Genomic DNA, 72,089 nt, shown 5'->3' on the forward strand with positions numbered 1-72,089 from the left:
CATATTTCATATTTAAATTTTCGAACCAAGTTCTCTAAAAATGAAAAGAATAATTGTGACCACGAAACTCATACAACTCGTTCTAAATTCCAAAATAAATACTGGATGACGACTTCAAATCTTGCCTAAATGACATAAATCCCAAGTATAATTAAAGTAAGGACTCATGAGAATTAGGATGATATCCAAACCGCTTACAAACTATTCGTACAATTTTTTTTTTTTTCAGATTCTATTGCATTTCTCTTTTGATAAAGGAAGCAATGGCCAAATAATAACCCGTCTATATATCTTAATTACTCTTAATAACATACAATCTTTCACCTAAATTTGGTAATTAAAATGTGGGGCTTGGGTAAAAACATTAATTACTAATTAATCAAATGACTTATGTTGCAAGATCTACTCTCTCTGTGTTAAGTAAATAATAGGACTTTTACTTAGGTTATATTTTATTTCAGATACTGTTTTCCATGTTTTTCATAATATCCACCTTAATATTTCATCTATTAAAAAAACTTGTTTATCTACTAACCTCAAACTCTAACATTAGGCTAAAAAATTCCAGTTAAAAGAAAAGTTAAGAAATTACTTAAATGGCCAAGAACCTCTTATATATCATCATTACTATGTAACAATTGGTAGCCACAATTGTCAATATATATCCTACATGAAGATATTTTATTTTCTACCCTTGAAAATGGCCTCTACAGAAAGCAAATTTTTAATTATTTCATGTTATTTTATGAAGCTTAAAGCTTTATTGTTTGATCGTTACTTTAATTTTTAACAAAAATTTTTTTTTATGTGAAGAAAGGAGATTTGAGTTTAACTCTTTGAGTAAAGGGATATATACATGCACTTATAATAAAATAAAATGCTTGTGCGTTGATAATTATTTAGTTGAAACTTATTGCATCCAATGATATTTCAATATAAAAACTCTAAAATTTTGTCAATAATAGATTAAATCCTTGAATTGTAAAAATCTCTAAATCTGATATCATGTGTTAGGTCAGTCTCCAAAATTAATGGTTCGTTGATAGTTATTGACATACACCAGAGACCAGGCATTCTCTTCTTTAATGCAAATTAATAGATAATGAGTTAAAGTCACTATGTCGGCCATCTTCATTAATCTGGTGTTACATTTCAGATCCTTAGCACTAATGTTACATTCAAAGAAATGTCTAATATATCTCAAGAAACAAGATATGAGCATTACTTCATCTAATTAAGCTATACTGATATATTTCTTTTACATCAAGTAGCTGATTCAACCCTGAAAACATCAGCTTCAGCCTTGACCCTCTTAATCTTTCTCATAGCTCCAGCACCACAACTGTCCAGAAGAAGAAACAGATATAATATCAGTGAACTGGAGAGATGAATAGGGAGATAACAATGGGGCAGATGGAGGGAGAGAGAGAGGGAGGTCTTACATTCAGAGTCCGTAGTTATCCAATTTCCTCTCCTGCCAGAGCAACGATTTAGGCCAACTGCATGTATAGGAGTTGAATTCAATGATACCATGTTGCAGGTTTGATCCTTTTTCAAAGAAGACGTCGCTGAAATTCCTGAAAAGGCAGAGGAAGTAGTGGAGCAGCTCTCTACATCCCATCTGAAACTTATCTTAGGAGAGTCATTGCTAAGTTGATCATCATCTGGCACTGATTTTAGAGCTCCACGGTTCCTGAAGTGCAAAACCTGGAGACAATTTCAAGTGCGTGCTTTAAGTACACTGCTAAGCTACCAATTAAGTAATAATTTAAGAGCAAAGATTAATTGTGAACACAACTTTCATACCTTTCTGCCAATGGACTTTCCTCTCTCTGATTTTGCTGCAGCAGCCCACCTCAACAACTCCTTCATTCTTGACATGGCTTTTGTTTTATCCCCTTTATGCTTTTCTTTCTTTCCACTGGTGCTACATTGATCATTTTTGTCAGTGGAGGATGATAATGCCGCGTCAATTAGCGGTAGAACTTTGTTCCCTGCATGAGTAGCCAAATCCGACTTGTGACCAACAACTAATCCTCTAGCAATATCTTCTTTCTTCATCTTCATGGGTTGGGCACAATGCTGTCTTCTGTGGGAGCTCCCGGTTCTTCTCAAATATATGGTACTATAGAAGCAAGCCCTTGCAGCATCTCTATTGCATAGAAATATAAATGGTTTAAACTTCTTACTTTTTGATCTTCTATGCTTAGACAAAATTATCTCCCTGGGTTTACCTTCTTGATCTGAAAACAATTGAAATAATAGAAAAAGAAGAAGAAAGACTTTAGTGAGTGAGACTAATTTGGACAATTGGTCGTGCTTGAGAAGAGTTTTTCTTACCTTCAGCAGTTTTCTTGTTGGAAGGACTAGTAGTATTTTGTCCTCCCTGTTCATGTGCCACCTTAAAGAGCCACTGAAGGATCTGCTGTAATTCACAATATTGAGGGACATATAAAAGCTTTGAGGACAATGTTACTCATCTTGTTATATCTGATTCTAAGAGACGAAGCTCACCTGCATGTGCTGCTTGATATTTTGGGAATACTGCTAATAATATAGTATTTTAAATTAGTGAATGACTGAGAGAGAGGTGAGTGAGCAAATCCTGGTCAAATGGACAGCTCTGAGAGATCTATCTGTGCTGTCCGTATGCTGAAGATTCCTGTCTAAACAATGAGGCACTAGTGGAGATGAAGACAAAGAAAGTTGGAGTGAGTCTGAGGAAGATGGTGAGACAACCGAGCAGTGAGTGGGGAAGGGTTGGCTTGAGATTCACAGTAACATGGGAATTGTTTTATAAGACTAAGAAATGTTCATGTGGTGGTTTTAGAGGGCGATTAGCATTAGCATTAATTAAGAACCAGAATGTGCTCTGTACTGCTGGCCCTTCTCTTTGCCATACACCTGTACGTCTGCAGTTGATGCATCCTGGGTGGTCCCAACTGCTTGGGCCTTTTCAGCTTTAACTGGATTAACTACGTTATTTGCCTTGTAGACTCTACGTTAAGCAATAACGCTTTCCAATTAATTGGAACAACAACCTTCATCTGAATTGCTTTGGTCTTTTCTCGTAAAGTTGCTCTCAACTTGCAATTGAGGTGCTAGCTCATGGAGCTCACAGCAAGCTATACTTGATGAAGTTTTAACATTATACCAACTTAGAGAAACGTGTAATGTCAGAATACGATGTATATGATTCCAAAACATTGCTAGCAAGTGAGCAAAGAGATATTTTGGGACATTGAACGTGGAATGGTATCCGAAACGTTAATTGCTGCGGGGCAAGGACAATGACCAGTTGATCTGACATGACAGAGTAAAGAGATATAGCGCAGTAGTTAGTTGTCTATGTAGCAATGATTCCAAAGGAATTTGAGGCCAATCTTTGCACAGTTGAAGCATGTGTCTCAAGCTTTCTAACCTTTCCTTCTCACACACAAATTCTGATGGAAGCTCTCAGGTGAATTGACGTTTCACTGTGCTGTCCATTGCCTTGGCTTTTCCATGTCAACGTGGCGGGACTCGAGTGGCAAGAATGAGAGGGAATCAAGGAAGCTGCTCCCTTCCCTTCCCTACCCTTTCCTGTCTTACATAGAAACCACAAGAACAAACAAACGAATCCACTGGAGCAACGTAGAATGGTTTCTTTTTCAACCCTCCATTGCATGGGATTTTCCGGTGGAATGCCAGTCCACGTTCGTTTTGAAGCAATAACAAACTGCTATTCAAGTATTAAGTAGCCAGCAACATCATCCGTAACTTATTGTACGTACAGTGACCACCTAGCCTTAACTTGCCTGCTCAAGAAAGAAAAAGTGGAGGGTTCTGTTTATTAATTTTAAAGATATTTTTTTTGTATGTAAAATATCTAGATATCCCTACGTTTCGACCAAAATTAGACATCTATTAGTTTAGAAAATAGAGACTCAAACCCAAAATTCTGTAACACCGTTAACAGAAAAAGTAAAAAAATTAAAATACTTTTTCCTCTTTCTCTCAAATTTTCTCTTTTTTCAAGCAATTGACTGGCCAAAGGCTCTCCCTTATGCCAGCCAATCACCTCGTGGCTAGATTTGGCACTCCTTGAGTCCAAGGAACTCTAGATCTAGTGCGATCTAGAGTTCCAAATCGCTTCTAGAGTGGAGCTTTGGCACTCCCCTGAGGGAGCACAACAACTCACTCAGATGAGAGCTCCAATGCTCCCCTAAGGGAGCGCAACATTGACACTCCTTAAGGGAGAGCGAATCTGGCCGCATTCTCCTGAGGAAGCACAATGCATTAAATCCAGCCAGAAAAGGCCAAATCAGGCTAGAGAAGGTAGGTAGGTAGCATTTTTTTTTCAAAAAAAAAAAAATTTAAAAATGAAAAATGAAGGTTTATATAGTATTGTAATTTTTGACATATTCGAGGGTCAAATTGTGTTGGCATATGCCCTTCAGCCAATTAGATCGGTCAAGGAATATAGATTGTCATTTAATGCATACTTAATTGCATAACTATATATGATAGAAGTTTTCCTTCATGTTAGTGCAATAATAAGGAGATATTAAGTGTTAATTGAATGAAGCTTATGGAACATAAAGGCCGTACAATAGAATTGTAAAGTTGTTACAATTATAAGATCACTATGCATCAAAGCTATGTTCCTAAAATTATTCTTGGTCATTGTATTGTCAAAACAAAGCATTAACAATGCTCAAAGACCGGTACATGTTAAGCCTCCTTACTTGGGAAGTAAGTAATCGATCTCATAGATTGAAGTATACGGGATACATGAGGATAGCATGTAGGTGCTTGTTAAAAAATAAGTTCATCGAACATGACCCGTTATGAGAACTTCATTTGTTATTTCACTCAACTGTCTATAGAATATGTTCTCATGTGATAGTTGTGCAACTAATCCTTGGACTTAAGACATCAAGTCATCTTGTATATGGAATGACACATTTTGATTTCACCCCTACAGATCTGGAGGCTACCAGATGCCTAAATAGGGTATTTTTGGGTATGCCATGAAGCATGAGAAAGTCAATGAGTGGTCAAGAAAGGACTCATCACCCCAAGTGATATGAGGGGATGTATCTCACTTGTTCTCAATTTTTGATTTACTTGTACAAAGTCTTTAGGCAAAGCATGATGAATTTGAGGAAAGTTAGTTTTCTTAATTCATAAAGTTAGTTATGAATTATGAGAACTAATATGGAATGTTATAAGTAGACACTAAGCCATGCTTTATGACATATCTGAGATATTTGATGAAAGGACTGTTTTGCATCGAAAGGCTTGCATTGATAGGCTTTGTCAAATTCTTGAATTGACTCTCAAACATTTAGGTGGTCATGATGTATTGCTAGATACCTCTCATGATCTATAAATATTAATCAATTATCAAATTGATATTTGATTAAGATTTATATTTATTGTCAACATATTGAAGCCTAATGGGTCACATACATTAAGTGACATAATTGAGATTAAATAAGGATAATCAATTAAGTTGGACTTAATTTGTCACAACCCGGAACTCCCCATCGGGCCCGTGACAACCGCCGCGAGGCCTCGACAAACATTCTTCACCCCGAATGTCGATCGAAACCTCGCAAGGCTCTCGTATTAGCTTTCGCACTTCCCCGGTGAGCAATAGTTATCAAATATCAAAATTCGAAGGATTACAAATAATTTCCAAATCAAAACATAACATATTGTTTTCTAGCTCACAAGGGCATTTTCGTCATTTTTATCGAAAATCTCGAAACTTGTTAAAAATGTAGTAGGTAAGCAGAAAATATATATTTAATGATTTAAAAACAAATTAAGTATCTAAAATGTTCATTTGAAGTGAAAATTTGACCATTTGAATATAATAAAAATATTCAATGAAATAAACTATTTTCTTGTAAAATAATTTTTATAAAACTATCAGTACATAATTCTTATAGCGTAAAAGTTAATTATATTCATATATACTATAAAGCAAATAACCAAAGCATAAAATTTCTTTTACATTGACACGTGGGCCCACATCTAACCAAAATGCATCGGAAGCTGGAAACCTACAGCTTTTACCGATTCGAGTCCAAATGAAGGTCCTTGTCAAGTCAGCTAACTATGGAATTCCCCAAGCCTGAAATGCGAGGAAATGAGGGTGGTGAGATTATAAAATCCTAGTGCGTAAATAGATACCATCTAAACTATCTAAAGTCGAGTAAATGGAGACAATTAAAATAAGTCATCATACTGTAATTTCATTACCTTTCAACTAATTTCAACCAAATAAAATCAATCCATATAGATCGAGTAATCAACTTGGCTTATGAATTTCTTAAAACTTTGACTCGTGCCAAAACTCATACTCAGTGATACCTTACGTAGGGCATCCAACCGAGTCCACCAAGCCTGTTAAAATTTTTGTATACACTTAAAATATATTTTTAGTTTGAGAAAAATACAGCCGTTCCTTGGTGTTGGTGCCAGTGGTGGTTTGGCGTGAAGTGAACCATAAGCTTTACCCCAGGAGATACCCTACGTGCCTCTCCATTCGAGGTAAGAATCTAATAGAGTTTACCTTGCCCCTCTAATAGGCTGGTCCACGGAACCCCCTCTGTAGTGAATAATTAATATATACTCCACCAATCAATAAAATTTATTCTAGCATGACATGGTAATTTATCGCAACCTAGCCTCTCAAGGCTGAATACTCAATACAAATAATTCTAACACCAAAATCAATTTAGCCATTCAATTTAAAACCATAAATTTACAACACAAGCAGGCAGTCTCCAATTACTCTATTTTCAAAACCAGTATTCGATTTTTTCAGAAAATTTATAAAATCGTTTTATAAAATCGTAATTTCTCCTAAAACATAGCAATTTACCATTTAAATCCATTTTTCATAAAATCACACAATTGTACAAAACTACTCTAGATAATTAAGACGATAATAAGTTCACTCACAATTCTAGGAGTCGATGTACTCCTAATCCCAGTCTCCAAGCACAATCTTTGTACTTTTACCAATGTACTTTGCTCACCACCTATCCACAATGTACAATACATAATTCACCACATCAATGCTTGACCATTATAAAATCAATTCAGGCTCGGTATATATGCATGATATGATATACAACTTATCCGACTACCGCTTAAATGCGATGCTGACCTAATTCGGCCTATTATCTCTAATTTAACTCCAAATCAATTCTTCTCACTTTCTATACTCCAATTATACTTAAATTACCTTAGTGACTGTGAATGAGATTCAATTTATCAGTCTCGATAGCAAATTACGAAAATACCCCTAGTGGGTAAAAATTCGTATTTTTGCTCTGAAAATTTCCATTATTTTTCTAGGCTCATAATTCATCATTATTCATCATAATTCCTCAAATAAGCATCAAGATCATCAGCCAATATTCCCCTAGAAAATTCAGCCAATAATGGTAATGGAGGAAAATAAAATCTTTTCTTGTTGTTTTGTTACTAAATATGCTAAACTAACTAAAAACACTAACATAACTTAAAATCAAATTAATGTAACAACTTTCCCTCTCCTAACCCATTTAATCAGCCATCAATTCATCATGAAAACATGTAATTTAATCATGGAAAATAAGGAGAAATGCTTGGGAATAAGAAAACTCAAGCTTAATAGAAAAAAATCACATTTTTCACTTAATTTCCTTGAAAATTCACACTTTTTCTTTGATTTTCTCTCTCTAGGGTTTTGTTTTTATTTTCTCTCTCTTCTTGCTGGTTTGGCCGGCCATGGGGTGGAAGATGGGCTGATTTTTGTGCCTTTTAAAAAGGAAAATAATAAATTAATAAAGGCATGACACGTGGCATCATGTCATTGGCCCGTTTTTTAAACTTTAAAAATTTTAATCCTTTTTATCTCCACCACACAATTAGTCAATGGTCAAAATGAGGATAAGGGATGACCTGTGCTGAAAAAATGTCCTGGTGATGAAAAATTACTGTTTTGCCCATAGGGTGGTAAAATTACCATTTTACCCTTATACTCCAAATTATACCAGAATTAAAATTTTTTTCCACTTCTAAACCTCAAATCATACTCCAATAAGTCAAATGGGGCCAAAAAGCTTTTCTAAAATTTCTCATTTTGTCCCCAGATGGCAAATGACCATTTTGCCCATCGATAGCGAAAATTTCGGTTTGATTCCAAATTGATCATCGAACTCCGAATCACCATATTAAACCATTCTGAGACTTTAAAATTCTTAATTTCATCATAAATTTTCTATTTGATCTAGTTCAAGGCTTAAATCAACTTTGTTGTACCTCTAGGTACAATACCGACTTTTGTAAATTTTTCGGAACTCTCCTAGCATGCAAACATGCTATCCATCACATGTATGTCATGACAAATATTTTTATAGAGTCGGGTTTGTCATCTTCTCCCCCACTTGGATCAACCATATGATCCTTCTTCATGACTAATTTCGACATCCGGCTAAATATTAATATTTTAATATTATTTTATTAATAAAATATTATTTTATTCTAAAAATTTTATCTTGTCTCCTTGGTACCCAAAATACCTTATTATGCCTCACTTGACTTTCGAATCGCCTTTTATCTCACAAATTCTCCTTCGATAAAATTATTATTATTTTATTATTATTTTCTCACTTGCGGAATATTTTATCCTAAACTACTCATTTCGTCTTTTACCATTTTTAAACATTTTAATTGACCTCAATTTGCGTCCGATCAATTTTATTTATCACCATATCAAAGTATGGGGTATTTCATAATTGGAATAGACTAAAATAAAGTGGGAAATTAATTAAATTCACAAAGACTTAATTGAATTAAAATACAACTGTTGTATAAATTAATTAAGTTCACAACACTACAAAAAAATAGCCTATTTCCAATGAAATTTTTTGTTGGAAAAAGGCTGATTTCTGTTGAAAATGCCTTTTTCCGACGATTTTTCAATGGAAAAATCCGTTGAAAATTTCATCGGTAATACTTTTCGTTGAAAATCCGTTGGAAATTTTCAACGAAAAATTCCGTTGGAAAAAATAGGATTTCCAACGGCTATCCCATTGGAATTCCGTTGGAAAAAAATTCCAATAGAAAATTCCGTTGGAATTGTTTTTTCATTGGAAATAATTTCGTTGGAAATGATTTTCCAACGAAATTCCGTTGAAAATTTCCAAAGGAATTTTCCGGTAGAAATGCTTTTCCAATGAAAAAACGTTGAATATTTCTAACAAAATTTTTAGTTGGAAATGCTTTTCCAATGGAAAAACGTTGAAAATTTCCAATGGAATTCTTTTATATTAAGAAACGCATTTCCAACGGAAAACTTTTTTGGAAATGCTTTTGGAACATAAATTATTTTACTAAATTTTAATTGCATATCCTTCTACTAATGCTTTTACAAAAAAAAAAAAAACTACCAATTTCCATTTCAATAATAAATTATCAATTCACATCCACATTTGACTTTCAAAATATATAAAAGAAACACGCATTAAAAATCGAGATTCAAAGTCAAATTCATACAATTAAAAATTACCCTAACACACAATATCTAAAAAAGTTAAACACATATGAATATAAAGCTAAATGTGTTATTAAATAGCTATACTAAAAAGTATCTAAGTGTAGCAATGAAAAATAGACATCATATCATAAAATGTGATCTTACTTGTCAAGATGTTAGCTTGAACGTCCCGCATTTCCTTGTTTTGAAAGCGCATTAGTCATGATCATGGTTTCTATACGTGCCATAAATTCACTCATGCTTTCTACCATTGCATTCTTAATTTCTTCACGTATTTTCTCATGTATTTTATCACGTATCTTACCCAAGTTTTTTGAAAGATTTTCTACTTTTTCTTCCAATGCGATTGCGGGATTGACAGCGTTTGAATTGATAAGGTCACATGCAGACTCAGATGTTGCTACATTGCTGTGTGCTCCAATAAGTAAAGCTGTAGTAGGCACCCGAGTACCAAACCCATACACGTAAGTGCGTGTACTCTTCTTCCCTCCAATTGCTTCAGTCCAAGCATTCGGATTGAATTTTGGCTGAGAAGATGAATCCTCACCATACTTTTGCTATAGTACAGAATTATACATTTCCTACATAAAAAATTAAATAAGATTAGTATTCAACTAGGGTCGTCAACTTTAAAGTCAAAATTAATCAATTTTGTATGTACACTCGTAAACTTAGACTTTTTATCTATAAAATCACCATGACCCTCTAAACGCTTATGAGTGCGGTTGAACAGTTTCAAAAAGCTAACACCTCGTTTCATCTCAATTGCTTGCATTTATTTACAATTATATATACTCAATCATAATCGATATATATAAATAACATATAAAAAAAAACCAAAGTCAAACTACTAAACATACAATTTAAATTTAGTTTGAACGAAAACCATACATATAAATGTGAAGTAAGATTAATTCATACCTTCCTTTTTGCATGAACCACAAATGGAATTGAACTGCCAGTGTGCTTTGGAATGCTTCTTTCTTTTGGCGTTAAATGATTTTGCCTTGCTTATCTCAATTTGTTTTGCCATTCTTCTATACCCCATACCGTATCGATAAGGGTATCCCAGATTTCATTTGTGATCCATTCCCTTGACATGCCTTTGCAATCCGTAATGTTGTTTGTTTTGGCTTCTGTCATTGCTTTATTCCTTTCTTCTGAAAGCATGTCTCTTAACCGATCGGAACAAATTTTATCCCATATTTGTCAAACCAAAACATCTTGATTTGCAGACCAAACACATTTTTCCTATAGCAAAATAATAGAGTAACTAAAAAAATTGATACAGATTAATTGAAAAGAAAAAGTTATAATTTAATTGAATAACAAACATAGTACTTGAAATTTTTGAAACATTAACTCCTTTATATCATTAGGAACTTTCCTCCACGTCGACCATGGACCATGAAAGTGATTTTTGATGATCTTTGTTATTGTAGATGTGACCCCTTGCTCGAAAAAAGTACTTGTAGAATATAAAAGAAAATTTTTATATATTAAAATTTATAACAAATATAACAATTTCATTATAATACAAGATAACATACCTCTCACCAATAGGAGTTATACGCAATCTGTCAGATGGATCTACAAGAGTCTGTAATCCTACACTAGGCCCCCTACCCCTTGGCCTTGAGGATGAATCATCTACACTTACACCTAAATCAATAGATGGGGATCTATGAGAATCGTGAGTAGATGTCTTGTTTTCTACTTGCTCTGTAGATTCACCCAACAAAGAAGGTGTGTAAAACCCAACCCTATAAATACATGTCATGACATACATGCACTGAGTAGCATGTTATTATGCTAGGAAAGCACATAAGAAAAGACGAAACCCGATATCGTACCTAACGGTACACTTGAGTTGATTTAACCTCGAACTAGTTCAAATAGGAATTGTAGGATGAAATTTAATATTTTATAGTTCAGGAATGACTAAAAATGATTGTTCGAAGTTCGAGGGTTCATTTGGGGTAAAATTAGAAATTTTGATATTCAAGGGCAAAATCGTCATTTTGCCACCTAAGATAATAATTTGATCATGGAGTGAAATTTTTGACCAAGATTAACTATTTGGAGTATAATTTAATGATAGGAAGTGAAAAAGTTTAATTCTGGTGATTTTTGGAGTGTAGGGGCAAAATCGTAATTTTGCCACCCATGGACAAAATTTGAGATTTTGAGAGAATTTTGATCAAATTTGACAAATTGGAGAATGGTATGAGTATAAGGGATGAAAAATATGTCTATGGGCAATTTTTCAATTTTTGGGGCAAAAATGTAATTTTTGACTTTTACGGGGGCAAAAGTGTAAATTGCAAAAATTACTCCACCGAGACTTTGGATGAGTCTGAGAATTTTATCTAAGCTATGAATATATGAGACAAGTGTATGGTGAAAATTTGGAAACAAATGGATGAAATTTTAAAAATGGGCCAATGGGAAAGTGACACATGGCATTTTTTTAATGAAATAATATTATTTTAATGAAAAGTCAGCCATTTAAACCCAAATTTTGAGGGCTGGCCGGCCATAAGGAAGAAAAACAGAGGAAATAGAGAGGAAAGGAAGAAGAAAAGAAAAACCAAAGAGAAACAAGAAAATTCAAAGAGAAATTCGCGGTTTTCGACCGTTTACGCGTCTAACGGTAAGATTTTTCGATTTTAGCTTGATTCCTACCTTTTCTATGCCTTTATTTCCATTTAGCATGCTTGAGGAGAGAGATCAAAAAGTGATATCAAGGGCTGGACGAAATTCTAGGAGAGAGAAATTGAAATTTTTAGGTTTTGATTTTTAGTTAAATTGATAGTTTTAGTTAGTTAAATGTGTTTAGAAATTAAATTGGGCAAGAAATCATTAAATTTTCACAATACCCACTCTTGGCTGGATGCTCAATGCTGTACAATGATGATGAATTGATTTTATTCTAAGGGAAATGAAGAGAAAATGATGAAAAACGATTAAACGTGATAGAAAAACAAAGTAGAAAATTTACCGAGTTAATGTCCCATTTTTGGCCGAATTTTCCAAGGAAGGGAGTGAGCTGATTTTGTTGTTTTTAGAAGGTTATTGGCTGATATTTAATGGTTAGAAATGTTGGAGAGAGAATGGGATGATTTAGAGCTAAAATGGAGCGCGTTAGCAATTTATCGGGCAAAGTGCCAAAAATAGGTTAATACCGCATTTAAGTCGTTTTAGGCTATTGCATTTCATACCATGCATTAGTATAGGATTTAAGTTAATTATATAGTGATTTAGCATCAATGTGATGAATTGTGTAAATTTTTGTAATGTGTCTAGGAGGAGAGCCTTCCGGAAAAGGCAAAGAAGTCGTACCCGACGAGTAGTGATCGGGGCGCTTAGAAAGCTTTTATTTTGTACAAACGGTGAGTAAACTTATTATTATTGTAAATTATCTAGAGTTTATTTTTAAATGCCCTTTATGTATTTTATGAAATGAGAACGAGATTAAAACGAGATTTTTGATGTTTTAGGAATAAATGTGACAAATAAAAATATATTATATTGATTATGAAATTGAGTAATTGGAGGCTACAAATTGACTTGAAAAATATATATTTTCCTAGGAATGGCTTATGAGAAATGAGTATATGTGGCTATATTTTGTGAATGCATTGGGAAATTTATGTAAGTTGTTTTACTATGCAGGCTGGATAAATAAATAAAAGCCACGTTATATTGTCGAAATTTTATTAAAATTGGTGGGTTAGTCACTGCAGTGACGGGTTTCCGTGGACTGCCTATTAGAGGGGCACGGTAAACCCAGTTATATAGTTACTCCGGTTGTAGAGGCGAGGAGGGTAACTCCTGGGGTAGTATTAGAGTTCACTTCACGTCGAACCCCCACGTGAATGTGTAACTCGGCCAACGCCAAGGAACGGCTGGTTTTAAAAATAAAAATGTGTTTCACGTGTGAATATTTTAACACCCTTGGCGGACTCGGTTAGATGCCTCGGCCAAGGTATCCCCGAGGATTAGTTTTGGCTTGAGCCTTGTTTTTATAAAAGACATAAGCCTTAACAATTGTTTTGGTAAATTACAAATATTTTATGGTTTAAGAAATAAATTGAAAACATTATGAAATGGGTTGAAATTTATTGTTTAAACTTGCCTCCATTTTACTCGCCTTTAGATATTTATGATAATGTCTGTTTACTCATTGGGATTGCAAAATCTCACCCAACTCATTTCCACCCATTTCAGGTTCAGTATAGACTGTAGATAGCTGATCTCATCGAGGACTACTATTGGATCTGCATTTTCCAAACCGTAGGTTCACAGTCCTCTTTACTTTTGTTTATTCGGGGGCCCTCTGGTTATTGTAAATTAAATTAAATATTTTGGCTTACTGTATTTCAGTATGTATAAATTTATTTAGCTTTTACGCTATAAAAATTATTCACGTATAACTTTATAAATATTGTTTTATAAGAAAATAGAATATTTCCCTTAATATTTCTTTTATTTTCTTATTTTATTCAAATAACCGTAATTTCGTTTTAAATGAAGATTTTAGACTTTTAAACTCATTTTGAATATGAATTATGTATTTTGTACTTGTATATTACGTTTTAGCCAGTTTTGAAATTTTTGAGAAAAAAATGACCAAAATACCCCTGTGTGGCGAAAATTTTATTTTGATTGTTTTTGATCTAAAATAGTATATATTCTCTAAAGACTCGATATCTAACAATGATTGCTCACAAGAAAGGAAAGAAACTGATATGTAAGCCTTGCGGGGTTCCGGTTGGCATTCCGGATAATGAGTGTCAATCGGGACGTCGCGGCGATTGTCATGGGCCTGAGGGAGGTTTCGGGTCGTGACAATTCGATTGGTATCAGAGCTTTTGGTTTTAAAGATCAAAGTTTTTAGTTTTAAAGTTGTTTTAAAAATTTACAATATCAGTGTGGCCCCGGATTAAGTTAAGTTAGGTTAGGTTGAATAGAATGCATGCATCTGCATATAGAGCTTAAGGTTACCTAAACTTGCTCGTATTTTTTTTATAGATTACCATGCCTCCTCGACGCGGACGTCCACCTCTCACTAGATCGGTTGGGAGGGGAAAATGTCGTTCCCAACATCATCAGCCAAATATAGTAGAGGAGGAATCAGCTGCATCTACCATTCGGGCAGCACCTGCTGCTGAGCAGGCCGATAGTCCTCCACATCCTCCATCTCCTCAACCACCTACGGGTATTCCCGCCATGCCTACTGAGGCAGCACAAGCATTGGCAGCTTTTTTTGCAGCAATGACTGGTCAAGCTCAGACTGGTCAAGTTCCACCTGTAGTGCCTCCAACTACTCCTTTAGTTCCACCACCAGTACAGGATGTATCCATTTCCAAGAAGCTGAAGGAGGCTAGGCAATTGGGTTGTGTATCTTTCACGGGTGAGTTGGATGCCACGAGGGCAAAGGACTGGATTAATCAGGTTTCAGAGACTCTCTCTGATATGAGATTAGACGACGACATGAAGCTGATGGTGGCTACGAGATTATTACAGAAGAGGGCTCGTACTTGGTGGAATTCGGTGAAGTCCCGTTCCGTTACTGCTCAGACATGGTCTGATTTTCTCAGGGAATTCGATGGTCAGTATTTCACTTATTTCCATCAGAAAGAAAAGAAGAGAGAATTTCTGAGTTTGAAACAGGGAAATCTAACTGTAGAGGAGTACGAGACTCGTTTTAACGAGTTAATGTTATATGTACCAGATCTGGTGAAATCTGAGCAGGATCAGGCCAGTTATTTCGAGGAAGGGCTCCGTAATGAGATTAGAGAGCGGATGACAGTGACTGGTAGGGAGCCGCATAAGGAGGTGGTACAGATGGCTTTACGAGCTGAGAAGCTCGCGACTGAGAATAGGAGGATTCGGACTGAGTTTGCAAAAAGGAGGAATCCTAGTATGTCTTCTAGTCAGCCAGTAAAAAGAGGCAAGGACTCAGCGATTTCAGGGAGTACTACTTCTGTTTCCGTGACATCTCCTCGACCTCCATTTCCACCATCACAACAGAGACCTTCGAGGTTTAGCAGATCTGCTATGACTGGTTCTGGGAGGAGTTTCGGAGGTTTTGACAGATGCAGAAATTGTGGGAATTATCATAGTGGGCTATGTAGAGAGCCAACAAGATGTTTCCAATGTGGACAAACGGATCATATTAGGAGTAATTGCCCACGGTTATGACGAGCCACGGTAGTTGCATCATCTTCACCAGCTCGCACTGATATACAGAGGAGAGATTCTTCTAGGTTGCCACCGAGACAGGGAGTAGCCATACGGTCCGGTGTGGAGAGTAATACCCCGGCACATCCACCTTCGAGACCACAGACTCGTACCTCGACAAGAGTTTTCGCTGTGACGGAAGATGAGGCAGAAGTCCGACCTGGAGCAGTGACAGGTACTATGTCTTTATTTGATAAAGATGCTTATGTTTTGATAGATTCTGGCTCAGATAGGTCTTATGTGAGCACCACATTTGCATCAATTGCTGATAGAAACTTGTCACCATTAGAGGAAGAAATTGTAATTCACACCCCTTTAGGAGAAAAGTTAGTTAGAAATAGTTGTTATAGAGACTGTGGGGTAAGGGTAGGCGAGGAAGAATTTAGGGGTGACTTAATTCCTCTAGAGATCTTGGATTTTGATCTAATATTGGGTATGGACTGGTTAACTGCACATCGGGCGAACGTGGATTGTTTCCGAAAGGAAGTTATTCTCCGAAATTCGGAGGGAGCAGAGATTGTGTTTGTAGGGAAACGCCGAGTATTACCGTCCTGTGTAATCTCGGCCATCAAAGCTTCGAAATTAGTGCAGAAAGGGTATTCGACTTATTTGGCATACGTGATTGATACTTCAAAGGGGGAACCTAAGTTAGAGAATGTCCCGATAGTAAGTGAGTTTCCTGATGTATTTCCTGATGATTTACCGGGACTGCCTCCTGATCGAGAGCTTGAGTTCCCTATTGATTTACTTTCGGGTACCGCACCTATTTCTATCCCTCCATATAGAATGGCTCCGGCAGAGTTGAAGGAGTTGAAAGTACAATTGCAAGAGTTGGTGGACAAGGGTTTTATACGCCCTAGTATATCTCCATGGGGAGCACCGGTTTTATTTGTGAAAAAGAAAGACGGTACACTTCGGTTATGTATCGATTACCGACAGCTTAACAGAATGACCATTAAGAACAAGTATCCGTTACCGAGGATTGATGATCTTTTCGATCAATTACAGGGAGCTACAGTGTTTTCCAAGGTTGATCTAAGGTCTGGGTATCATCAGTTGAGGATTAAAGAACAAGATGTACCCAAGACAGCGTTCAGGACTCGGTACGGTCATTATGAGTTCTTGGTCATGCCTTTCGGGTTAACTAACGCACCGGCAGCTTTTATGGATCTCATGAATAGGGTGTTCCACCCTTACCTGGACAAGTTTGTTATTGTGTTCATTGATGACATACTGGTTTACTCGAGAGATAATGATGAGCACGCTGCCCACTTGCGTATAGTATTACAAACTTTGAGGGAAAGACAGTTGTATGCAAAGTTTTCGAAGTGTGAGTTTTGGTTACAGGAAGTGGTATTCTTGGGACACGTAGTATCGAGAACTGGAATATATGTTGATCCTAAGAAAGTAGAGGCAATTTTACAATGGGAGCAACCTAAGACAGTGACGGAGATTCGTAGTTTCCTCGGATTAGCCGGTTATTATCGGAGGTTTGTTCAGGGGTTTTCCTTAATAGCAGCTCCTTTGACCCGTCTAACTCGTAAGGGAGTTAAGTTTGTGTGGGATGATGTTTGTGAGAATCAATTTCAGGAGCTAAAGAACCGGTTAACCTCCGCTCCCGTTTTAACACTTCCTGTTAATGGTAAGGGATTTGTAGTATATAGTGATGCCTCAAAGTTGGGGTTAGGGTGCGTATTGATGCAGGATGAAAAAGTTGTGGCTTATGCTTCTAGACAGCTAAAGAGGCATGAAGCAAATTACCCTACCCATGATTTAGAGTTAGCAGCAGTGGTGTTTGCTTTAAAAATCTGGAGGCATTACTTGTATGGTGAGCATTGTCGGATATTTACGGATCATAAGAGTTTAAAATATTTGCTCACCCAAAAGGAGCTTAATTTGAGGCAAAGGCGATGGTTGGAGTTGATAAAAGATTATGACTTGGTGATAGACTATCATCCGGGAAAGGCGAACGTTGTAGCTGATGCCTTAAGTCGTAAGTCTTCATCGTCTTTAGCAGCACTTCAGAGTTGTTATTTTTCAGCATTAATAGAGATGAAATCTCTTGGGGTCCAGTTGAGAAATGGTGAGGATGGATCCTTATTGGCAAACTTCATTGTGCGACCTTCGTTACTTAATCAGATCAAGGACATTCAGAGGTCTGATGATGAGTTAAGAAAAGAAATTCAAAAACTGACCGATGGGGGAGTTAGTGAGTTCAGATTTGGAGAGGATAACGTCTTGATGTTTAAAAATCGAGTTTGTGTTCCTGAGGGAAACCAGTTGAGACAAGCGATCATGGAAGAAGCCCATTCATCTGCCTATGCATTGCATCCCGGAAGCACCAAGATGTATAGGACTATCAGGGAGAATTATTGGTGGCCGGGTATGAAGCGAGACGTAGCAGAATTCGTAGCAAAGTGTCTCATATGTCAGCAAGTTAAGGCGGAGCATCAGAGGCCAGCAGGTACACTTCAGTCTTTACCTGTTCCCGAGTGGAAATGGGAGCATGTAACTATGGATTTTGTTTTGGGATTGCCGCGGACACAGAGGGGAAAGGATGCGATTTGGGTGATCGTAGATCGGTTGACTAAGTCCGCTCACTTTTTAGCTGTCCATAGTACATACTCTATTGAGAAGCTGGCTCAGCTCTATATAGATGAGATTGTGAGGCTACATGGAGTTCCCGTTTCTATAGTGTCAGATCGAGATCCTCGATTCACTTCTCGATTCTGGCCGAAATTTCAAGAAGCTCTCGGAACCAAATTGAAATTTAGCACTGCTTTTCACCCACAGACGGATGGTCAGTCAGAGAGGACTATCCAGACCTTGGAGGATATGTTACGGGCTTGTGTCATTGACTTTATTGGGAGTTGGGACAGACATTTGCCATTGGTGGAGTTCGCGTATAATAACAGTTTTCAGTCTAGTATTGGGATGGCACCATACGAGGCTTTGTATGGAAGGAAGTGCCGAACTCCGCTCTGTTGGGATGAAGTAGGTGAAAGGAAGTTAGTGGGTGTGGAATTGATCGAGCTAACTAATGACAAGATCAAGGTTATACGAGAGAGGCTAAAGGTAGCCCAGGATAGGCAGAAGAGCTATGCAGATAAACGGAGAAAAGACTTGGAGTTTGAGATCGATGATAAAGTTTTTCTTAAGGTTTCTCCTTGGAAAGGTAATAATTTGAATACTTTGAAGTATTAAATCTTATTGATTATACTATCATGATAAATTATGGTGTTTTATTGGATAATGAAAGGTGTGATTCGATTTGCGAAGAGGGGAAAGCTCAACCCGAGATATATTGGACCATTCCGAATCATTGAAAGGATTGGACCAGTGGCTTATCGGTTAGAATTACCTCCGGAGTTAGATCGGATCCACAACGTTTTCCATGTCTCCATGCTTAAGAAATATGTACCAGATCCCTCTCACGTCCTCGAAGCACCTTCGATCGAGTTGCATGACGATTTGAAGTTCGAGGTACAACCTGTGAGTATCTTGGATCGAAAGGATCGAGTACTGAGAAACAAGAGTATTTCAATGGTCAAAGTATTGTGGAAAAATGCTCGAATGGAGGAAATGACATGGGAAGTAGAGCATCAGATGAGGAACCAATACCCGCATCTATTTGTTGAATCTGGTAAGTGAAATTTTGAGGTCAAAATTTTATTTTTAGGGGGGTAGAATTGTAAAACCCAACCCTATAAATACATGTCATGACATACATGCACTGAGTAGCATGTTATTATGCTAGGAAAGCACATAAGAAAAGACGAAACCCGATATCGTACCTAACGGTACACTTGAGTTGATTTAACCTCGAACTAGTTCAAATAGGAATTGTAGGATGAAATTTAATATTTTATAGTTCAGGAATGACTAAAAATGATTGTTCGAAGTTCGAGGGTTCATTTGGGGTAAAATTAGAAATTTTGATATTCAAGGGCAAAATCGTCATTTTGCCACCTAAGATAATAATTTGATCATGGAGTAAAATTTTTGACCAAGATTAACTATTTGGAGTATAATTTAATGATAGGAAGTGAAAAAGTTTTAATTCTGGTGATTTTTGGAGTGTAGGGGCAAAATCGTAATTTTGCCACCCATTGACAAAATTTGCGATTTTGAGAGAATTTTGATCAAATTTGACAAATTGGAGAATGGTATGAGTATAAGGGATGAAAAATATGTCTATGGGCAATTTTTCAATTTTTGGGGCAAAAATGTAATTTTTGACTTTTACGGGGGCAAAAGTGTAAATTGCAAAAATTACTCCACCGAGACTTTGGATGAGTCTGAGAATTTTATCTAAGCTATGAATATATGAGACAAGTGTATGGTGAAAATTTGGAAACAAATGGATGAAATTTTAAAAATGGGCCAATGGGAAAGTGACACATGGCATTTTTTTTAATGAAATAATATTATTTTAATGAAAAGTCAGCCATTTAAACCCAAATTTTGAGGGCTGGCCGGCCATAAGGAAGAAAAACAGAGGAAATAGAGAGGAAAGGAAGAAGAAAAGAAAAACCAAAGAGAAACAAGAAAATTCAAAGAGAAATTCGCGGTTTTCGACCGTTTACGCGTCTAACGGTAAGATTTTTCGATTTTAGCTTGATTCCTACCTTTCCTATGCCTTTATTTCCATTTAGCATGCTTGAGGAGAGAGATCAAAAAGTGATATCAAGGGCTGGACGAAATTCTAGGAGAGAGAAATTGAAATTTTTAGGTTTTGATTTTTAGTTAAATTGATAGTTTTAGTTAGTTAAATGTGTTTAGAAATTAAATTGGGCAAGAAATCATTAAATTTTCACAATACCCACTCTTGGCTGGATGCTCAATGCTGTACAATGATGATGAATTGATTTTATTCTAAGGGAAATGAAGAGAAAATGATGAAAAACGATTAAACGTGATAGAAAAACAAAGTAGAAAATTTACCGAGTTAATGTCCCATTTTTGGCCGAATTTTCCAAGGAAGGGAGTGAGCTGATTTTGTTGTTTTTAGAAGGTTATTGGCTGATATTTAATGGTTAGAAATGTTGGAGAGAGAATGGGATGATTTAGAGCTAAAATGGAGCGCGTTAGCAATTTATCGGGCAAAGTGCCAAAAATAGGTTAATACCGCATTTAAGTCGTTTTAGGCTATTGCATTTCATACCATGCATTAGTATAGGATTTAAGTTAATTATATAGTGATTTAGCATCAATGTGATGAATTGTGTAAATTTTTGTAATGTGTCTAGGAGGAGAGCCTTCCGGAAAAGGCAAAGAAGTCGTACCCGACGAGTAGTGATCGGGGCGCTTAGAAAGCTTTTATTTTGTACAAACGGTGAGTAAACTTATTATTATTGTAAATTATCTAGAGTTTATTTTTAAATGCCCTTTATGTATTTTATGAAATGAGAACGAGATTAAAACGAGATTTTTGATGTTTTAGGAATAAATGTGACAAATAAAAATATATTATATTGATTATGAAATTGAGTAATTGGAGGCTACAAATTGACTTGAAAAATATATATTTTCCTAGGAATGGCTTATGAGAAATGAGTATATGTGGCTATATTTTGTGAATGCATTGAGAAATTTATGTAAGTTGTTTTACTATGCAGGCTGGATAAATAAATAAAAGCCACGTTATATTGTCGAAATTTTATTAAAATTGGTGGGTTAGTCACTGCAGTGACGGGTTTCCGTGGACTGCCTATTAGAGGGGCACGGTAAACCCAGTTATATAGTTACTCCGGTTGTAGAGGCGAGGAGGGTAACTCCTGGGGTAGTATTAGAGTTCACTTCACGTCGAACCCCCACGTGAATGTGTAACTCGGCCAACGCCAAGGAACGGCTGGTTTTAAAAATAAAAATGTGTTTCACGTGTGAATATTTTAACACCCTTGGCGGACTCGGTTAGATGCCTCGGCCAAGGTATCCCCGAGGATTAGTTTTGGCTTGAGCCTTGTTTTTATAAAAGACATAAGCCTTAACAATTGTTTTGGTAAATTACAAATATTTTATGGTTTAAGAAATAAATTGAAAACATTATGAAATGGGTTGAAATTTATTGTTTAAACTTGCCTCCATTTTACTCGCCTTTAGATATTTATGATAATGTCTGTTTACTCATTGGGATTGCAAAATCTCACCCAACTCATTTCCACCCATTTCAGGTTCAGTATAGACTGTAGATAGCTGATCTCATCGAGGACTACTATTGGATCTGCATTTTCCAAATCGTAGGTTCACAGTCCTCTTTACTTTTGTTTATTCGGGGGCCCTCTGGTTATTGTAAATTAAATTAAATATTTTGGCTTACTGTATTTCAGTATGTATAAATTTATTTAGCTTTTACGCTATAAAAATTATTCACGTATAACTTTATAAATATTGTTTTATAAGAAAATAGAATATTTCCCTTAATATTTCTTTTATTTTCTTATTTTATTCAAATAACCGTAATTTCGTTTTAAATGAAGATTTTAGACTTTTAAACTCATTTTGAATATGAATTATGTATTTTGTACTTGTATATTACGTTTTAGCCAGTTTTGAAATTTTTGAGAAAAAAATGACCAAAATACCCCTGTGTGGCGAAAATTTTATTTTGATTGTTTTTGATCTAAAATAGTATATATTCTCTAAAGACTCGATATCTAACAATGATTGCTCACAAGAAAGGAAAGAAACTGATATGTAAGCCTTGCGGGGTTCCGGTTGGCATTCCGGATAATGAGTGTCAATCGGGACGTCGCGGCGATTGTCATGGGCCTGAGGGAGGTTTCGGGTCGTGACAATTCGATTGGTATCAGAGCTTTTGGTTTTAAAGATCAAAGTTTTTAGTTTTAAAGTTGTTTTAAAAATTTACAATATCAGTGTGGCCCCGGATTAAGTTAAGTTAGGTTAGGTTGAATAGAATGCATGCATTTGCATATAGAGCTTAAGGTTACCTAAACTTGCTCGTATTTTTTTTATAGATTACCATGCCTCCTCGACGCGGACGTCCACCTCTCACTAGATCGGTTGGGAGGGGAAAATGTCGTTCCCAACATCATCAGCCAAATATAGTAGAGGAGGAATCAGCTGCATCTACCATTCGGGCAGCACCTGCTGCTGAGCAGGCCGATAGTCCTCCACATCCTCCATCTCCTCAACCACCTACGGGTATTCCCGCCATGCCTACTGAGGCAGCACAAGCATTGGCAGCTTTTTTTGCAGCAATGGCTGGTCAAGCTCAGACTGGTCAAGTTCCACCTGTAGTGCCTCCAACTACTCCTTTAGTTCCACCACCAGTACAGGATGTATCCATTTCCAAGAAGCTGAAGGAGGCTAGGCAATTGGGTTGTGTATCTTTCACGGGTGAGTTGGATGCCACGAGGGCAAAGGACTGGATTAATCAGGTTTCAGAGACTCTCTCTGATATGAGATTAGACGACGACATGAAGCTGATGGTGGCTACGAGATTATTACAGAAGAGGGCTCGTACTTGGTGGAATTCGGTGAAGTCCCGTTCCGCTACTGCTCAGACATGGTCTGATTTTCTCAGGGAATTCGATGGTCAGTATTTCACTTATTTCCATCAGAAAGAAAAGAAGAGAGAATTTCTGAGTTTGAAACAGGGAAATCTAACTGTAGAGGAGTACGAGACTCGTTTTAACGAGTTAATGTTATATGTACCAGATCTGGTGAAATCTGAGCAGGATCAGGCCAGTTATTTCGAGGAAGGGCTCCGTAATGAGATTAGAGAGCGGATGACAGTGACTGGTAGGGAGCCGCATAAGGAGGTGGTACAGATGGCTTTACGAGCTGAGAAGCTCGCGACTGAGAATAGGAGGATTCGGACTGAGTTTGCAAAAAGGAGGAATCCTAGTATGTCTTCTAGTCAGCCAGTAAAAAGAGGCAAGGACTCAGCGATTTCAGGGAGTACTACTTCTGTTTCCGTGACATCTCCTCGACCTCCATTTCCACCATCACAACAGAGACCTTCGAGGTTTAGCAGATCTGCTATGACTGGTTCTGGGAGGAGTTTCGGAGGTTTTGACAGATGCAGAAATTGTGGGAATTATCATAGTGGGCTATGTAGAGAGCCAACAAGATGTTTCCAATGTGGACAAACGGATCATATTAGGAGTAATTGCCCACGGTTATGACGAGCCACGGTAGTTGCATCATCTTCACCAGCTCGCACTGATATACAGAGGAGAGATTCTTCTAGGTTGCCACCGAGACAGGGAGTAGCCATACGGTCCGGTGTGGAGAGTAATACCCCGGCACATCCACCTTCGAGACCACAGACTCGTACCTCGACAAGAGTTTTCGCTGTGACGGAAGATGAGGCAGAAGTCCGACCTGGAGCAGTGACAGGTACTATGTCTTTATTTGATAAAGATGCTTATGTTTTGATAGATTCTGGCTCAGATAGGTCTTATGTGAGCACCACATTTGCATCAATTGCTGATAGAAACTTGTCACCATTAGAGGAAGAAATTGTAATTCACACCCCTTTAGGAGAAAAGTTAGTTAGAAATAGTTGTTATAGAGACTGTGGGGTAAGGGTAGGCGAGGAAGAATTTAGGGGTGACTTAATTCCTCTAGAGATCTTGGATTTTGATCTAATATTGGGTATGGACTGGTTAACTGCACATCGGGCGAACGTGGATTGTTTCCGAAAGGAAGTTATTCTCCGAAATTCGGAGGGAGCAGAGATTGTGTTTGTAGGGAAACGCCGAGTATTACCGTCCTGTGTAATCTCGGCCATCAAAGCTTCGAAATTAGTGCAGAAAGGGTATTCGACTTATTTGGCATACGTGATTGATACTTCAAAGGGGGAACCTAAGTTAGAGAATGTCCCGATAGTAAGTGAGTTTCCTGATGTATTTCCTGATGATTTACCGGGACTGCCTCCTGATCGAGAGCTTGAGTTCCCTATTGATTTACTTTCGGGTACCGCACCTATTTCTATCCCTCCATATAGAATGGCTCCGGCAGAGTTGAAGGAGTTGAAAGTACAATTGCAAGAGTTGGTGGACAAGGGTTTTATACGCCCTAGTATATCTCCATGGGGAGCACCGGTTTTATTTGTGAAAAAGAAAGACGGTACACTTCGGTTATGTATCGATTACCGACAGCTTAACAGAATGACCATTAAGAACAAGTATCCGTTACCGAGGATTGATGATCTTTTCGATCAATTACAGGGAGCTACAGTGTTTTCCAAGGTTGATCTAAGGTCTGGGTATCATCAGTTGAGGATTAAAGAACAAGATGTACCCAAGACAGCGTTCAGGACTCGGTACGGTCATTATGAGTTCTTGGTCATGCCTTTCGGGTTAACTAACGCACCGGCAGCTTTTATGGATCTCATGAATAGGGTGTTCCACCCTTACCTGGACAAGTTTGTTATTGTGTTCATTGATGACATACTGGTTTACTCGAGAGATAATGATGAGCACGCTGCCCACTTGCGTATAGTATTACAAACTTTGAGGGAAAGACAGTTGTATGCAAAGTTTTCGAAGTGTGAGTTTTGGTTACAGGAAGTGGTATTCTTGGGACACGTAGTATCGAGAACTGGAATATATGTTGATCCTAAGAAAGTAGAGGCAATTTTACAATGGGAGCAACCTAAGACAGTGACGGAGATTCGTAGTTTCCTCGGATTAGCCGGTTATTATCGGAGGTTTGTTCAGGGGTTTTCCTTAATAGCAGCTCCTTTGACCCGTCTAACTCGTAAGGGAGTTAAGTTTGTGTGGGATGATGTTTGTGAGAATCAATTTCAGGAGCTAAAGAACCGGTTAACCTCCGCTCCCGTTTTAACACTTCCTGTTAATGGTAAGGGATTTGTAGTATATAGTGATGCCTCAAAGTTGGGGTTAGGGTGCGTATTGATGCAGGATGAAAAAGTTGTGGCTTATGCTTCTAGACAGCTAAAGAGGCATGAAGCAAATTACCCTACCCATGATTTAGAGTTAGCAGCAGTGGTGTTTGCTTTAAAAATCTGGAGGCATTACTTGTATGGTGAGCATTGTCGGATATTTACGGATCATAAGAGTTTAAAATATTTGCTCACCCAAAAGGAGCTTAATTTGAGGCAAAGGCGATGGTTGGAGTTGATAAAAGATTATGACTTGGTGATAGACTATCATCCGGGAAAGGCGAACGTTGTAGCTGATGCCTTAAGTCGTAAGTCTTCATCGTCTTTAGCAGCACTTCAGAGTTGTTATTTTTCAGCATTAATAGAGATGAAATCTCTTGGGGTCCAGTTGAGAAATGGTGAGGATGGATCCTTATTGGCAAACTTCATTGTGCGACCTTCGTTACTTAATCAGATCAAGGACATTCAGAGGTCTGATGATGAGTTAAGAAAAGAAATTCAAAAACTGACCGATGGGGGAGTTAGTGAGTTCAGATTTGGAGAGGATAACGTCTTGATGTTTAAAAATCGAGTTTGTGTTCCTGAGGGAAACCAGTTGAGACAAGCGATCATGGAAGAAGCCCATTCATCTGCCTATGCATTGCATCCCGGAAGCACCAAGATGTATAGGACTATCAGGGAGAATTATTGGTGGCCGGGTATGAAGCGAGACGTAGCAGAATTCGTAGCAAAGTGTCTCATATGTCAGCAAGTTAAGGCGGAGCATCAGAGGCCAGCAGGTACACTTCAGTCTTTACCTGTTCCCGAGTGGAAATGGGAGCATGTAACTATGGATTTTGTTTTGGGATTGCCGCGGACACAGAGGGGAAAGGATGCGATTTGGGTGATCGTAGATCGGTTGACTAAGTCCGCTCACTTTTTAGCTGTCCATAGTACATACTCTATTGAGAAGCTGGCTCAGCTCTATATAGATGAGATTGTGAGGCTACATGGAGTTCCCGTTTCTATAGTGTCAGATCGAGATCCTCGATTCACTTCTCGATTCTGGCCGAAATTTCAAGAAGCTCTCGGAACCAAATTGAAATTTAGCACTGCTTTTCACCCACAGACGGATGGTCAGTCAGAGAGGACTATCCAGACCTTGGAGGATATGTTACGGGCTTGTGTCATTGACTTTATTGGGAGTTGGGACAGACATTTGCCATTGGTGGAGTTCGCGTATAATAACAGTTTTCAGTCTAGTATTGGGATGGCACCATACGAGGCTTTGTATGGAAGGAAGTGCCGAACTCCGCTCTGTTGGGATGAAGTAGGTGAAAGGAAGTTAGTGGGTGTGGAATTGATCGAGTATTAATGAGTACAACATCCGATAAAAACCAAGTGAGTGAGAAATGGTGAAAACTCTTATACTTTTCCTTTTGGACTCAACTTAAGCACTATGAATTGGACCTCAACTCATGATTACTTTTTTATGATAAAACTAATCAAATTCCAACATAGATAAGGAATTGCTAGTTTTATTAAACTAAAGAGTTTTGATATGTTTATTATTAATTATTCAAAAATTAAAAAATATTTAGATACAAAAGTAATTAGTCAATTTTCTAAAAAAAGTAAATAGTTAATTTTTAAAAATTACACATATAATTTTTAATTTTTTCATATTTTATTTGGTTTATATCTTCTCTAGTTTTAAGCAATTTTAAGGAAAGTGACCAATTAATATCATGACTTGACCAATTAATGAATATGAAACTTAAAAGTCTCAAGTCTTCTTTGCTTATCATCGGGACAATACATTTGTCTCTACTTGTAAAACCCGACCCTATAAATACATGTCATGACATACATGCACTGAGTAATATGTTATTATGCTAGGAAAAGCACCTAAGAATAGACGAAACTCGGTATTGTACCTAATGGTACACTTGAGTTGATTTAACCTCGAACTAGTTCAAATAGGAATTGTAGGATGAAATTTAATATTTTATAGTCCAGGAATGACTAAAAATGATTGTTCGGAGTTCGAGGGTTCATTTGGGGTAAAATTAGAAATTTTGATATTTAAGGGAAAAATCGTCATTTTGCCACCTAAGATAATAATTTGATCATGGAGTGAAATTTTTAACCAAGATTAACTATTTGGAGTATAATTTAATGATAGGAAGTGAAAAAGTTTAATTCTGGTGATTTTTGGAGTGTAGGGGCAAAATCGTAATTTTGCCACCCACGGACAAAATTTGAGATTTTGAGAGAATTTAGATCAAATTTGACAAATTGGAGAATGGTATGAGTATAAGGGATGAAAAATATGTCTATGGGCAATTTTTCAATTTTTGGGGTAAAAATGTAATTTTTGACTTTTATGGGGGTAAAAGTGTAAATTTCAAAAATTACTCCACCGAGACTTTGGATGAGTCTGAGAATTTTATCTAAGCTATGAATATATGAGACAAGTGCATGGTGAAATTTTGGAAACAAATGGATGAAATTTTAAAAATGGCCAATGGGAAAGTGACATGTGGCATTTTTTAATGATATAATATTATTTTAATGAAAGGTCAGCCCATTTAAACCCAAATTTTAAGTGCTGGCCGGCCATAAGGAAGAACAAGAGAGGAAATAGAGAGGAAAGGAAGAAAAAAAGAAAAACCAAAGAGAAACAAGAAAATTCAAAGGGAAATTCGCGGTTTTTGACCGTTTACGCGTTTAACGGTAAGATTTTTCGATTTTAGCTTGATTTCTACCTTTCCTATGCCTTTATTTCCATTTAGCATGCTTGAGGAGAGAGATCAAAAAGTGATATCAAGGGCTGGACGAAATTCTAGGGGAGAGAAATTGAAATTTTTAGGTTTTGATTTTTAGTTAAATAGATAATTTTAGTTAGTTAAATGTGTTTAGAAATTAAATTGGGCAAGAAATCATTAAATTTTCACAATACCCACTCTTGGCTGGATGCTCAATGCTGTACAATGATGATGAATTGATTTTATTCTAAGGGAAATGAAGAGAAAATGATGAAAAATGATTAAACGTGATAGAAAAACAAAGTAGAAAATTAACCGAGTTAATGTCCCATTTTTGGCCGAATTTTCCAAGGAAGGGAGTGAGCTGATTTTGTTGTTTTTAGAAGGTTATTGGTTGATATTTAATGGTTAGAAATGTTGGAGAGAGAATAAGATGATTTAGAGCTAAAATGGAGCGCGTTAGCAATTTATCGGGCAAAGTGCCAAAAATAGGTTAATACCGCGTTTAAGCCGTTTTAAGCTATTGCATTTCATACCATGCATTAGTATAGGATTTAAGTTAATTATATAGTGATTTAGCATCAATGTGATGAATTGTGTAAATTTTTGTAATGTGTCTAGGAGGAGAGCCTTCCGGAAAAGGCAAAGAAGTCGTACCCGACGAGTAGTGATCGGGGTGCTTAGAAAGTTTTTAGTTTGTACAAACGGTGAGTAAACTTATTATTATTGTAAATTATCTAGAGTTTATTTTTAAATGCCCTTTATGTATTTTATGAAATGAGAACGAGATTAAAACGAGATTTTTGATGTTTTAGGAATAAATGTGACAAATAAAAATATATTTTATTGATTATGAAATTGAGTAATTGGAGGCTGCAAATTGACTTGAAAAATATATATTTTCATAGGAATGGCTTATGAGAAATGAGTATATGTGGCTATATTTTGTGAGTGCATTTGGGAAATTTATGTAAGTTGATTTTACTATGCAGGTTAGATAAATAAATAAAAGCCACGTTATACTGTCAAAATTTTATTAAAATTGGTGGGTTAGTCACTACAGTGACGGGTTTCCGTGGACTGCCTATTAGAGGGGCACGGTAAACCCAGTTATATAGTTACTCCGGTTGTAGAGGCGAGAAGGGTAACTCCCAGGGTAGTATTAGAGCTCACTTCACGTCGAACCCCCACGTGAATGTGTAACTCGGCCAACGCCAAGGAACGGCTGGTTTTAAAAATAAAAATGTGTTTCACGTGTGAATATTTTAACACCCTTGGCGGACTCGGTTAGATGCCTCGGCCAAGGTATCCCCGAGGATTAGTTTTGGCTTGAGCCTTATTTTAATAAAAGACATAAGCCTTAACAACTGTTTTGGTAAATTACAAATATTTTATGGTTTAAGAAACAAATTGAAAACGTTATGAAATGGGTTGAAATTTGTTGTTTAAACTTGCCTCCATTTTACTCGCCTTTAGATATTTATGATAATGTTTGTTTACTCATTGGGATTTTATAATCTCACCACCCTCCTTTCCACCCATTTCAAGTTCAGTATAGACTGTAGATAGCTGATCTCATCGAGGACTACCATTGGATCTGCATTTTTCAAATCGTAGGTTCACAGTCCTCTTTACTTTTGTTTATTCGAGGGCCCTCTTGTTATTGTAAATTAAATTAAATATTTTGGCTTACTGTATTTCAGTATGTATAAATTTATTTAGCTTTTACGCTATAAAAATTATTCACGTATAACTCTATAAATATTGTTTTATAAGAAAATAGAATATTTCCCTTAATATTTCTTTTATTTTCTTATTATATTCAAATAACCGTAATTTCGTTTTAAATGAAGATTTTAGACTTTTAAACTCATTTTGAATATGAATTATGTATTTCGTACTTGTATATTACGTTTTAGCCAGTTTCGAAATTTTTAAGAAAAAATGACCAAAATACCCCTGTGTGGCGAAAATTTTATTTTGATTGTTTTTGATCTAAAATAGTATATATTCTCTAAAAACTCGATATTTAACAATGATTGCTCATAGGAAAGGAAAGAAACTGATATGTAAGCCTTGCGGGGTTTCGGTTGGCATTCCGGATAATGAGTGTCAATCGGGACGTCGTGGCGATTGTCATGGGCCTGAGGGAGGTTCCGGGTCGTGACACTACTGCTTGTCTTCGATCATGGATAAAAGGAGCATGAATTGGTTGGAAACGATATAAAGTAGTTAATTTGATATGAAATCCAATTAAGCCTTAAATCAATTATGCTAAAGTTAATTCAAGTGGCTGTGATCAATTAGGTTTTGTTACGGATTTTAGGTTTGACTATAATGTTGTTCTTTTTTTATATGTTAAAAGTGCAATACATCCATGGAAAACAGTATTATTATTCAATATGCACCACAATCAAAAGGAAATGAAGTAATAATAATAATGATAATAATAATAATAATAATAATAATAAAAGACTCCATCAAATTAATAAGGTAAATAAGTAATCAATCCTTACTATTTATTGGAATTGTAAATATTGGCGTGGGGGGTAAAAAATACCTGTGCTGAGTGACACTGATAGAGAGTGTTGGAAGATGTGGATAATAACAGTAGTAGATGCAGAGATGAGAGAACAAAAGCCAAGCAACTGATTTAACTAGCAAACTTCTCTACCATTTTACTAAAAGAGATTTACAGTAAACTTTACAAAACAAAATGACCAGCAGCAATGTTAAGCACTCAAAATCAGGCAACAATGTCAGCAAATTGTATGCTACTCACCACTTTTTCTGTACTGTACCCTGTTTTTTAAAGTTGTAATTGTACCACAAAACAAGTACAGAAGTAACTATTTGTAGCAATTTGATTCAAAGCGTAATATTGGTTTTATTTTATTCTCTTCACTAAGGAGACAGTTGTTCCTTCTACGTTTACAATCATAGTGAGCGGAGCTTAAGCTTCCCACTGGACACCAAAATTCTAACAGCCCATAATCATCGAAAAAAATTAGTCTTGCACATAAAGGAATGGATGCGCTTAATTTATTAAAGTCTTTGAATCTATTTCATAAAAAAGGAAAACAAGATCCTTGAATGTTTTCAAGTTAGTTCAATTTAGTTAAACTGGCATGAAGAATGCCCACTAAGGATTGTACGAGGCATTTTTCTTGATACAATACCACAACAGCAGACCAAGGATCTTAGCCTTGCTCAACAAACCAAGCATCTTTATTGCTAATTTATACCCCTGATAAAATTAAGATAATAGCACAGGACCAAGATCTTAATCTATCAACCATCTATGTCATTCTTTTGGTTAGCTTCAAGCAAGACCTTACAATTTGGAATATTCAAATTTTATGGAAATAATGAAACTCTCTACTTTAAGTGACTATAATCTCTATTGACCAACCATTTCATGTTATGTATACTAATGCAGTAAACATTCCAGGTAAAACTATGACCTGTGATGGAAATAGATGTTATACATACATTACACAAATTTCATGAGCTTGCAACTAGAGCAAAATTGGCATAAGTTAATCTGCAATTCTAAAAGGGGAACATGTAAAAATATTAAAATCAGATTTGCACATTAGAACAAATCCAAAAACATGAAAACAATTTTAAAATCACTATCAATTTGTACAATTTCTTTGCTAAGACAAAATATTCTTAATGCTAAATAACATGTATACACCTTATTTCCCTCAATTTTAGTAGGAACATCACCACTAGCAATGTTGAGCAAGCCAAAAACCTTGGACTCTATGCACTACCACAGCAGCGGACCAAGCACTCAAACACCAAATACAAAAAAAATACAAAAAGAAAAAGAAAATGGGAGAGATGGCAGTGACCTAGGATTTTGGGTTGGGATTTGTGATATTTTTGGAGGGTGTGAAGGTGGGATAGCTTGCTAAAGGAGGAAGAGAGAGATCAGATTAGGAAAAGGCTGACAAGAAGTTGGGGTTTTGGGTAGTCAAGAGAGAGATTCAGTTAGGATAAGGTTTTTGAAGGGGGGCTGGTGGTAGAAGAGCCGACAAAGGAAGAGAGAAGAAAAAAAAAAGAAAGAGAGGGATAAGAGAAGGAGAGAAGAAGACGTCGACGGGGAGAACTACCAGAGGTAAAGGAGAAAGGCAAGCAAGATAGAGGGAAGGAAAAAAGAAAAGAAGAAGGAATGAAGGAAAGCCGACTAGGAGAGAGGCCGGCGACAAGGGAGAAAAGAGAGGGAACTTCTTGTGGAAAGAAAAGAAAACGAAGCTATTTTAAAGAGAGGTTAGAGTGCCGGCTAGGTAGAGAGAGAAAATGGAAGAAGGAAATAAGGGAGAATGGAGAAAAAATGGGTTTTATACTTAGGGTTTGGAGGGCTTAAAACTACATCGTTTTGTAACTCACCAAAATCTCTCCCTACTCCATCCAACGACGTCGTTTTCAACTTTTAGGAGGTGGCTGAACAAAGCACCGAACAATGCATTTTTAGGAGCAGATCGTGGGCCAAAACAGTTTGGGCAGGTGGTAGAATTGGTTAAAGTCTAATTCATTTAACATGTGGTCAGAGGTTCAAGTCTTTATCCTAACACAAATTTGAATATTTTAAATTTTATTAATAAATTAAATTTTTTAATATTACTCAATATAAAATATAATGTTATATTACTAATTTTATTATATACATATATTTATGATACAAATTATATGTTATACTTGGATATATATTACAAAATTTGTACAATTAATTATCAATATAATACCCTAAAAAGTATGATAATATATAACTAATAAAATTAATAACTGTAATCATATAAATGAAATTTACTATAAGCTTACATATAAAACATATTAATATATATATGTAGGATATTTTAATATCTCATATACATACATATATATATTAACTTATAAAGTTATATCAATTAAAGAATATAACTTGTACTTTCATATTAATACAATAGGTTATACATATAGATTTTTTTTGTGTGAATTATGCAGGTTTATATATATATATATATATATATATATATATAAAAATATATATATATATATATATTCTATAGCTATGATTTTAATTTGTATACATAGATATAATAAATTAATATATTTTAAATATATTATATTAATAAGTTTATTATAAATCTATCTTCTTAATTTATATATATTAACTAATTACAATTAAAACGTACGTAAAGTATTATTATTTTTTGTTTAATTGATTATTTTATCTTATCATGTCAAACCCTGCTTTGTAAAATAATTATAATGTCATTCACATGCTCGATAGAATGTTTGTATATTTAGGAAGTTCGAAAAATCGTTAAAAGATGGTATTGCCCCTAATGGTATCATTAAGTCGATTAAGCCTCGAACTAGTTCTAATAGGAATTTTAAGGTGAAATTAAGAGCTTCACAGTTCAGGGATGACTCAAAATGGTAATTAAGAGTTCGAGAATCAATTCGGAGTCAAACCAAAATTTTCACTGTCTAGGGGTAAAATTGTAATTTTTCCACTTGCGGACAAAATTTGAGATTTTGAGAGAATTTAGATCACATTTGACAAATTGGAGAATGGTATGAGTATAAGGGATGAAAAATATGTCTATGGGCAATTTTTCAATTTTTGGGGTAAAAATGTAATTTTTCACTTTATAGGGGCAAAAGTGTAATTTTTAAAAATTTACTTCACCAAAACTTTGGAAAAGTCTAGAAATTTCATGGAAGACATGGATAAGTGAAGAGGATTGAGTGGTAGAAAAAGAAAGTAAAAAAGATGGCTAGAAAAAAATAAAATAATAAAATATTCAAAAGGTAAATAAAATAATAATATTTTATTAAGCCTATTAAAAAGGCTTGAAAATTCCAGAATTCTTCATTGGGATGGTCAGCCAGAACCAGCAGGAGAGAGAGAGAAATAAGAACAAACCCTAGAGTGAGAAAATTCAAAGAAAAAGTGTGATTTTTCAAGGAATCAAGTGTTTAAAGGTATGATTTTTCAAGCTTAGCTTAAGATTTATCGTTTCCATGCATTTCTCATCATTTTCCATGGTTGAATCATGTGATTTGAGGATGAATTCAATTCTGGAAAAATGGGTTAGGAGAGAGAAACTTGTTAGATTAATTTGATTTTAAGTTATGTTAGTGTTTTAAGTTAGTTTTGCATATTTAGGAACAAAACAACAAGAAAAGAATTTATTTTCCTCCATTACCATTATTGGCCGAATTTTCTAGGGGAATATTGGCTGATGATCTTGATGTTTATTTGAGGAATTATGATGAATAATGATGAATTATGAGTCTAGAAAAATAATGAAAATTTACGGAGCAAAAATACGAATTTTTACCCATTAGGGGTATTTTCGTAATTTGCTATCGAGACTGATAATTTGCACCACACTGAGGGACATTAAGTCAATTTGGGTGCAATTGAGGTATAGAAACTGAAAAAAATTAATTTGAGATTAAATTGGACGCGTTAGTAATTTAATCGGGTAATAGGCCGAATTAGGTTAGCACTGCATTTAAGCGGTAGTCGGATAAGTTGCATGTCATATCATGCATATAAACCGAGCCTGAATTGATTTTATAATTGTCAAGCATTGATGTGGTGAATTATGTATTGTACATTGTGGATAAATGGTGAGCAAATTACACTGGTAAAAGTATAGAAATTGTGCTTGAAGACTGGGATTAGGAGTACATCGACTCCTAAAACTGTGAGTGGACAACTTATCATCTTAAATATCTAGAGTTATTATACTTGTTTGATGCTTTTATTGAATGGTGAGTTTAAATTATAAAATATTATGTTTTCCAATTAAAATGTTTTTTAATAAAAATGAAATTTATACTGGTTTTGAAATCAAATATTGTTTCGGGAAAATTGAGTATATGGAGACTGTGTTGAAATTTATGATTTTATATGTTATTGAAATTGGGGCTTATGACACTATGGTAGCATGATGGCTAAATTTTTTGGGGTTGGCATGAAATATATGAACAGTTTTGGATTGGTCTCGGTAGACTGGATTAAATTTTATTCGCCATATTATGCTACTGAAAATTTTATGGGTTTGGTGGTATATTAAACGGTCACTGCAGTGGTGGGGGTTTCCATGGACTGCCTATGAGAGGGGCACGGTAACTCAATTATATACTTACCTCCGGGGGGAGATGTTGGGTGAAGTATCTCCTGAGGTATGATTTGAGTGCACCTCACGTTCGGGCCACCACGTGAGAGTGAGACTCAGCCAACGCCAAGGAACGGCTGTGTGTTAGATGTGAAAACATGTTTATGGGTATGGGTCATTAAACAGCCTTGGCGGTCTCAGTGGGATACCTTGACGAAGGTACCCGCGAGAATGATTCTGGCAGGGGCCAAGTTTAAGAAATTCATAAGTCGGGAAATTTTGATGAAAAGAAATTGTTTGGTATAGATTGAAACAAATTTTGTGTTATGAACATTATTGAGATATAACGTTTTTATATTGTCTCCATCTACTCGGCTTTAGATGCTTTTGATGGTAATTGTTTACTCACTGGGATTATGTAATCATAATCTCACCCCTCTTCCTATCCATTTTCAGGCTCAGGACAGTTTGTTGATAGTTGATTAAGACGAGAATTAATCTCGGAGTTGCATCATAGGAAGTAAGGGTTCGTAGCCCTACATTTTCTTAGTCAGTTGGGGGCCCACGTGTCACTGAAAAAGTAATTTTATTCTTCAGTTATTTGATTTAAAGTACGTAGGAATATATTTAGCTTTTACACCATGTTTTTGGCGAGTTTCGATATTTTCGAAGAAAAATGACGAAAATGCCCCTGTGAGCCAGAAAATAATATTTTATTATTTTGAGTTGGAAACAACTTATGTTTTCTTGAAATGCGAGATTTAATAACTGTCGCTCACCGGGGAGATGCGGAAGTTGATGCTAAGCCTTGTGGGGTTTCGATCGGCATTCGGGGTAATGAGTGCTTATCGGGACGCCACGGCGGTTGTCACGGGCTCGATGAGAGTTTCGGGTCGTGACATATCATGTATTTTTGTAAAATTAATGAATTTGGAATTATTAATTTATAATGTATGATTCAATAAAGTTTTAAAAAATGTACAAAATTAATCAAAGGAAAACATAGTTAAACTTTTAAATATTATAAACTTCAATATGTATGCATTTGCTTTTATTAATATCTATTTTTTTATAAAAGATTAATAAAATTTATAAAAAGTATAATATATTTTAAGGAAAAAATTAAAATAATACTATTACCAGTGGAAAATTTCGTTGGAAACTTTACCGGGCACATAAATTTTTTGAGTCCTTAAACTTTCCAATGGATTTCCAACGAAAAATTTTTTGTTGAAAATTCCAATGAAAATTTGTTGGAAATTCCATCGGAAATGGTGGTGGCTGAAATGTTTTTGGTTGAAAAAAAATTTTCCAATGGAATTTTTCCATTAGAAATCCGTCGAAAAAATTAGTTAGAATTTTTGTTTATATTCCGTTGAAAATCCATTGGAAAAGGTCCCTTAAATAGGCTCTAAGTAATCTAAATTCCAAAATTTCGTCAAATTTTTATTTTTGGAAAATCACCTAGTGCTGCGGCCTTGATTTCTTGGTGCAGTGGCGCTAGATTCTTGCTACAGTAGCACTATGGTGCTATTCTTCTAGGGTTACAACGTTGAGCTCTTGGGAAAATGTGTTGTGTGCTTCCTTTCAGCAGCACTACAGCCTTGTTCTCCAAGCGCTACGACAGTCTATCAAGTTTGAACATAATTTTCAACCTGATCTGTCTTAACTGGGCAAAGTGGTAAATATGAAAGTTTTACCCCTGTCTCTTAGCTTTCTAATGGTTTAAGAATTACATCAATTGGACTCTGGATTGAAAGTTATGCTCCAAATACTGCATCATGTTTAGTCCATGCAGACTGCTACAGTGCTTTGACTTAGATAAATATTTTGATCATGATCCGATCAAAACTAGGTGAAGTGGTAAACATAAAATTGTAGCCCTTCCTCTTAGAATTCTAGTGGTCCAAGAATCACCTCATTTGGAGTTTTGTAGAGAACGAATATGGTCAAAATACCGAAATATATATGAATAAAGCCATCACCATACTTGCACTGATTTTCATCAAATTTCTTGCAAAAGCAATAAGAGAAATTAGCAATAACTACTCTTAAAGCAATTTAAAACAAAATACATAAAATTTAACTAAAATAACCTAAATTAGATGCTCAACATGTAATCAAACTTAAACTAGAAAAACACTTAAAATTCTACAATCCGAACCTAAAATCTCAAAGATCTAACTATTTAAGCCTTCAAAATGTGTCAAAATAACTCTATATAATAGAGTTATCACACCCCTAAATTTAAGATTTTGCTAGTCCTCAAGTAAAAGAAAATAAAGAAAATTGAACATAAAAATATTTGAACAAGAGATAAAATTACCAAATCTTGATTTCTCAATTTTTCCCTTAGAAATTATCCCAATTCCAACTTAAGGTAAAATATAGTTAATCCTTAAAGTCATGCATCAATTCAAGTGAAAACTTATTCCTCAAATGGACTTCCTGTGTGTGTGAATAATCTCTTACAAAGAATATCATGCAATTCGGATTTGTTTATGCCAAATCTAAGCATAAGTTAGTACTAAGATCCCATAAGTTTGTTTTTCATCTCTCTCTCCACTAATGTAGAATAACATTTATTCAAGGATCAATAGGTCTTTATGAAGCTTATAATGTAAGGCTAAGGTCAAGGTATGATAAAGGATATTTTTAGGCTCAAATTCACCTTAAACACTTAATCAACCTAGGACCTATAAAGAGCTCAATAAAATTCTATAGCACTCCTAAATTTAAAGTAAAATTTACTCTGTACAACACACATTTTTTTTACACCATGAAACTTATTTTTGACAATTATGAACATGGGTAAATTTCAAGCACCCGTCACTTTTTTTTTCTTTTCTTTTTTCTTCACCTTTCTCCCTCAATTTATCTTTAAACTTAATACGCTTCCTAGAAAGATCAACATATTTAAAGGTGAAAGATTCAAACTGTTGAAATTAAATAAAAAGGCTAAGGCTAATATATTTGTGTATATATAAAGATATGGTAATTTAGGCTCAAAATGGGTGACTAAGGATAACTATATAATAAGGTAACTTAATAAGGCTCAACTGATCCAAAAATGGCCTAAATCACTTCCTATCCTAAGTTTTATCTAGGATTTCACCTCAAGTGAGAATAAAACAAATTCTAGAATTCGTGTATTCATTATACTCTTTATCAACATAAACTTTCTCTAAATCACATAAAAATTCTAAGTAAACAAATATGGTGCTCAAATTATTCGTAGTCACATTCTAAAATAAAAGCTAACACAAGAATATCACATAAAATTAAATCATAACTATATGTTTTCCAAAAGCTAAGAATCACAAGATAATCAAAATATCATTCTAGGATAGGGCAAAATCATGGATGAGGTGTAAACTATCTCAATTTTTTTTTAAAGCTAAAACTAAAAACTAGCTAAACATGTAAAATAATAAAGATAAACAAAAAAAGATAAGCAAAAACAAACAAACAGCCCCCCCCCCCCCCCCCCCCTTAAACTTAAAAGTAAACATTGTCCCCAATGTTTAAAGAAAAAAAAATAAAGGAACGGTAAAGAATACTCCCCTAATGATTGGATGAATCTGAAGATGCTTAAATCTTCCTCCTTATCTTCATTATCATCAATACGTGTGGGAGGTACATTTTTTTTACTACAAAAAAAGAGAGATTAATGTAGAAATATAAATAATAAAAAAAAAGAGTTGCAAAAGCTTAGGTTGCCTCCTAAGAAGCGTTCGTTTATAGTCACTAGCTTGACTATAGCACCCCCTTTTGCAGTTCTTCATCCTCGAAATATGGCCTAAGGCTCAACCCATTAACCATGAATGTGCTTGTATCCTCACTATCAATCTCAATTATTCCACAAGGATAAGCCTTGACTACTTTGAAAAGACCCCACCATCTTTCTTTACGTTTCCATGGAAAAAGCTTGAAGCATGATCGAGAAAGCATCATTACTTGTTGTCCAATCTCGAAAAGACAATTAGATGGTAGTGGAGGATGCTCTTTTGGTGACTACTTAGGTCTAACGGGCGGAAGTGGTGGCTTAAACTCAAAGATTGGTGCTTGCTCACTTGAAAGTGCAGAAATAGGTTCACCTTTGCCTACATCAATGAACTCCACTCTATAGCAACAATTTGTAGAGCTAGGAGGTTTATTTGCATTGATATTAAACTCGACTACCTCCTCTCCAACTTTAAAAGCTATCTTGCCTTCTCTCACATCAATGGATGTGCCTGCAGTAGCTAAGAATGGTTGTCCCCAAGATTAAGGAATTTTCACATCCTCTTCCATCTCAAGCACAATGAAGTCCATCGGAATGTAGAGATGTCCAACTTTAACCAACACTACAAAAAAACATAGTATTTTTTACGGAAAAAATTTCGTTGGAAATTTCCAATGGATTTTGAGCAAAAATTTTTCCTGTTATTTCTAACGGATTTTTGACAGATTTCCAACGAAAATTTTCCAACGGAAAAATTCCGTTGGAAAAGGGTATTTTGGTACTAAAAAAATTCCTACACCAACATTTCCAACGGATTTCCAATATAACTTTTTCCTTTGGAAATCTGAAAAAAAAATTTGGAAACCTTTCAAATGGAATTGCAACGGATTTCCAACGAAATTTTGTACAAAAAATAAACTAATTTTCTGATGGATTTCCAACAGAAAATTTTCATTGGAAATCCGTTGGAAAATTTGTTAGCTTGAAAAAAAATTAACCCACCAAATTTTCCAACGAAATTTCCAACAGATTTCCAATGAAAATTTTTTTGTTGGAAATCCGTTGGAAATTTTAAAGAAATAAATTGTTAAAGTTTTTCGACGGATTTCCAACGGAATTTGAATAAAAATAGAACTAATTTTTTTGACGGATTTCCAACGAAAAAATTCTAACGGAATATTTCCCACCAAATTTCCCACCAAATTTTCCAACGAAATTTTCCTACGGAAAATTTTCCGTTGGAAATCTTAAAAACAAAAAATTTGAAATCCTTTCAACGGATTTCCAACAGATTTTTGAAAATTAAATGGGCCTGCAAGCTTTCCAACAGAATTTTCCAACGGATAATTCCATTGGTAATAGTAAAATATTAATTTTTTTCCTTAAAATATTTTAGACTTTTTATAAATTTTATTAATCTTTTATAAAAAATACATATTAATAAAAGCAAATATATACATATTGAAGGTATAATATTTAGAAGTTTAAGTTTGTTTTCCTTTGAATAATTTTGTATATTTTTTTAAAACTTTATTGAATCATACATTATAAATTAATAGTTCAAAATTCATTAATTTCATAACATAAAAAATTTATGAAAAAAATAAAATAAATTTGTTAAATTTAAAAAAATACATGATAATATATAATAATAAATTAAATAAAAAATATTAATACATTATATCTATGTATACAAATTAAAATCATAGTTCTAAAATATATATATATAGCTAAACCTACAGTATTCACAAAAAAAAATCTATATATCTAACCCATTGTATTAATATGAAAGTACAAGTTATATTCTTTAATTAATATAACTTTATAATTAAGTTAATATATATATGTATATATATGTTTACATACATATATGTATACATACAACTTTATGTATATGAGTTAATTTATATGTTTACATACATGTATATGAGTTAATACATATATGTTTACATACAACTTTATATAACTTTATAACTAAGTTAATATATATATATGTATATGTTAAATTCATATATATATGCATACAATTTTATGTATATGAGTTAATATATATGTTTACATACATGTATGTGAGTTAATACATATAAGTTTACATATAAGTTTACATACAACTTTATATACCTTTATAATTAAGTTAATATATATATATATATATATATATATGTATGCATTATTCAAAAAATAATCTATATATATATATATATATATATATAACCTATTGTATTAATATGTATGTATAAGAGATATTAAAATTAATATATAAAAATTTATTTTATAATATAACATTTTAGTTAATTTCATTTATATGATTACAGTTATATATTATCATACTTGTTATAAACTTATATTGATAATTAATTATACAAATATTGTAATATATATCAAAGTATAATATATAAATTTGAAATTAATTATATATGTATATAATTAATTTTGTAATATAACATTAAGTTTAATATTAAGTAATATTAAAAAAATGACTTTATTAATATAAAATAAAATATTCACATTTGTGTCATTGTGAAGACTTGAACCTCTGACAACATGGAATATGAAATAGACTTTAACCAATTCTACCACCCACCTATAATGTTTTAATTCACAATCAGATCCTAAATATCCAATATCTGCTGCTTAGTTAAGCCTAAAGCCAAAAGCGACGCTGTTTCATATGTTGAGAGAGCTTTTGGTGAGTAACAAAACGACGTCGTTTTGTAACCCCAAACCCTAAGTATAAAACGTGTATTTTCTCCTTTCTCCCACATTTCCCTCTTCCATTTTCTCTCTCAATCGTCCGGCTCTCTCACCTCTCTCTAAAAGCCAGTCGGTCCTTGTGCTGCTGTCTCCTGTGCCGCCGACGGTCCTTGATTTCTTTTTCTTTTTCCTTTTCTTTCCTCCCCTCTCTCTTGATCGGCTTTCTCCCTCACCGGTGGTAGCTCTCCCATCCCAACGCTCTCCTGTGTCGCGGGCATTCCCTCCTTGTGTTCTTTATAGATAGATTCAGTATTTTTAATAGTTCTGTCACTACCCTCCCCACCCCCTTGTCACGACCCGAAATTTCCATCGAGCCCGTGACTACCACCGCGATGTCTCGATTGATATTCTTTACCCAGAATGTCAACCAAAACCTCGCAAGGCTTTCGCACCAGTTTTACTTCTCCCTCGTGAGCAACATTTATTAAATACCATGTTTTAAAGAAATATAGACCAATTTCAAATAAAAAACAATCAAAAAGTAATTTATACTACATAGAGGTATTTTGGTCATTTTACTCAAAATTTTTGAACCCTGGTAAAAATATGATATATGAGTAATAAACATCCATTTCATGTCTAAAAATAAGTTTCGTTGTCTAATTCATCAATTTAAAGTGAAATTATAGCTATTCAAATTAAATAAAAATATTAAATAAAATATTCTATTTTCTTATAAAACAATATTTATAGAACTTTGCGTAAATAATTTTTGTAGCGTAAAAGCAAAATAAATTCATACATACAGTGGCACACGTAACCAGGTATACAAAATATTCTACAATGACATGTGGGCTCTCAAAATAAACATATATGTACAAGACTATAGACCTGTAATTTCTAAGGGTGCAAACCCAAAAGCAAACCCTCGACATAATCAGCGGTCTACAGACTGCCCTGAGCCTGAAATGGGTGGAAAGAATGGGTGAGTTTTTATCAACCTAGTGAATAAGCAAATTTCATCTATAACATCTAAAGCCGAGTAAATTGAGATAATTTAAAACAGCTCAGTATAATATGATTCATAATATCAAATCTCATTTCAACCCATATAAATCAATTACATTTCATCAAAAATAATCAACAAGGCTTATGACTCTCTTAAAAACTTAGATTGTACCAAAACTCATACTCGATGACACCTTGGCCCGGGGCATCCAATCGAGTCCGCTAAGGTTGTTAAAATAACATATGCACATAAAACAAGTTTTTACGTTTAAAACACAACCGTTCTTTGGCGTTGGCTGAGTTTCACCTTCACGTGATTGTTTGGTGTAAAGTGAACTCTAACGTTACCTTAAGAGATACCCTCCGCGCCTCTCGTACTAAGGTAAAATATAATGGGGTTTACCGTGCCCCTCTCATAGGCCGGTCCACGGAAACCTACCCACTGCAGTAAGTTAATCAAATAACCCACCAATTCAATAAAATTTTCGACAGCATGACATGGATAATATAATATTACCAGCCTGTCAAGGCAAAGCAAAACAGTTCATATATTCCACACAAACACAAATCCAGCCATGCTTGCCATCACATTGTCATAAGCCATTAATTCAAACCATATGTCAAAACATATATATAACACAAGTATACAGTCTCCACTTACTCAATTTCCAAAACCAGTATTCAATTTCAAAATAGTTTATAAATCTCATTTCGTTTAATCAACACTTCAATTATAAAACATAATAGTTTGCAATTTAAATTCATTTTTCTTTAAAACATAAAAATAAGTATAAACTACTTTACATAGTTAAGATAAAAGTCTGATTACTAACAATAACAGGAGTTTGGAGTACTCCTATTCTTGGTCCTCGGGTACGATATCCTTATCCTTACCAAAGGGCTCACCATCTATACATAATACACAACACGTAATTCAATATATTCGTGGTGTCAAACTGTTATAAAACTATTTTAGGCTCTATATGAATGCATGACAATGAATGAGAATTGTCCGAATAATCACTTAAAGACGATGTTCTACGTGGGTTCAATTATGATCAGACTGAATTGGCATTCGACCTAACTCGTACTATGCCTTGTTTAATTAGCCAAAACATCTAATTCAACTCCAAATATGTTCATTACACTTCCAATATTCCAAATACACCAAAGTACCTCAATGAGCTTAATTGTGACTTAATTCACCGTAACCGAAATTCATTCCGATTTCGATATCCAACATCATAATTCATCAATTCCTAGCTAAATAACATGAATTACAACCAAATCCATCATCAACATGCCCTATAGAAAATTCAACCAAATGAGGGTTATTGAAGAACATGTGATTTTCTTGCTTATTTTTCCTTTCAAACATCACAAAATGACTAAAAACATTAGGGTATTATGAAATCTATCAAAATTCATCACCAAAACTTCTCTCTCTAGATTTCGCCAGCAAAGGTTCTCTCTTGAAAACTTGAATTCAACCATGAAAAATGAAAAAGAATGCATGGGAAAGGTAGATCACAAGCTAAAATTAAAAAATCTTACCTTTACTTGCTTGATTCCTTGAAATCCAACAATTTCTCTTGAATTTTTCCTTCCTAGGGTTTGTTCTTCTCTTTTTCTCTTTTTTCCCTTGCTTGGCCGGCCATAAGAATGAAATGGGAGAAGCTTAAGTCGGTTTATAAAGGAAAATCATAAAAATATTAAAGCTTGACACATGTCACCACTTGATTGGTCCATGATTAAAAACTTAACCATTAAGCAATTTCTCACCACCACATGTAATCCCATAATTATCCAAAGTATAAAGTGATAATAGGTGAAATTCATGGGCTTGACAAGTGTCATGGTGGTGTTAAATTTCAATTACGTCCTCATGGACACGTGAAATGACCGTTTTACCCTTTTACTAAAAAAATGTCGGAATTGAAATTTGTCACTCCACAATTTCAAATTATGTTCCAAATAGTCAAACTTGGTCAAAAATCTCATCCAACATTCCAATTTTGCCCTTGGATGATAAAATGACCATTTTGCCCCTACGTTATGAAAATTCTCGAATTAACTCCAAATCAATCCTTGAATTTCGAATCATCATATTAAGACATTTTAAGGTTCAATATCTCTCAAATGCATCTCAAAATCTCTATTTGGACTAATTCGAGGCTTTAATCAACTTAATTGTACCACTAGGTACAATGCCGACTTTTAACAATTTTTTGATACATTCACTTATGCAAACATTCTATCAGGCACATGAATGACATGAAAAGTATATAATAGAGTAGGGCTTGACACCCCCGCCCCTGTCCCAATTTCTTTCTTGCTTCACTCCTCACTTGTTTCTGTTTCTAAACATTGAGATAAAAGCAAATATATTCAAAAAGGTTTTCATTCTTGTAGCTTCAAGAAAGCTGCTTCTTTTCTTACCCTCTTACAAAAGGTACATTATTGCTAGTTGGATTCTCTTTCTCGGGTTGGTTTGAGTAGTTGTTCAAACTTTGAAACCACGTGTTTTCTTTGTTTACTCTTTTAAGTTATGTGACAATATCAATAATGCATGATAAAGATATTTTCTTTGTTTGCTTGAGTTTCCTGTTTCTTATGTTTGGTTTATTGGGTTTTCTTGCATTAGATCTGTTTCTGATTTGAATTGTTACAAAATGCCGATTCATTGTCTTATTGTACATTGTGATTAAAGCTTCAGTTTTAATGCTGTTTCGTTGTTGGGAAAATGTGTTTTTTTCAAAAAATTTCTTTGTCTCCCTTTCGTTTTTTGTTGTTCTGTTTTGTCTTGCTTCGTTTGCTGTTTTGTCCTGTGCTCTTTAGTGTGGCTTCTTCCTTCCCCTTAGGTTGTTTTCACTTTTCTTCCTTTTTTAGTTTTTTTTTTTCACTTTTTCTTTTTCAGCTCATATGCATATTGTTATTTATTTTGTTAGATTTTCTTTTTGTTTTTATTGTTGGGCAAATGACACATTTTTGCTAATTTTTTTTTGCTTTTGTTGTCATGCAAGCTTAGTATTAATTTTTTTTGTTTCGATTTTTTTCTCTTGTTTTTGGTTCAGTTTTTTTCTCTTGCATTTTCTTTTTTCTTTCTTTTATTACAATTGAATGGTTCTATTTCAATAGGTTTTAGTTTTGTGGGGTGTTTTAGGTTTTTTCTTTTCTCAGATTTGATTAATAAGAGTATATTATTCACATTTGATTTCAATATTTTAGTTAATTATTTTTAAAAAGATGTAATATTTAAATTTTTTATTTTTGAATCTAAAGAAAGTTATAAAGTATTGTGAAAAACCACGATTTTCTAGTCATAAATATAGTCATTTTTTAAATTTTATAAATTTAAAATTTATGAACTAACCAAATAGTAAACCTTCGTTTATCATTCTACTGAATCTTAGTTGTATATTAGTTTTTATTAACAAGCAAGTGTATTAATTTTGTTTAAATTAAAAATTGTAGTTGTATACAACAATTATAAAACTCTAATATATTCATTTTTTCTCAACTCATTAAATTTATTTAAATTAATAAAAATTATATATATTTGTTTATTTATTGACTAATATAATGATTGTACGAAGCACTAAGTTTGTTTGATACAAACTTTTATATATAAAAAAAAGTTTGTTTGATACAAACAATTATTAAATTGAGTATTTAAATGTAAATACAATTTCTTTCACTATTTTATTTTTTTAGTGCAATGTAAATTACATTTTACATTTTTATATTGTTAGATTCTATCTTATTTTCATATTTTTGTTTAATTTATATTGTTTTTCTATTTTTGGCCATGTTATTTCTTCTTCACGATTTTTGCTATTGATTTTCACATGTTTAAATTAGCTTTTCTTATTGTTTGGATTTGTTGTTATTTGTTGGTTTTATTTATTGTATGCGTAATTTTATTTTACTAACTTTGATGAATCAGATGTTTTACTGATTTAAATGTTTATGGTGTGGCAATGATGGTTTTAATATTTTGATTTTATTATTACTGTAAATTTTGACATTGTTGTTATCTTGAAGCTATTTTAAATACTTAAAGTATCTTACTATCTACTAACTTTGTGTTTTATGTTCAAAGATCATGTTTTTTGTTCAGTATTTATTTTTCTCGACGATAGCCAATAGCCATCGTATAAAGTGCACCATTTTGAATTGCACAAAATTTTCTTTAAAATCTATATTTTAAAACACAAAATCTAACTAATAAATTAGTTGCTATAAAATTGTATTAAATTGCGTTAAATTGTTGCTCCTATACTTGTTTAGGGGTACAATTATAATTTAAAAAAACAGTGTACAGTATAGAAAAAATCGTGAGTTGCATACAATTTGCTGACATTGTTACCTGATTTTAAATGCTAAACACTACTGTTGGAAAAACTTTGTTTTCTAAAGCTTATTGTAAATTTCTTTCCTCATGTAAATCTCTATTAGCAGAATGGTTCAGAAATTTGCTGCTTAAATCAATTGCTCAGCTTTAGTTCTCTCATCTCTACATCTTCTACTGTTATTATCGACATCTCCCAACACTCTTCGTCAGTGTCACTAAGCACAGGTATTTTTTACCCTCCCACCCTAGTATTTACAATTCCCATAAATAGTCATGATTGTTTGCTTATTTACCTTATTAATAATAAAAAAATATAAACTCAATGATTGCTTATTTTGTTTTAATTCTTGTATGAAATCATTGATAGCATCCTCAGATGTTATTAATTTTCTTAATAATAATTATAAATTCATATTGGAATGTAGTTGTTAAAAAATTTTAATATAAACAACTGTGAAAATTACTCTTGACTATTATATCCTATGACACTTAAGATTACAAAATGACGGGAGATCGCTCTTGGATGTACCATCGCTTAACTTCTGACAGATTCTACATAGATGAATTTGTAAATGGAGTTAATGAATTCATCAATTTTGCATGTTCTAATTCTACATTTATGTGGGAGAATAAAATTAGATGCCTTTGCTCTCGATTTAGTAACAACAAGTTTCTAGATTCCGATAAGGTTACAGAGCACATCCTTAGAATGGGTTTTACTGGTTCTTACACAATTTGGACTTTACATGGAGAGCATGATGGTGGAAAATCATCAAGAAGTAAAGATAGAGTTCAACCACATGCTAGTTATGAGGAACATGATTACGGGGAACCTACATATCAAGAGGAAATAGAAAATCCAAATACTAGAATGGGTAGGGATGCTATTGGTCCAGAAGTTGCTTTCAACCATGGTTATGAAAATGAAACATCCTCAAGTTTTGTGGAAGAAGACCCAAATCCAAATGCATCTAACTTTACTCTTTGTTAAGCAAAGCAGAGGAGCCTTTGTGGTCAGGTTGCACAAAGCACACAACGCTTTCAGTAGTGTCTCAACTTTCAAATGTTAAGTCAGAGTACAATTTGAGTGAATCATGTTTTGATCAACTATTGGAGATAATAAAGAATATGTTGCCATTAGATGAAAATTTACCTACTAACTTTAATAGAATGAAGAAAAAGGTGGCAAAACTTGGTGTAGGATATATCAAAATTGATGCTTGCAAAAACAATTGCATGTTATTTTATGAGGAAACTACTAATTTTAAGCATTGTATGATATGTGGGCATCCACGATATAAAATGAGAAACTCAAGTGGGAAAAGGCAGAAGAAAATACCATACAAGATTTTACGTTATTTGCCACTGATACCCAAGCTTTAAAGGCTTTATATGTCTGCCAAAACTGTTGAACATATGACGTGGCATGTGCACAACCAAAGGGATGATGGAGTCCTTAGACACCCAGTTGATGGTGAGGCTTGGCAACACTTCAATCGCACACATGAGTTATTTACAATGGAACCTTGAAATGTCAAACTAGGGTTATGTGCTAACGGTTTTAATCCTTTTGGATCGACTGTGAAACCTTCTTTTGTTTGGCCAGTTGTGCTCTGTGTTTACAACTTACCCCCATGGATGTGTATGAAACAACAATATATATATTTCTTAATATGGTTATTCCGGAGAAGAAAAATCCAAGTCAAAACATAGATGTTTTCTTGAGGCCATTAATAGATGATTTGCAAGTATTGTGGACCCTGGGAGTTGTTATGTCTGATGCATGTAGGAAACAAAATTTTAATATGAAGGCAGCCTTATTATGGACAATTAATGATTTTCCTGTATACGGTATGTTGTCAGGCTGGAGTACTCATGGACGATTATCATGTGCCTATTGCATGGAACATTCAAAATCTTTCATATTGGATCATGGTAGGAAACCTTGCTTTTTTTATTGTCATCGACAATTCTTGCGAGATAATCATCCTTTTCGGAGGCAAAGAGAAATTTCTTCGAAAGAGAGTTGAACATGACTTACCATTTCCTCGATTATCAAGTGAGGAAATATTACATCGTTTGAATTCGCTTCCTCATCTCCCATTCGGAACACAATGTGGTGACAAAAAGATTTTGGGTTATGGTGTAAGTCATAATTGGGTGAAGAAGAGTATCTTTTGGGCTCTGCCTTAATGGCATACGCTTCTTATTCGTCACAATCTCGATGCGATGCGTATTGAATGTAATGTATTCGAGAATATATTCAACACACTGCTGGATGTTAAGGGAAAGACAAAAGATAACTTAAAGGCATGACAAGATTTGAAGGTGTATTGCAAGTGGTGCGAATTGGAATTAGTGGAAAATAATGGAAAAATTTACAAGCCTAAGGCTGCGTACACCTTAAATAAGGAGGAAATAAGAAATGTTTGTGCTTGGGTGAAACAACTAAGATTACCTGATGGTTTTGCATCGAACATTTCTCGGTGTGTCAATGAGATTGATTGTAAATTTTATGGGATGAAAAGTCATGATTGTCATGTTGTTTTGCAACAATTGTTGCCAATTGTCTTGCGTGATATGGTGCCTCACTCCATTTGGAATGCGATTACTGAGATGTTTTACTTTTTTAGGGATTTGTGCTCAATTGAAATACTTGTAGATCATATGGAAACTTTGCAAGGAAAAATATGTGAAACTATATGCAAACTAGAAAAGATATTTCCTCCTGATTTCTTTGACTGTATGGAGCACTTGCCTATTCATTTACCTTACGAGGCAAAGGTTGGTGGAGTTGTCCAGTATCGATGGATGTATCCATTTGAGAGGTACTATACTTGTAATTTGTTTTCTAATAATTTAGGACAATAGTTTAAGGTCCTTTATAAGTTTGATGACTATTTTCATTTTTAGGTTTTTGCAACATTTGAAGAAGAAAGTTAAAAATCGAGCATAAGTTGAAGGATCTATATGTGAGGCTTACATTATTGAGGAAATATCCTCATTTTGCTCATTGTATTTTGAACCAGCTGTGCGAACAAGATTGAATAGAGTGCCACGTAATGATGATGGGGGAGACGTTGACTCTCTAGGTCTTCTTTCAATTTTCACTCATCCTGGGTGAGCTTTTGGTCCATTAGATAAATCTCGATTTTTAAATGAGGATGTGTTTTATGCTGCTGAGCTTTATGTGTTAATGAATTGTGAAGAGATGCTCCCATATATAAAGTAAGTACCATTCTACCATAAACTCAAATGATTGATCATAAGAATAAACTTAATCATAAAATTGTGGATGTGATCATAGGATATTTGATGACATTGTGAAGAGAGATGTTGTGCATATTTCAAAAGAAGAATTGGAGAAAGTACATGATGCAAGATTCGTGAAATGGTTTAAAGATTATGTAAGTTTATGTAAATTAGAATTGAACTTTCCATAACATTGACGCAATAATTATGTATTATTAATTTTGGATATTGTATGTCATGTTTGTAGGCTGCAAACCGTATGGATGAAATTGTAAAACCCGACCCTATAAATACATGTCATAACATACATGCACTGAGTAGCATGTTATTATGCTAGGAAAGTCCCTAAGAATAGACGAAACCCGGTATTGTACCTAACGGTACACTTAAATTGATTTAACCTCGAACTAGTTCAAATAGGAATCGTAGGATGAAATTTAACATTTTATAGTCAAGGAATGACTAAAAATGATTGTTCGGAGTTCGAGGGTTCATTTGGGGAAAAATTGAAAATTTTGATGTTCAGGGGTAAAATCGTAATTTTTCCACCCGAGGATAAAATTTGAGATTTTGAGAGAATTTAGATCAAATTTGACAAATTGGAGAATGGTATGAGTATAAGGGATGAAAAATATGTCTATGGGCAATTTTTCAGTTTTTTGGGCAAAAATGTAATTTTTCACTTTTACGGGGGCAAAAGTGTAAATTTCAAAAATTACTCCACCGAGACTTTGGATGAGTCTGAGAATTTTATCTAAGCTATGAATATATGGGACAAGTGTATGGTGAAAATTTGGAAACAAATGGATGAAATTTTAAAAATGGGCCAATGGGAAAGTGACACGTGGTATTTTTTTTTATGATATAATATTATTTTAATGAAAAGTCAGCCCATTTAAACTCCATTTTAAGTGCTGGCCGGCCATAAGGAAGAACAAGAGAGGAAATAGAGAGGAAAGGAAGAAAAAAAGAAAAACCAAAGAGAAACAAGAAAATTCAAAGGGGAAATCGCGAATTTCGTCCGTTTACGCGTCTAACGGTAAGATTTTTCGACTTTAGGTTGATTTCTACCTTTCCTAAGCCTTTATTTCCATTTTGCATGCTTGAGGAGAGAGATCAAAAAGTGATATCAAGGGCTGGACGAAATTCAAGGGGAGAGATTTTGAAATTTTTAGGTTTTGATTTTTAGTTAAATTGATAGTTTTAGTTAGTTAAATGTGTATAGAAATTAAATTGGGCAAGAAAGCATGAAATTTTCACAATACCCACTCTTGGCTGGATGCTCAATGCTGTACAATGATGATGAATTGATTTTATTCTAAGGGAAATGAAGAGAAAATGATGAAAAACGATTAAACGTGATAAAAAACAAAGTAGAAAATTAACCGAGTTAATGTCTCATTTTTGGCCGAATTTTCAAAGAAAGAGAGTGAGCTGATTTTGGTGATTTTAGAGGGATATTGGCTGATAATTAATGGTTGGAAATGTTGGAGAGAAAATGGGACAATTTAGAGCTAAAATGGAGCGCGTTAGCAATTTATCGGGTAAAGTGCCAAAAATAGGTTAATACTGTGTTTAAGCCATTTTTGGCTATTGCATTTCATACCATGCGTTAGTATAGGATTTAAGTCAAATATATAGTGATTTAGCATTAATGTGATGAATTGTGTAAATTTTTGCAATGTGTCAAGGAGGAGAGCCTTCCGGAAAAGGCAAGGAAGTCGTACCCAACGAGCAGTGATCGGGGCTCTTAGAAAGCTTTTAGTTTGTACAAACTGTGAGTAAACTTATTATTATTGTAAATTATCTAGAGTTTATTTTTAAATGCCCTTTATGTATTTATGAAATGAAAACGAGATTAAAATGGGATTTTTGATGTTTTAGGAATAAATGTGACAAATAAAAATATATTGTATTGATTATGAAATTGAGTAATTGGAGGTTGCAAATTGACTTGAAAAATATATATTTTCCTAGGAATGGCTTATGAGAAATGAGTATATGTGGCTATATTTTGTAGGTGCATTGGGAAATTTATGTAAGTTGTTTTTACTATGCAGGCTGGATAAATAAATAAAAACCACGTTATACTGTCAAAATTTTATTAAAATTGGTGGGTTAGTCACTGCAGTGACGGGTTTCCGTGGACTACCTATTAGAGGGGCATGATAAACCCAGTTATATAGTTATTCCGGTTGTAGAGGCTGGGAGGGTAACTCCCGGGGTAGTATTAGAGCTCACTTCACGTCGAACCCCCACGTGAATGTGTAACTCGGCCAACGCCAAGGAACGACTGATTTTAAAAATAAAAATGTGTTTCACGTGTGAATATTTTAACACCCTTGGTAGATTCGGTTAGATGCCTCGATCAAGGTATCCCCGAGGATTAGTTTTGGCTTGAGCCTTATTTAAATAAAAGACATAAGCCTTAACAACTGTTTTGGTAAATTACAAATATTTTATGGTTTAAGAAATAAATTGAAAACATTATGAAATGGGTTGAAATTTGTTGTTTAAACTTGCCTCCATTTTACTCGCCTTTAGATATTTATGATAATGTCTATTTACTCATTGGGATTTTATAATCTCACCACCCTCCTTTCCACCCATTTCAGGTTCAGTATAGACTGTAGATAGCTAATCTCATCGAGGACTACCATTGGATCTGCATTTTCCAAACCGTAGGTTCACAATCCTCTTTACTTTTATTTATTCGGGGGCCCTCTTGTTATTGTAAATTAAATTAAATATTTTGACTTACTGTATTTCAGTATGTTTAAATTTATTTAGCTTTTACGTTATAAAAATTATTCACGTATAACTCTATAAATATTGTTTTATAAGAAAATAGAATATTTTCCTTAATATTTCTTTTATTTTCTTATTATATTCAAATAACCGTAATTTCATTTTAAATGAAGATTTTAGACTTTTAAACTCATTTTGAATATGAATTATGTGTTTTGTACTTGTATATTACGTTTTAGCCAGTTTCAAAATTTTTGAGAAAAAATGACCAAAATACCCCTGTGTGGCGAAAAATTTTATTTTGATTGTTTTTTTATCTAAAATAGTGTATATTCTCTAAAAACTCGATATTTAACAACGATTGCTCATAGGAAAGGAAAGAAACTGATATGTAAGCTTTGCGGGGTTCCAGTTGGCATTCCGGATAATGAGTGTCAATCGGGACGTCGCGACGATTGTCATGGGCCTGAGGGAGGTTCCGGGTCGTGACAATTCTAGTGGTATCAGAGCTTTTGGTTTTAAAGATATGAGTTTTTGGTTTTAAAGTGGTTTTAAAATTTTACAGTATCAGTGTGGCCCCGGATTAAGTTAGATTAGGTTGAATAGAATGCATGCATTTTCATATAGAGCCTAAGGTTTCCTAAGCTTGCTCGTTTTCTTTTATAGATTATTATGCCTCCTCGACGCGGACGCCCACCTCTCACTAGATTGGTTGGGAGGGGAATAGGTCGTTCCCAACGTCGTCAACTAGATGCAGTAGGGGAAGAATCAGCTGCGTCTACCATTCGGGTAGCACTTGCTGCTGAGCAGGCTGATAGTCCTCCACATCCTCCACCTCCTCCGCCACCTACTGGTATTCCCGCCATGCCTACTGAGGCAGCACAAGCATTGACAGCTTTCATTACCGCAATGGTTGGTGGAGCTCAAACTGGTCAAGTTCTACCTATAGTACCACTAGTTACTCCTTTAGTTCCACCACCGGTACAGGATGTATCCATTTCTAAGAAGCTAAAAGAGGCTAGACAGCTCAGTTATGTGTCTTTCGCGGGTTAGTTGGATGCCACTGTGGCAAAGGATTGGATTAATCAGGTTTCAGAGACTCTCTCTGATATGAGATTAGACGACGATATGAAGCTGATGGTGGCTACCAGATTATTAGAGAAGAGGGCTCGTACTTGATGGAATTCAGTGAAGTCCCGTTCCACTACTCCTCAGACGTGGTCCGATTTTCTCAGGGAATTCGATGGTCAGTATTTCACTTATTTTCATCAGAAAGAAAAGAAGAGAGAATTTCTGAGTTTGAAACAGAGGAATCTAACTGTAGAGGAGTACGAGACTCGTTTTAACGAGTTGATGTTATATGTGCCGGATTTGGTGAAATCTGAGCAGGATCAGGCCAATTATTTAGAGGAAGGGCTCCGTAATGAGATTAGAGAGCGGATGACAGTGACTGGTAGGGAGACACATAAGGAGGTGGTGCAGATGGCTTTATGGGCTGAGAAGCTTGAGATTGAGAATAAGAGGATTCAGACTGAGTTTGCAAAAAGGAGGAATCCTGGTATGTCTTCTAGTCAGCCAGTAAAAAGTGGCAAGGACTCAGCGATTTCAGGGAGTACTACTTCTGTTTCCATGACATCTCCTCGACCTCCATTTCCACCATCACAACAAAGACCTTTGAGGTTTAGCAGATCTACTATGACTGGTTTTGGGAAGAGTTTCGGAAGTTCTGACCGATGCAAAAATTGTGAGAATTATCATAGTGGGCTATGTAGAGGGCCAACAAGATGTTTTCAATGTGGACAGACGGGTCATATTAGGAGTAATTGCCCACAGTTAGGACGAGCCACGATAGTTGCATCATCTTCACCAGCTCACACTGATATGCAGAGGAGAGATTCTTTTGGGTTACCACCGAGACAAGGAGTGGTCATACGGTCCGGTGTGGAGAGTAATACCTAAGCACATCCACCTTCGAGACCACAGACTCGTACCTCGACAAGAGTTTTCGCTGTGACAAAAGATAAGGCACGGGTCTGACCTGGAGTAGTGACAGGTACTATGTCTTTATTTGATAAAGATGCTTATGTTTTGATAGATTCTGGCTCAGATAGGTCTTATGTGAGCACCACATTTGCATCGATTGCTGATAGAAACCTGTCACCATTAGAGGAAGAAATTGTAATTCACACCCATTTAGAAGAAAAGCTAGCTAGAAACAGTTCTTATAGAGATTGTGGGGTAAGGGTAGGCGAGGAAGAATTTAGGGATGACTTAATTCCTCTAGAGATCTTGGATTTTGATCTAATATTAGGTATGGACTGGTTAACTACACATCGGGCGAACGTGGATTGTTTTTGGAAGGAAGTTGTTCAAATTTCGGAGGGAGTAGAGATTGTGTTTGTAGGGAAACGCCGAGTATTACCATCCTGTGTAATCTCGACCATCAAAGCTTCGAAATTAGTGCAGAAAGGGTATTCGGCTTATTTGGCATACGTGATTGATACTTCAAAGGGGGAACCTAAGTTAGAAGATGTCCCGATAGTAAGTGAGTTTCCTGATGTATTTCTTGATGATTTACCGGGACTGCCTCCTGATCGAGAGCTTGAGTTTCCTATTGATTTACTTTCGGGTACTGCACCTATTTCTATCCCTCCATATAGAATGGCTCCAGCAGAGTTGAAGGAACTGAAAGTCCAGTTGCAAGATTTAGTGGATAAAGGTTTCATTCGCCTTAGCATTTCTCCTTGGGGAGCACCAGTTCTATTTGTCAAGAAGAGGGATGGCACTCTTCGATTGTGTATTGATTACCATCAGCTGAACCGAGTGACCATCAAGAATAAATATCCTTTACCCCGGATAGATGATCTGTTTTATCAATTACGAGGTGCTATGGTATTCTCTAAGATTGATTTGAGATATGGGTACTATCAGTTGAGGATTAAGAAGCAGGATGTACGCAAGACTGCTTTCAGGACGCGTTATGGGCATTATGAGTTTTTGGTGATGCTGTTTGGTTTGACTAATGCCCCGTCAGTTTTTATGGATCTTATGAACAGGGTGTTCCATCCACACTTGGATAAGTTTGTGATAGTATTCATAGATGACATCCTGGTTTATTCGAAGAATGATGATGAACATGCTGTCCATTTGCGCATTGTGTTGCAAACTTTGCGCGAGAGACAACTCTATGCCAAGTTCTCTAAATGTGAATTCTGGTTGAAGGAAGTGGTTTTCTTGGGACATGTGGTGTCTGGAGCTGGAATTTATGTCGATCCCAAGAAGATTGAGGCAATCTTACAATGGGAGCAACCGAGAACGGTAATTGAGATTCGTAGTTTCCTTGGCTTAGCTGGTTATTATCGGAGATTTGTTTAGGGATTTTCTTTGATAGTAGTTTCTCTGACTCATTTGACTCGTAAAGGAGTTAAGTATGAGTGGGATGATGTTTGTGAAAATCGATTTCAGGAGCTAAAGAACCGGTTAACTTTCGCTCCCGTCTTAACACTTCCTGTTAATGGAAAAAAATTTGTGGTATACAGTGATGCATCTAAGCTGGGATTAGGGTGCGTTTTGATGCAGGATGAAAAAGTAATAGCTTATGCTTCCTGACAGTTGAAGAAGCACGAGACGAATTACCCTACTCATGACTTGGAGTTAGTAGCAGTAGTCTTTGCATTGAAGATTTGGAGACATTATTTATATGGTGAGCGTTGTCAGATTTTTACTGATCATAAAAGCTTGAAATATTTGCTCACCCAGAAAGAGCTTAATTTGAGACAGATACAATGGTTTGAGTTGATTAAGGATTACGACTTAGTGATTGATTATCATCCGGGAAAGGCAAATGTTGTAGCGGATACCTTAAGTCATAAATCCTCATCGTCGTCAGCAACACTTCGGAGTTCTTATTTTTCAATGTTACTTGAGATGAAATCTCTAGGGATCCAGTTGAATAATGGTGAGGATGGAACCCTACTTGCTAGTTTCGTTGTGATACCTTCATTGTTGAATCAGATCAGAGAATTGTAGAAATCTGATGATTGGTTGAAACAGGAAGTTCAAAAGCTGCAAGATGGAGAAATTAGTGAGTTTAGACTCAGCGATGATGGTACTTTGATGCTTAGAGACCGAATTTGTGTCCCTAAGGATGATCAGTTGAGACGAGCTATTTTGGAGGAAGCTCATTCTTCCGCCTATGCTTTACATCCCGAAAGCACCAAGATGTATCAGACTATTAAAGAAAGTTATTGGTGGCTGAGTATGAAATGAGACATAGCAGAGTTTGTAGCGAAATGTCTCACATGCCAACAGATCAAGGCGGAGCATCAAAAACTGTCAGGTACTCTTCAACCTTTACAGATTCCAGAATGGAAGTGGGAACACGTGACTATGGATTTTGTTTTGGGACTACCGCAGACACAGAGGGGAAAAGATGTAATCTGGGTGATCGTAGATCGATTGACTAAGTTCGCTCACTTTCTAGATGTCCATAATGCATACTCTATTGAGAAGCTGGCTCAGCTCTATATAGATGAAATTGTGATGCTACATGGAGTTCCTGTTTCTATAGTGTCAGACCGAGATCCTCGATTCACTTCTCGATTCTAGCAGAAATTTCAAGAAGCTCTCGGAACCAAATTGAAATTTAGCACTGCTTTTCACCCACAGACGGATGGTCAGTCAGAGAGGACTATCCAGACCTTGGAGGATATGTTACGAGCTTGTGTCATTGACTTTATTGGGAGTTAGGACAGACATTTGCCATTGGTGGAATTTGCTTACAACAATAGCTTTCAGTCTAGCATTGGTATGGCACCGTACGAAGCTTTATATGGAAGAAAATGTCATACTCCACTTTGTTGGGATGAAGTGGGTGAAAGGAAGTTAGTGAGTGTGGAATTGATCGAGCTAACTAATGACAAGATCAAGGTTATACGAGAGAGGCTAAAGGTAGCTCAGGATAGGCAGAAGAGCTATGCAGATAAACAGAGAAAAGACTTGGAGTTTGAGATCAATGATAGAGTTTTTCTTAAGGTTTCTCCTTGGAAAGGTAATAATCTGAATACTTTGTGGTATTAAGTTTTATTTGATTATATTATTGTGGTAAATTATGGTGTTTTATTGGATAATGAAAGGTGTGATTCGATTTGCGAAGAGGGGAAAGCTCAACTTGAGATATATTGGACCATTCCGAATCATTGAAAGGATTGGGTTAGTGGCTTACAGACTTGAATTACCCCCGGAGTTAGATCGGATCCATAATGTCTTCCACGTCTCGATGTTGAAAAAGTATGTTCCCGATCCTTCCCACATTCTAGAGACACTACCGATTGAACTGCATGAAGATTTAAAATTGGAGGTGCAGCCGGTACGTATTCTAGATCAAAAGGATCGAGTGCTGAGGAACAAGAGCATTCCAATGGTGAAGGTATTGTGGAAGAATGCTCGAATGAAAGAAATGACATGGGAAGTAGAGCATCAGATGAGGAACCAATACTCGCATCTATTTATCGAATCTGGTAAGTGAAATTTTGAGGTCAAAATTTTATTTTAAAGGGGGTAGAGTTGTAAAACTTGACCCTATAAACACATGTCATGACATACATGCACTGAGTAGCATGTTATTACGTTAGAAAAGCACCTAAGAATAGACGAAACCCAATATTGTACCTAACGGTACACTTAAATTGATTTAACCTCGAACTAGTTCAAATAGGAATTGTAGGATGAAATTTAATATTTTATAGTCAAGGAATGACTAAAAATGATTGTTCGGAGTTCGAGGGTTCATTTGGGGTAAAATAAAAAATTTTGATGTTTAGGGGCAAAAATCGTCATTTTGCCACCTAAGATAATAATTTGATCATGGAGTGAAATTGTTGACCAAGATTAACTATTTGGAGTATAATTTAATGATAGGAAGTGAAAAAGTTTAATTCTGGTGATTTCTAGAGTGTAGGGGCAAAAATCGTAATTTTACCACTCGAGGATAAAATTTGAGATTTTGAGAGAATTTAGATCAAATTTGACAAATTGGAGAATGGTATGAGTATAAGGGATGAAAAATATGTCTATGGGCAATTTTTCAGTTTTTTGGGCAAAAATGTAATTTTTCACTTTTATGGGGGCAAAAGTGTAAATTTCAAAAATTACTCCACCGAGACTTTGGATAAGTCTGAGAATTTTATCTAAGCTATGACTATATGGGACAAGTGTATGGTGAAAATTTGGAAACAAATGGATGAAATTTTAAAAATGGGCCAATGGGAAAGTGACACGTGATATTTTTTTATGATATAATATTATTTTAATGAAAAGTCAGCTCATTTAAACCCCATTTTAAGTGCTGGCTGGCCATAAGGAAGAACAAGAGAGGAAATAGAGAGGAAAGGAGGAAAAAAAGAAAAACCAAAGAGAAACAAGAAAATTCAAAGGGGAAATCGCGAATTTCGTCCGTTTACGCGTTTAACGGTAAGATTTTTCGACTTTAGCTTGATTTCTACCTTTCCTAAGACTTTATTTCCATTTAGCATGCTTGAGGAGAGAGATCAAAAAGTGATATCAAGGGCTGGACAAAATTCAAGGGGAGAGATTTTGAAATTTTTAGGTTTTGATTTTTAGTTAAATTGATAGTTTTAGTTAGTTAAATGTGTATAGAAATTAAATTGGGTAAGAAAACATGAAATTTTCACAATACCCACTCTTGGCTGGATGCTCAATGCTGTACAATGATGATGAATTGATTTTATTCTAAGGGAAATGAAGAGAAAATGATGAAAAACGATTAAACGTGATAGAAAAACAAAGTAGAAAATTAACCGAGTTAATGTCCCATTTTTGGCCGAATTTTCCAAGAAAGAGAGTGAGCTGATTTTAGAGGGATATTGGCTGATAATTAATGGTTAGAAATGTTGGAGAGAAAATGGGACAATTTAGAGCTAAAATGGAGAGCGTTAGCAATTTATCGGGTAAAGTGCCAAAAATAGGTTAATACCGCGTTTAAGCCATTTTTGGCTATTGCATTTCATACCATGCATTAGTATAGGATTTAAGTCAAATATATAGTGATTTAGCATTAATGTGATGAATTGTGTAAATTTTTGCAATGTGTCTAGGAGGAAAGCCTTCCGGAAAAGGCAAGGAAGTCGTACCCGATGAGTAGTGATCGGGGCGCTTAGAAAGCTTTTAGTTTGTACAAACTGTGAGTAAACTTATTATTATTGGAAATTATCTAGAGTTTATTTTTAAATGCCCTTTATGTATTTTATGAAATGAAAACAAGATTAAAACGGGATTTTTGATGTTTTAGGAATAAATGTGACAAATAAAAATATATTGTATTGATTATGAAATTGAGTAATTAGAGGCTGCAAATTGACTTGAAAAATATGTATTTTCTTAGGAATGGCTTATGAGAAATGAGTATATGTGGCTATATTTTGTGAGTGCATTGGGAAATTTATGTAAGTTGTTTTTACTATGCAGGCTAGATAAATAAATAAAAGCCACGTTATACTATCGAAATTTTATTAAAATTGGTGGGTTAGTCACTGTAGTGACGGGTTTTCGTGGACTGCCTATTAGAGGGGCACGGTAAACCCAGTTATATAGTTATTCCGGTTGTAGAGGCGATAAGGGTAACTCCCGGGGCAGTATTAGATCTCACTTCACGTCGAACCCCCACGTGAATGTGTAACTTGGCGAACGCCAAAGAACGGCTGGTTTTAAAAATAAAAATGTGTTTCATGTGTGAATATTTTAACACCCTTGGCGGACTCGGTTAGATGCCTCGGCCAAGGTATCCTCAAGGATTAGTTTTGGCTTGAGCCTTGTTTTAATAAAAGACATAAGCCTTAACAACTGTTTTGGTAAATTACAAATATTTTATGGTTTAAGAAATAAATTGAAAACATTATGAAATGGGTTGAAATTTGTTGTTTAAACTTGCCTTCATTTTACTCGCCTTTAGATATTTATGATAATGTCTGTTTACTCATTAGGATTTTATAATCTCACCACCCTCATTTCCACCCATTTTAGGTTTAGTATAGACTATAGATAGCTGATCTCATCGAGGACTACCATTGGATCTGCATTTTTCAAACCGTAGGTTCACAGTCCTCTTTACTTTTGTTTATTCGGGAGCCCTTTTGTTATTGTAAATTAAATTAAATATTTTGGCTTACTGTATTTCAATATGTATAAGTTTATTTAGCTTTCACGCTATAAAAATTATTCACGTATAACTCTATAAATATTGTTTTATAAGAAAATAGAATATTTCTCTTAATATTTCTTTTATTTTCTTATTATATTCAAATAACCGTAATTTCGTTTTAAATGAAGATTTTAGACTTTTAAACTCATTTTGAATATGAATTATGTGTTTTGTACTTGTATATTACGTTTTAGCCAGTTTCAAAATTTTTGAGAAAAAATGACCAAAATACCCCTGTGTGGCGAAAATTTTATTTTGATTGTTTTTCATTTAAAATAGTGTATATTCTCTAAAAACTCGATATTTAACAACGATTACTCATAGGAAAGGAAAGAAACTGATATGTAAGCCTTGCGAGGTTCCGGTTGGCATTCCGGATAATGAGTGTCAATTGGAACGTCGCGGCGATTGTCATGGGCCTTAGGGAGGTTCCGGGTCGTGACATCATGAGCGTGATTTTTATGGTATTTTAGTGGATATAATTGAGTTGGAGTATTTCGATATAGGAAAAAAAGTTGTGCTATTTAAGTGTCATTGGTTTGACATTGAAAAAGGTATTAAGGTAGATCCTTTGCATGGTCTTGTTGAAATTAAATACAACTCAATACTTGCCACTAATGAACCATTTGTTTTAGCTGCACAAGCTCACCAAGTTTATTATAATAGTTATCCATCAAGCAAAAGAGATCGATGTGATTGGTGGGTAGTATTTAAAACAAAAGCTAGGAGTAGATTTCACATTCATAGTGGTGGAGATGGAGAAAATGAAATTGATTTGAATGAAAAAGTATACCAAGAAGCTGTGTCTACTTCAATTACTGGTACTCCATCAAAAGAACTTGGTGACTTTACAATCTTAGCAAGTGGTGATTATGAAGAGGTGAATGTCTTGATTGTGGATGAAGAAGATGACATGCAAAGAGATGAAGATGGAGAAGATGACATGGAAGGAGATGAAGATGAAGATGGAGATGAAAATGAAGATAAAGATGATGATCAAATGGAAGACGACGATAGTGAAACTTTTAATGATGATAGTGATAATAATGACGAACATGAGTTTGATTATTCTGGAAGTGATTGATGATGGCAAGCGTATAAGATATTTGTTTTACCCTAAACTTTGTTACATAGCTGTTTAACTTTAATTTTATAATATTAAAAAATCTTGACATTATATGAAATTATAACATCAATTTTATATATATAAATGTTGAAATTAATACTATATAATTACAGCTTTAATTGAACAAATGAAAATTTATACTTGTCATTGTTGTAAATTGATTATTTTTATACGTTGATTAAATTTTATTCAAAAGAATTTGTGTATGAATTTTAACGAAAATTATTACAGGAGCGATGGTTAAAGGGAAGCATTCTAAAACGAGACCTAGATCAACAAATGCCCCTGGAAGTATCTCTTTGTCTACAAATGCTAGTGCGTTAGCTGATATATGCATTCAACAATAGATTCAGCAGGAGTATAATGATGTGCCATATGAGACACCTTTTTTGTTGGGTGCATCTGCAGAGCAAGTACACAATGAGACATCTACTCATGATTCTCGTAGATTCCCATCTACTGAGTTAGGTGAAAGTGTAGATGACACATCCTCAAGGTCAAGGGGTCGGGCCCGTGTGTGGGATTACAGACTCTTGTAGATCCATCTGACAGATTACGTATAACTCTTATTGGGGAGAGGTATGTTATCTTGTTATATTTGTTATATTTGTTAATGAAATTGTTATATTTGTTACAAATTTTAATAAAAAGAATTTTTATTTGATATTTTACAAGTACTTTTTTCGAGCGAGGAGTCACATCTACAATAACAAGGATCATCAAAAATCACTTCAATGGTCCATGGTCGACATGGAGGAAAGTCCCTAATGATATAAAGGAGTTAATATTTCAAAAATTTCAGGTACTATGTTTGTTATTCAATTAAATTTTAAGTTTTTGTTTTCAATTAACTTGTATAAATGTTTTTAATGACGTTAATATTTTATTGAAGGAAAAATGTGTTTGGTCTGCAAGTCAAGATGTTTTGGTTTGACGAATATGGGAAAAAAATTGTTCTGATCGATTAAGAGATATGTTCTCGGAAGAAAGGAATAAAGCAATGACAGAAGCCAAAACAAACAACATTGGGGATTGCAAAGGCATGTCAAGGGAATGGATCACAAACAAAATATGGGATGCCTTTATCGATACGGTATGGGGTACAGAAGAATGGCAGAACAAATCCAGAAAAGCAAGGCAAAATCGTTTAATGCCAAAACAAGGGAGCATTCCAAAGCATACTGGCGGTTCAGTTCCATTTGTTGTCCATGCAAAAAGGATGGTGTAAATTAATCTTACTTCGCATTTATATGGGTTTAGGTTTTTGTGCAAACTAAATGAAAATTGTATGTTTATTAGTTTTACTTTGGTTTGTCTTTACATGTTATTTATATATATCGATTATGATTGACTGTATATAGTTCTAAATAAATGCAGGCAATTGAGCTTAAACGAGATGTTAGCTTTTTAGAAGTGTTCAACTGCACTCATAAGCGTTCAGGTGGTCATGGTGATTTTGTAGATAACAAGTCCAAGTCTACAAGTGTACATACAAAATTGATTAATTTTTACATTAAAGTTGATTATCTAGTTGAATAATAAGCTGATTTATTTTTTTTATGTAGGAAATGTATAATTCTGTAATATCGGAGAAGTATGGTGAGGATTCATCTTCTCAACCAGAATTTGATCTCATGCTTGGGTTGAAGCAATTGGAGGGATGGAGACTACACGCACTCACGTCTATAGGTTTGGTACTCGAGTGCCTGCTACAGCCTTACTTACTGGAACACACAGCAATGTTGCAACATCTGAGTCTGCGTGTGACCCTATCAACCCAAACGTGACCAGTCCCGCAATTGCATTGGAAGAAAAAGTGGAACATCTTTCAGAAAACTTGGGTAAGATACGTGACAAAATACGTGGGAAAATATGTGAAGAAATTAAGAATGTAATGGCGGAAAACATGAGTGAATTTATGGCACGTATGGAATCCATGATCATGAGTAATACGAGTTCAAAAAAAAGAGATGCGGGACCTTCAAGCTAAAATATGGACAAGTAAGAACACAACATTTCATGATAAGATGTTTATTTTTCACTTCTACACTTGGATACTTTTTAGTATAGCTGTTTAATATGTATTTAACTTTTTTACTCATTGTGTGTTAAGACTAATTTTTAGTTATATGGAATTCGACTTTGAATCTCCGTTTTTTATGTATATTTTTTGTTTATATATTTTGAATGTCAAATACAGTGAATTGATAAAATATAATTGAAATGAAAATGGGTAATTTTAAATAAAACAACATCATGAAAAGGGTAGGTTTTTCTGTAGGCAATGAGTTTCCAACGGAATAATTATCTACCGAATTTTCCGTTGGAAATTATTTTTCAACGAAAATTTTTTCAACCAATTTTTTTGTCGGAAAGATATTTCCAACAAAAAATTCCGTTGTAAATTTTCAACGGACTTTTCCGTTGGAAATGAGTTTCCAACAGAATCGTTTCCAGTGAAATTTTTCGTTGGAACACCGTTTCCAACGAAATTTTTTCCAATGAAAACTTCTCTCTTATTTTTCTTTCGAACGAAAATTTTGTTGGAAATTTCCAACGGAAATTCAGTATGCTTTGTTTTCCAACGGAATTTCCATTGGAAATCCGTTGGAACTTTCCAACAGATTTTCTTCTTACATTGATTTCCAACGAATTTTCTTCCTGGATTGTTTTCCAATGGAATTTTTATGTGAAAGATGACCCATAGCTATTTTTCCAATCGAATTTTCCATTGAAAATTTTCAACGGATTTTCAACGAAAAGTATTACCGACGAGGCTTTTACCGACGGAGTTTCCAATGGAATTTTACCTATTTTCAACAAAAAATTCGTTGAAAATAGCCTTTTTGTTTGTAGTGCAATACATCTTGAATAATCCAAACAAGGTATGTCAAGCCCAGCTCTATAATATACTTGCCATGTCATTCATGTACTTGATAGCATGTCTGCATACTTGGATGCCTCGAAAAATAGTTAAAAGTCGGTATTGTACTTAGTGGTACAATTTAGTCAATTAAAGCCTCAAACTAGTCCAAATGGAGATTTTGGGATGTATTTGAGAGTTATTGAACCTTAGAATGTCTTAAAATGGTGATTTGGAGTTCAAGGATTAATTTGGAATCCAATCGGGAATTTTCATAACGTAGGGGCAAAATGGTCATTTTGCCACTCGAGGGCAAAAATTGGAATGTTGGATGAGATTTTTGACCAAGTTTGACTAGTTGGAACATAATTTGAATTTGAGGAATGAAAAATTTCAATTCCGAGCATAAGGGCAAAATAATCATTTCACGTGTCCACAAGGACGTAATTGGAATTTTTGAAAATTTCCACCACCATGACACTTGTAAAGCCCATGAATTTCACCTATTATCATTTTATACTTTGGATAATTATGAAATTATATGTGGTGGAAAAGAAAAGCCTTATTAGTTAAGTTTTAAATGTGAACCAATTATATATTGCCATGTGTCAAGTTTTTATTATTTTATAATTTCCTTTATAAACTCAACATAAACTCTCCCATTCATTCTCTCATTGTCGTTCAAGCCAAAGAATAAAGGGGGAAAGAATAGAAAAACCCTAAAGAGGAAAAATTCAAGAGAAATTCATCAAAAATTTGAAAAACGAAGCAATCAGAGGTAAGATTTCGCGATTTAGCTTAAGATCTACCTTACCCATGCTTTATTTTTCATTTTCTATGTTTGAAACTCAAGTTTTCATGATGGAAGCATGCTGGCCGAATCAAGGGGGGAAGGTTTTGATGATGGTTTTTGATAGATTTCAGGCTATCTAGGTGTTTTTAGTGTTTTGTGATATTCGGTATGAAAAATAAGCACGAAAATAACATGTTCTTCATCAAACCCTAATTGGCCTAATTCTATAGGGAATATTTTGAAGATGAATTTTTGTCATATTTCATGTTATCTAGCTCATATTTGATGATTTGTGATCTCGGATATCGAAAACGGTTATCGAAAAATATAGTTCTTTTAGTAAACGACTTGAACGATAATGAGAAAATTATAGTAAATGGACTTAGAATTGATTTCTAATGAGTTATACGGACTTATTGGAGTATCGAAAGTGCAATGAATCTATTTGGAGTTGAATTGGATGTTTTGGCTAATTAAACAGTGTATAGTGCGAGTTAGGTCGAATACCATTTCAGTCCAACAACAATTGAACCTACGTAGAACATCATCTTTAAGTGATTATTCGAACACTTCTCATTCAATTTCATACATTCATAAAGAGCTTGAAATAGTTTTATAACAGTTTGGCACAAATATATTGAATTACTTGTTATGTATTATGTATAGGTGGTGAGCCCTCTAGTAAGGGTAAGGATATCGTACCCGAGGACCAGGAGTAGGAGAACTCCCGTTATAGTGAGTAAACAAATGATCATCTTAACTATCTAAAGTAGTTTATATTCGTTTTTATGATTTTAAAGAATAATAAATTTAAATTGTAAACTATTACGTTTTATAACTGAAGTGTTGGTTAAATGAAATGAGATTCATAATTTGGTTTGAAATTGAATCCTGGTTTTGGAAATTGAGTAAGTGGAGAATATATACTTGTGTTATATATATGTTTTGACATATGGTTTGAATTGATGGCTTATGACAATGTGATAGCATGAATGGCTGGATTTGTGTTTGTGTGGAATATATGAATTGTTTTGTTTTACCTTGACAGGCTGGGTAATATCATATTAGCCATGTCATGCTACTGAAATTTTAATTGATTTGGTGGGGTAAGTGATTAGCTTACTGTAGTGGGCGGGTTTCCGTGGACGAGCCTATTAGAGGGGCACGGTAAATCCCTTTATATTTTACCTTAGTATGAGAGGCGTAGAGGGTATCTCTTAAGGTAGTTTAGAGTTCACTTCACGCCGAACAACCACGTGACAGTGAAACCCAGTCAACGCCAAGGAACGGCTACGTTTTTAAACGTAAAAACATGTTTTATGTGTATATGTTAATTTAACAGCCTTGACGGACTCGGTTGGATACCCGACACAAGGTGTCATCGAGTACGAGTTTTGGAACGAGCCAAGTTTTAAGAGAGTCATAAGCCTTATTGATTATTTTTGATGAAATGTATTTGTTTTATATGGTTGAAATGAGTTTTAATGTTATGAATCATATTATGAAGAGATGTTTTAATTGTCTCTATTTACTCGACTTTAGATATTATAGATGAACTTTGCTTACTCACTGAGTTTATAAAAACTCACCCCCTTATTTTCACCCATTTCAGGTTCAGAGCAGTCTATAGACAGTCAATTTTGTCAAGGGTTTGCTTTTAGATTTGCACCCTTAGAAATCGTAGGTGTACAGTCCTGTTTATTTTTCTTATTTTGGGGCTCACATGTCATTGTAAAATATTTTTGTATACCCCGGCGCTGTGTGCTATTATGTATATGAATTTATTTTGTTATTACGCTACACTAATTGTTTACGTAGAATTTTATAAATATTGTTTTATATGAAAATGAAATATTTTATCCAATATTTTTATTTAGTTCTATTAGATAAAAATTCACTTTAAATGGATGATTTAGATACCTAAATTTATTTTTAGATATGAAATGTATATTTTTCATTTATATATTATATTTTTAGCAGGTTTCGAAATTTTTGGGTAAAAATAACCAAAATACCCCTGTGCGGTAGAAATTACTTTTTGATTATCTTTGATTTGAAAATAGTCTATATTCCTTTAAAACATGATATTTAGTAACTGTTGCCCACAGGGGAGGTGGAAAACTGATGTTAGAGCCTTGCAAGGTTTTTGTTGATATTTCGGGTAAGGTATGTCTATCGGGACATCGCAGCGGTTGTCACGGACTCGAAAAGAGTACCGAGTCGTGACAGGGTACCTGATTGTTCCATCTGCTAATTACAAAGAAATTGTAATAGGTTGTATCTCATTAAGTCTAAGTTTCTCAGCAATTGAAAAAAGCATGATTGAAACACCTGCACCCAAATCACACAAAGGTTTAATAAATTCAAATCTACCAATAGTACAAGGGAAAGAAAAACTTCCTGGATCATTAAGTTTTGGTGGAAGCTTGTTTTGAATTATTGTGTTATACTCCTCAATAAGTGCCATTGTTTCAAAATCTTCCAATTTCCTCTTCTTGGTTAATATGTCTTTCAAGAATTTAACATAGCATGGCATGTTTTTCAAAGCTTCAGTATAAGGGATATTTATGTGGAGCTTTTGAAGACATTGAGAAATTTCTCAAACTGTTTATCACGTTTTTTGCTTTTGCAACCTTTGCGGGCATGGTGGTGGAGGATAATTTGCTTAAGATTTCACTTATTTTTAGCTTGCCCATTATCTATCTCTTACACTTCAACTTCTTTCTCAATAATTACCTTGTCATCATCTACATGCTCCTTTGAAGATTCAATTGATTTTTCACTCAACCTTTCAACTTCTTTTCCACTCCTAAGGATAATTGCATTACAATGTTCCTTACCTTTAGGATTGACTTGTGTGTCACTTGTTAAGGCACCTTGCGGTCTACTGTTGATAGAATTTGCAAGCTATCCCATTTCAGTCTCAAGATTTCTCAAGAAGGCTCTTTGGCTTTAAATTATAGCTTTAGTCTTTGATATATATGGCAAGAGAAGTTCTTCCACTTGGGACTTCTTTTTAAAGAATTGGTGATATAGCTTGTTGTTGAAAACCAGGAGGCATGATGGGTTTTGGATTTGAAGGCCTTGCATTATTGTTCCATGCAAAGTTGTGGTGGTTTCTCCAACTAGGATTATATGTATTGGAATATGGGTTATTTTGTTGCTTGTTGAAGTTCCCCACAAATTGGATTGATTTAGAATTGTATGGACATTGATCACTTGAATGACCATCTCCACACATCTCACAGACTACAAATGAATTTTGAACCGCATGAAATCCCAATGTGTCAAACGTCTTGGATAGTGCAGCCACTTATGCAGCTACTTGAGTAGTTAAGGTGCTAAGTACATCAATTTCATACACTCCCACAACTTTTCTCAGACCAGATCTTTCTGAAGGCCATTGGTAATTATTTGAGGCCATCTCTTCCAACAGATTATAAGCATCTGTAGCATTCTTAACCATTAATGCTCCACCAGCAGCAACATCAATTGTGGTTTTTATATAACCAACTAACCCATTGTAGAATGTCTGAACTTACAACCAATCAGGCATCCCAATTCAATTGCAATTCTAGAAAAATAAATTTAGCTCATAATATCTAATAAAGCTTCATCCAAGAAAATTAGCCATTAATCTAAGTAAAAGAAAATAAAAAAAAAAACATAAAAGTAAAGAGAGAAAACTAATAGTTGGGGTTTCACGATCTTGACTCTCCCTCCAATTCTCTTATTTTCTTCCTTTGCTATTGGCTCTAAATCTCCAAAATAGTTGCTTGTTGCCTCCTCCTTAGAACCTCTAAAAAAGGTCCTTTAAATAGGCTCCAAGTAACTTAATTTTTAAAATCCCATCAAATTTTTATTTTTGTAAAATCGCCTAACATTGCAACCTTGATTTCTTGGAGCAACGGTGCTGGATTCTTGCTACAGTAGCACTTCAGCGCTCTTCTTCTAGCATTGCAGTGCTGAACTCTGGGGAAATTGTGTTGTGTGCCTCCTTTCAATAGCGTTGCAACATTGTTCTCTCAGTGCTGCACAGGTCTATCAATTTCAAATGCGATTTTCATTCTGATCTATTTTGAACTGGGCAAAGTGGTAAATAGAAAAGCTTTATTCCTATCTCTTAACTTTCTAATGGCTCAAGAATCATGTCAATTGAACTTCTGGATTGAAAGATATGCTCCAAACACCGCATCATATTCAATCCATGTATACTGCTGCAGTGCTCAGACTTAGACAAATATTTTGACCATGATCCAATCAAAACTAGGCAAAGTGGTAAACATAAAATTTGTATCCCTTCTTCGTAGAATTCTAGTGGTTCAAGAATAACCTCATTTGGAGTTTTTTAGAGAGAGATATGGTCAAAATAACAAAACATATATGAATGAAGCCATCACCATACTTGCATTGATTTTCATCAAATGAGCTTTTTTTAGCAAATTTCCTACAAAAGCAATAAGAGAAATTAGCAATAACTACTCTTAAAGTAATTTAAAACAAAATAACATAAAATTTAACTAAAATAACTTAAATTAAGTACTCAACATGTAATCAAACTTAAACTAGAAAAACACCTAAAATGCTAAGATCCGAACCTAAAATATCTAAGATCTAACTACTTAAGGCCCCAAAATGTGTCAAAATAACTTTATATAATAGAGTTATCATATGACGAATAGTTTGTCACTTAGAAGCATACTTGATGCAAACAAGTTGACAGGCCTAAATTTCATTGATTGGTTTTGCAATATCAAGATTGTCTTGAAACAAGAGAAAAAGCTTATGTCCTAGATGGTCCTATTCCCGAGGAACCTAACGATGCTACAAACAAGGGAAAAAAGGCCTATAGAGTTTATATGGATGATCTCGATCAAGCCACATGTGTGATGTTGGCTAATATGGCTCCAAATCTTCAAAAACAACATGAAGCTATGAATGCCCTGGATGTTATTTTGAACCTTAGAAAAATATTCGATAAGGAAAGTCGTACAGAAGATTCGAGATTTCAAAGGAATTGTTCCGATGTAAGATGTTTGAGGGAAGCCTAGTAAGGCCTCATGTGCTTAAGATCATAGGATATATCACTTGACTTGAGTAGTTGGGTTAGGTTATGGATCATGATTTGAGCATAGACCATGTACTTTCTCATTACTAGAGAGTTGTTCATAGTTTGTGTTGAACTTCAACATGAACAAGATTGAGGTAACCCTTTCGTGCTTATTGAATATGCTCACATAGGCTACAAACACCATTGCGAAGTATAAGCCTTCAATTCATCTTGTCTCTTTTAAGAAAAATAAAATAAGAAAAGAAAATTTTCTAAGAAAGACAAAGATGAAAAGGCATCAACTTCAAAAGGTATGAAGCCTACTAGAGGAATGAATAAAGACAAGGACAATGACAAATGCCATTTTTACAACAAATAAGGCATTGAAGGCACAATTGCAAGGATTATCTTGAATCCATCAAAAGGAAGCTTCCACTTTAGGTGTTAATCTCATGATGATTTATTTTCACTACTTGGTATATGATACCTTACTCTTTATTAATGGTTTTAATATGTATAACATATTGAAAAAACTAATGATAAGGAGCAATGAAGAATAAGATCATGAAAGGGACAACCTTAGTTGATGGTGACCAAGCTTGTCGACCTAGATTAAATTATGGAATAATAAATAATTTTAGAACATTGAATGTTTCCATGACATGATTGTCAAGATGAGATGTTTTGGTTTTAGGCCTATGGCTGAATATTTTATTTTATAATGAGG

General features: G+C 34.7%; 1 protein-coding gene and 2 long non-coding RNA genes across 5 annotated transcripts; 2 read left to right on the plus strand and 1 right to left on the minus strand.

Annotated features, from left to right (window-relative positions):
* Nucleotides 1–1,103: 1,103 nt before the first annotated feature.
* LOC18612813 (uncharacterized) lies at nt 1,104–2,813 on the minus strand. 2 transcript variants are annotated; one of them, XM_007049754.3, is made up of 5 exons: nt 2,515–2,813; nt 2,341–2,422; nt 1,807–2,243; nt 1,443–1,707; nt 1,104–1,342 (listed from the first exon to the last, which is right to left on the minus strand). In XM_007049754.3, exons 1-5 carry the CDS (start codon nt 2,518–2,520, stop codon nt 1,323–1,325), a joined length of 810 nt encoding a protein of 269 aa, XP_007049816.3. In that variant the 5' UTR covers nt 2,521–2,813; the 3' UTR covers nt 1,104–1,322. The 2 variants fall into 2 exon arrangements, with proteins under 2 accessions (XP_007049816.3, XP_007049817.3); XM_007049755.3 differs by having other exon boundaries at nt 2,341–2,425.
* A 9,258-nt stretch (nt 2,814–12,071) lies between these two features.
* Nucleotides 12,072–14,698, plus strand: LOC148764609 (uncharacterized). The gene is made up of 4 exons (XR_016024178.1): nt 12,072–12,194; nt 12,848–12,933; nt 13,772–13,837; nt 14,576–14,698. It is a non-coding gene; the product is annotated as an uncharacterized LOC148764609 (long non-coding RNA).
* Nucleotides 14,699–19,056: 4,358 nt separating this feature from the next.
* LOC148764610 (uncharacterized) lies at nt 19,057–22,063 on the plus strand. Of its 2 annotated transcripts, none has more exons than XR_016024164.1 (3): nt 19,057–19,430; nt 21,037–21,122; nt 21,961–22,063. It is a non-coding gene; the product is annotated as an uncharacterized LOC148764610 (long non-coding RNA). The 2 variants fall into 2 exon arrangements; XR_016024163.1 differs by lacking the exon at nt 19,057–19,430 and adding an exon at nt 20,261–20,383.
* Nucleotides 22,064–72,089: the final 50,026 nt, after the last annotated feature.

Source organism: Theobroma cacao, chromosome 1 (assembly GCF_053813885.1).
Source record: "Theobroma cacao isolate CCN51 chromosome 1, ASM5381388v1, whole genome shotgun sequence".
Classification (NCBI taxonomy): domain Eukaryota; kingdom Viridiplantae; phylum Streptophyta; class Magnoliopsida; order Malvales; family Malvaceae; genus Theobroma; species Theobroma cacao.

Excerpts from the sequence above, each read along its gene's own strand:
- LOC18612813 (XM_007049755.3), bottom strand. Across the intron at positions 1,708-1,806 it reads GAAAGTCCATTGGCAGAAAG|GTTTTGCACTTCAGGAACCG; the intron begins GTATGAAAGTTG and ends AATTGTCTCCAG. Across the intron at positions 1,343-1,442 it reads GATAACTACGGACTCTGAAT|TTGTGGTGCTGGAGCTATGA; the intron begins GTAAGACCTCCC and ends TCTTCTGGACAG.